The sequence below is a fragment of the Mustela lutreola genome, chromosome 6, assembly GCF_030435805.1.
Source record: "Mustela lutreola isolate mMusLut2 chromosome 6, mMusLut2.pri, whole genome shotgun sequence".
NCBI classification, from domain to species: Eukaryota; Metazoa; Chordata; class Mammalia; order Carnivora; family Mustelidae; genus Mustela; species Mustela lutreola.
In genome coordinates this window covers 91250044-91320817 of record NC_081295.1, presented here as the reverse complement: position 1 = coordinate 91320817, position 70774 = coordinate 91250044, and the positions used below count along the sequence as shown (strand labels likewise).

Below are 70774 nucleotides of genomic sequence, written 5' to 3'. Positions count from 1 at the left end.
GGCCTCATGCGAGAGTTGGTACCACGGTTTGGTCTTGAAGACCAGAGCTAAATAAAAGGTAGCCCTGGGGGAGGGCACTCCACAACACCCAGGCGGGTAGGCACTCTGGCCGGGGAACTCTAGAAAGGCCAGAGAGATTATGGTGTAAGGGAGATAAAATTAGAAAGTGGGCGTAAGCTGGAGAAACTTCTAGAGCATAGAATGTGGCCTTTATACTATAGGCAAAGGGGGCCCCACGTGGTTGTTGTGGGAGAGATGAGGCTGATGTATTTGACTGAGACAGCAGGCTTAGTTTCTCTAGATGAATAATATCAGCGATTAGAATGATAATGAGAAACCTCTCTTTTTGTAAATGATGAAGGTCACGAGAAGTGTTTTCATGGGCACGTCTTGGCTGGTCATGACGGTCAGGCAGACAGGTGAGTAAAGCAGAGGTTATCACCGGCCCCTGACAGACAGGAGGAAGAGGCTCATCCAAAGTCAGCCAGCAGGAGGGATCGAAGTCCCCTTTGGGGGCTTCTGCCCTGACTTCAGGAGTTGGCAGGCCTGTGAGTGTGTGTTGGCTGTGGGGGACAATGAGAGTATCTGTGCAAGGAGCCTCCCTCCCCCACCATCCTTGCTCCCCTATCAGGCCAGTGTTGGGTTTGTTCCACATCTTACCCCCTGGGGCCAGGGGTGGGGGGTAGCTGGCAAGCCCCCCCTCTCAGCACACAGTAGGTGGGCACCTAAACCTCTGCACATAGGTACTGAGAACATTGGGGACTTGAGTGGAGGATTGACTGAGCCACTGCCTGGGGGTGTGGTGGGGGCAGGCAGGGCTTGGGGGGTGTGGACTCATAGCTCTGCCCTTACCTTACACTCTTGGCTGACCTAGAGGTCCCAGCTAAGCTGCAGCCAAGCAGGATGGGTAGAAGCCTCCAGGTGCTGTCTTGCTGGGCTCCTGCCACAGGACTGTGAGTCTGGCTTCTGATGTCTGATCTTAGCTCTTTCCTCTCTTAGGATCCTACCTGCTTGGCTGATACCTCCCCTCCTTCCACACTGTGGGGGGGTTTCCTCCTCTGATGTTCATTTTCCAGGTCCAGGAGTTCCCCAGCAGAGCCTGGGGGTGGGGAAGGAAATGGCAGAGCCCTGGCTTCCTGAACCCTTCCCCCACACTACTCCCTCCAACCCCCAGACCAGACCAGGCTTACTGACCTCTCTTAGGGGATCCAGACCAGGGTGCACCTCTTGACACAGCCTAGGTAGCATCTGTGGGTACTGTCTGCCAGGGCCCCCCTCTGTAGGGGATTCCAAGAGCCTAAGGGGGACCAAAAATGGATGCACTGGAAAAGGTACTTCATAACATAAAGGAACTTCATAACAGAAGTTTAAGAGCAGCCCCGGCAGAGAGCTTTGCTGGTACTTGGAGCAGGTGAGGTCATGGAGCAAGAGTGGAGGCAGTTGGGGCAGGGGTGGGGGGAGCTTCCTGATGTGGGGTTCCTGACTGGAGCTGAGCCTTGAAGGGTGTGGGGCTTGGAGAGGGGAGGGGATTATCCGGGTGATTCTTCCCAGAGGGTGGGGAGCCGGCCGCACACAGCGATGGGTTAAGGGGGAAGAGCAGAGGGGTGTGGGCGCACTTGCCCTGGCCAGCCCTGGAACACATGTGCATCATGGCCCTAAAGGCTGGGCAGTTATGGGCTGTTTATTCTCTCACTCATTTATTATTCATTTGCATTTACCTAGTACCTTCTCAGTGCCAGGAGCTGTGCCTGAGGCTGAGGGCTTAATGCTGAGCAGGACAGATGTGCCTCTTCCCTACTGGAGCTCCTGGCTTAGATGGGAAGGCCGATGAGCAAACAGGCCACCCCAACACACTGATCAGTGCCAGGAGAGAAGAAATGGGTGCCCCGTGAAAGCAGAGAGGAGGGCTTCTGCTCCAGACCCTGGCAGGGGGTATGGGGAGGACCAGAGACCTGCAGGCTGTTGAGTGAGCTGGGGTGGGGAGCTGGAAGAGAGGAGGCATCCCAGAACGGGGAGGGGTACCTCCTGGACACAGGCCCCGTGAAGGCAGGATGGTGACCTTCTCATTGTTACCCCGTGGAGCCCACTGGGGAGTGTTGCCTGAATCCCATAAGGGAGGCCATGTGGGGTCCCAGGTGATAGCTTGTCTTCTCGTTCTCAGGGTCCCTTCCTCTGGTGGAGGTGTGGCCACAGTGATGGTGGCCCCACTCTCTGGCACAGGCAGGGAGAGACAAGGAGCCCCATGGGGGGGATGTGTGTATGAGTGTGTGTGAGGGCATGTGTGTGAGTGGTGAGAGGGCAGGGGTGAAGCGTCTATTTTCCCTACCCACACAATTTTGTCTTCGGGGAGGAAGATGCAGCCACCATGTCTGGGGGCCTCCTCCTTCTCTAGGCCTGGGGAAGGACCCTGAAGCTTCCCCACCTTTCCGGCAGGCCGGAAACCTGTTAAATGAGGCAGGAAAGGGCCGGTTGTCAGAGAGGGAGCTACTCTGCATGAATTCATTAATACTGGCCTTACTCTCCCCTCAGGTAGTTAATCTGGCCTTTAAGAGTAAAGCCCTGTGGTTCCCATGGATCAGAGTGAAGATCCCATTGCTTGGGAGAGGGGATGTTGGGAGGGAGAATAGCTTACCGCAGATTAAGCTCACCTTGGGAAGAGGGCCCATGGAACTCTAGGGAGGAGGATGAAAATCAGTGCCATGGTCAAGGGGACACGTGGGGCTGAGCTGGACATCTAAGGCTTCCTGCCCTGAGAAGGATGGGGTTTGTGGAATCTGGGCCACTGGGCCTATCCTCTGTACCCGAGCACCTCTGCAGGCCACCTGTGTGGGCTGGGGGATGGGATGCCAGTGATTCAGGAACATTCCTTCTCCTCTACTTCCCCACAGCACAGCCCTCCCTTCCAAGGGGAGAGGGGAATGGGAGGGTACAGGAGGACCATGTGGCCAAGCCCTCAGTTCAGCCAGGCCTGGGAACCCTGCCCGAGGCACCCGAGACAATGCTGGGAATGGAGGCTGGTCTGGCCATAGGCAGGCCCCGAGGAGGGGGCAGGAGCTGTGTCCAGTCCATTCACAGCCCTGGCCCTGCCCGGCATGGCGGCTCTCAGCACCACCCCCGGCTCTTGGGCTGCCTGCCCGGTCCCAGGCTTCTGCCCACCCACCCCTTGGCAGCTACGAGCCATGCCATTCTTCCAGAAGGCCCCTCTCCTACCCAGCCTGGTCCTAACTGGGGAGGGACGAGCGTGTATGTGGGTGTGTGTGTATGAGCGTGTGAGTGTGCATGATGGCAGATGAGTAAGTGTATGTTGTGTGTCTCTGAGTGTGTGGATGCGTGTATGAGTGTGTGTGAGGGCATGTGTGTGAGTGGTGAGAGGGCAGGGGTGAAGCGTCTACTTTCCCTACCCACACAATTTTGTCTTCGGGGAGGAAGATGCGGCCGCCATGTCTGGGGGCCTCCTCCTTCTCTAGGCCTGGGGAAGGACCCTGCAGCTTCCCCACCTGGCCAGTCAGAGGTCCAGGGGAGGAGGAGCCCACTGCTGGGGCTCTGGGGCGGTGGGGTGGGGGTGGGGAAGCTGAGAGGATAGGCTTCCCAGTTCCCAGCCCCAAGCCTGGCCTGGATTTCCTTGGAGGGGACAATGAAAGGGAGCTCTGGCCCACAGAGAACCGGGATTCGGTTATTAAACCAAGTTGCGAGTTCAGTCTGCTTTCCGGCCAAATTTTCTTCCCGCCTCCCTTTCTCCTCAAGATAATAGGAATATCCGGGAGAGGTTCCTTTCCTCCCCGGCCCTGCCATTGGCCAGGCCCCTGTCACGGCAGCCACACCCCCTGGGCCCCAGCCAGCTCCACCCCCCCACCCCACCAGAGGGAGCAGTTACAACAGCGGCTCTCTCCAGCGCCAGTCCTCTCTGGGAGAGGCCTCTGACCTGTTCCCTGAAAGGCCCTTCTCATCCCGAAAGAAAGAGGTCATCCCCGACCCCGCCTCAGTGACTTTGGACCGTCCCTGACCCTGCTAGGTCCCCGAAACCCTGGTAGCAGCAGGGATTGGTTGGGCCAACAGTGGGCTTGGACTTGAATCCCAGTTGGATCACTTTCCAGCTGTGTGACGTTGGGCAAGTCACTTACCCTTTCTGAGTCTCAGTTTCCCAGTCTGTAACTGGGTATCATAATAGCACTGTCTCTATAGGTTTTTTTCTGGGGATTCAGTCAGTTCATTTAATTAGTTAATATTCATAACAGGCTTGTACTTTGTCTTGCACTGTGTAAGTGCTGGTTAGCTAAATACATCACTTTCCTGAATGATGGCTAGCTAAGGAATAGGTGGATGGACGGCTCATTGACCCCCTTATCTCCCAGTTTCCCACCTTAGCACTTACTCCTACCCTGGCGATAAGCTGTTACCCAGCATGGACCCCAGGAGTGTCTCTGATTTCTACCCCCTTCCTTGGGGTTGAATCCCACCCCATCACTGAGCTCTGACAGCAGAGTGTGGAGCCCCGGGGGGGACACAGAAGAGAGTCTCTCTCACCCTGACCTGTCTTGCCCTGCTCTTTGGGCACAGCAGCTATGCCCCTGCGGCGGCTTGGAGGAGGAAGAGCAGCTATGTGGCAGGTCTCTCCACAGCGCCTTCTGGGTCTTTGCTGTTCTGGAGAGGAGAAGTGGCAGCTTGGCTGGCTGGGTTGGAGAGGTAGGTTTTGGTTTGAAGATGGAAACGATTCACTCATGGAAACTCACCGGCCTTGCTGAGGCAACCGTCCTCAGCCATTACCAGCCACTCGTGCTGGGCTAGGGCAGTAGCTGGGGTGGGGGTGGGCTGCACTCCACCCTGCAGGAGTGGCGGAGGGCTTCTCAGTTTTCTGCCCCCTCTCCCCCACCCCAAGCGGCTCTCTCCTCCCCACTCTCTGATCTCGCTGGAGGGACAGACTTCAGCCTTGCCTGGTCTCCCCTGCATCTCTTGTCTCAAGGACCACAGGGAGTCTTGGCCAGACATGAGCCCCAGGCGGGGGTCCCACACTGCCCTCCGCCTCCGCCCAGCCTCCTGGCAGCCTCTCTCCCACTCCGCTCTTGTTGCGGTCACTGTGAGTCTGGAGACTGAGGTAGCTTTTTCCCTGAGCCTGGGGCTTGCCTGCTGCCTGGCTTCTTTGGTGCTCAGGGTCCTCTGGTTCAATTCAGACTTTTCACTTTTGTCACGAGGAACTGCTCTGTGCTTTTCTGTGCCTGGTACTGGGGGGCAAGGATGAGAAAGGCCCCAGTAGCTCTAGTCACTATGGCGGGAGTTCCTCAACCAGAGAACATCCCTCAAAGAGAAGCCAAGGGCCTCCAGATGCTTTCCTTCCCTCTTGCTTCCTCCTTCCCTTCCTCCTCTGAATATTTACAGAGCCCCTCCATTGTAGCAAGCATGGACTAGGCCCTGCTCTGAAGGTCGGAGAAACCACACAGAGCTTTCTTTTCTGAGGTCCACAGCTCTGCTCGCTGGGGGTTCCCTGAAGGCAATTCCTGAGGTGTCTCCCCCTCCCAGGATCTTCCTCATTCATCAATAGTTGGCTCAGAGGGTGCCTGCTACGAGCGGGCTCTTGCCCTCCAAACTGCATCCCTGTGGATGAGAAGAAGCTGCTTTTGGGAAGGGGTTCCTGGGCAGAGGGGGCAACTGCTGCAAAGCCAGGAGCCCGTGTGCGACTGGAGGCGAGCCCTGGGCTGAGGCAGGAAGGGCCTTTGCCTTTGCTCTGACTCACCAGGGAAAGCAGGGTCTGCCCCGGAGCCATGGAGAGAGGAGCCTCTGAGAATGGTTGATTTCACTGCTGTGGCAGGAGAGACAGCCCAGGAGAGTGTCAAGTATCTTGCCCAAAGGAAGACAGGAATTCAAAATGTGTGGAATCCCTGACTCATCGATGGGGTGGAGAGAGGTGGGAAAAGGCTGGGCAGCGAGGCCTTCCAGGAGGACCACAAGCTCCTTCCTCCCCGGCTCCCCCCGCCCTCAGCCTCCCACTTGGCTCCTGGGCCTCCCTGAGTTCTTCCTGTGGTCTCATCGTGGTCTCTCCTGCGGTGTTCTTGCGTGTCCTTGGTGGAGATGGACCACCCTGTGGCCTGGCAGAGGCCTTCCCTATCCCATCCCTGTCCTAGGGCCCCGTGGCTGGACTAAGTCGCTGGGAGGCAGCTTCCTCCTCAGCCCCAGCTAAGCCTCCACTGTCAGCTCTAGGATGGCCTGTGTCTCAGATATACACTGAAGGGCAGGGAGGGGGCAGGTTTCTGCAGATGGAAAGCAGTGCGTTTAAGGGACGACACGGAGCTATGCTGGTCCAAGGCTTGGTGCTGCTGGGGTCAGACGTGCCCGGGCCTCATGTGAGGTCTGCTCAGACTGCGGGGTGGATGAATGTGGGCGGGGCCCTGCGGTCTACCTCTGGAAGGAGGGGGTTAGGGACTTCCCTGGTGATGGGCCCAGTATGGGTGACTGAGGGCGCTGGAACAGAGAAAATGGGACCCCTCCTGCATGGTGGGGGTCCTCCTGCGCCCCACTGCTGGAGCTCCACAGTGTCCTGCTTGGGTTCTGAGGGTCTCTCTCTCTCTCTCTCTCTCACCATCTCTATCTCTTTTTGTTCTTCTCTCTCCCCACCCTTCTTTTCTGTCTCTGTCGCTTTCTTCTTTCTCTCATCCTTCTGTCTTTCAGGCACTGGCTCCTCTGTCAGCTTCTCCTGTCTTTCTATGTCTGGTGTTTCTTTCCAGCCCCCATACCTTGGCCGCTTTGTGCTATCTGGCCCAAGGTGAACCCCCTTTCTCCATCAGGATTCCTGCCATTGGACACCGGGTGACCCCTGTCTGCATTTGTGTGTGTGTGTGTGTGTGTGTGAGAGAGAGAGAGAGAGAGAGATTGAGAGAGAGAGAGAGAGAGAGAGAGAGAGAAGGGGGCTTCTGGGTGGGTCGCTGGGCAGCTACTGCCACAGGTGGGGCAACCTGTAGAGGGTCTGGCGGATGGTAGAGGGGTTGGGGGCTGGGGCTGGGCTGCTGTCCCTCTGGGTAGAGTCAATCTTTCTAGGCAGAGGCAGCCCCAGCCCTGACCTGGAACCCTGCACATTCTAGGAAAATGACAAGAGCCAAGGACCCACAAAGTACATTTTCCCACTCCCCTGTCCTTGCCTCCCACAGCTGATAATCAAGGTAGGAATGAGGTTACTCTGAGGCATGCTGGGCCTGCTGACTCTCAGGAATGGCAACTGTACCTCTCCTTGCCAGCTGCCTGCTCTGCACACCTTTTCCTGTTCTGGGTTCTGGCCAGGCTGGTCAGCCCCATATCCCCTGCCCCAGCATGTTCTTTTCCACAAGTCTTTGCAGAGGCTAGGTCTCCTGCATGGGCAGCTCACCCTTCCTTCACTCCATTTCTTAGCCTTCAGCTCCTGGCTGCAACTCACCTCCTCTGGGAAGCCTTCTTTGATTGTTCCCTTGGCATTGGAGCCTGTCCCTCCTGGGCCCTGCCAGATTAGTGGACCCACCACAGACACACTGCGTGTCTGAGGTCCGGGTTTCCTGGCTGAATGCTGGTCCAGAGAAGAGCTTGGGGAAGGAAGGTGGGGGGAAGGTGCTGACCCCCACCCAGTACGTGCCAGACACTTCCTGGCACTGGTTACTTCACTCACATGGCATTTTATTCCAGTTTGACAGATGAGAAAACTGAGGCTCTGAGAGATTGGCTGATTTTCCTGAGGCACACAGCAACACCCCCAAAATAAGACACTCTCAAAGTGACATGGGAATGGCAGGGGCTTCCAGTGTAGAGGGAAGAAGCTTCCCCTCCACCTCTAGGAGTCCGAGCATCTCAGCTACTGGAAAGTTTAGGTGCAATGGAGTTTGCGATGGAGGCAGAAGGAAGGATGAAATGACCCCTTGAGTGCTTACCTGGGTTTAGGCCACTCTCTGTGAGACCTCCCGGCACCACCTGCTGAGAGCTCACCTCTCTTGCCCTCCCATGAGGGCAGACACTTAGCAGCTCGCACACCCTCCCAGTTCACCCTGGATTCCCTTCTGGCTCCCTTCCTTGGGGCTGGCCCCGAGGCGCCTGAGGAGGCCTGGCTCCCAGCAGCCTGCTTGTTCTCTCTCACCCTGCTCCCCTAGTCCCCTGTTCCCCTCCCAGACCACCTTGGCTAGGATTCACTTGGGATCTCCATCCAGGGCCCTTCTCTGGCTTTCGGAAGGGCCTGGATTCCAATTCTCCATCCCTGTAACACTGCACGAAGCCTGGCCTTCCTCTTCCTACTGTGTATCTGCCTTTCTTTCTCTCTTCTTTCACTCTCTCTTAAGAACCTTCGGGCATGGGCACCTGGGTGGCTCAGTGGGTTAAAGCCTCTGCCTTCGGCTCAGGTCATGATCCCAGGGTCCTGGGATCTAGCCCCGCATCAGGCTCTCTGCTCGGCAGGGAGCCTGTTTCCCTTCCTCTCTCTCTGCCTGCCTTTCTGCCTACTTGTGATCTCTGTCTGTCAAATAAAGAAATAAAATCTTAAAAAACAAACAAACACACATTTAAAAAAAGGGGGGGGGGAGAACTTTCAGGCACATGCTATGGCCAAAGCACTGTTCTCCTGTTGGACCCAGGGCCTGATTCCATGGTAAGTGGGTCCATCAACAAACAGACAGAAACATGAAGTAATGGAACAGGTGTCTAGGCAAAACACACTGTGGGAACTTGGGGGAAAACAATGAATGCGTGTTGCCACCATCTTGGAAACCGTCCTGCAGAGGACCATGGGACTGAGCCTCCAAGGGCATGTGTGTGCTGACCCTGGAGAGTGGGTGCCCTCGAGACCGCTCTGTAGTGTGGAAGAGCTGGAGGAGCTTTCCGACTTGGACTGGGAGCTTCTGGGGAAGACCTCTGTGCTCTGAAGCTGTGCTTCTCAGACAGCCTGGGCAAAGGGCCAGTTTTATGGTGTTGTTCTTTTTTAAATTCCAATTTGTCCTAGACCAATAATATTATAAAACATAATATAAAGAAATGATCAGAAAAATAAAACAAGACATATGAAGTACAAGTCCTAATATTTTATTGTTGGAGTCAACAGATATAAAATTGCTGTCCTGTTGGGCAGTCTAAAGCTTGCACTTGGCCTCCCTACCAACCCTGTCCCAGGCTGGTCATAAGCGGCTGTGGACGGGCCTCATGGGTATGGATCACTCCTTGAGTGTCACTGCCCTAGAGTGGAGTTTTCAAGCTGCAGGTCATGACCCGTTGGTTGGGGTGGAAATTAATTCAGTAGGTTGGGACCAGTGTTCTAAAAACAGAACAGAATGGAGAATAGAGGCTTTGCCTGCGTGCAGTGGGGGAAGCATGGTTCCGGGAACATTTATCCTGGGTGCACACACACATACGTGTGCTGGTCCTTTGGTTGGGAGGTGGCACGTATGACCGTGGGCTGTGGCAGGAGCCTGTCTCCCCACAGTGCTGAATGGACAGAATCTGCTCTCTGATGCTACTACTGACACGGGACCTCCTTGTTTCCTCCCTCCGGACTCGGTTTATCTCCTCCCTGCCCATCTCTGAGTGTCTCCTGTTTCTAGGCAGTGATACTGCTCCAGGAACATTGGCCCTTCTATGTGCCTCTTCCTTTTTTCCTGGAGTGTCTTCCTCCCCGTCTTACCTTCCCCAGATGTTCCCTTCCTCCTAGGCCCCAGTAATCAGTCTCTAAATGCTGCGCTGGGCCTGGGGGCAGCCCCCAGACACAGACTGGTGGAGCTCTGCCCTAAGGAAGGGAGAGCTGCACTGGGGGTTGGGGGTTAGAATGCATGATATCAAGAAATACAGGATAGGAGCAGACCTGGGGTCAGCCTCGGACAGCTTGGCTTTGGCTGGGCCGGGGGAGGACCTCGTTTCCCTCCGTGACCCTCGATGGGGGAACTACATGACCCCACCAGAGACCCTGCTTAGCTGTCACGGTCGCCTCCTTTTGGGGGCTCTGTGGATAGGCTTTTCCCACTCTAGGGATGTGCCGTAATTTAGTCAACCAATTCTCTGTCAATGAACCCCTGGGTTGTTTCCACTTCTTTTAGACTTAGAAACAGTGCTGGGAGGAGCCTCTTCATACTTCTCTTTCACCACATCCGAGCTGCTGGTTCCCAGAGGCCCCTCACTCCACCTCCCATGTTTCGTGTCTTTATCCACACATGGTCCACATTCCTATTGCTTCTCAGCCCCTGGCTGGCTGGGTCCCATGTCATGGGGCTAAACATGAGCCAGAGGTTTGGAAAATGTGATCTCCTTCCTCCTTGGGCCACACACCCATCCTTCTCACAATGACTCTTGGTTTCTGTAACCAGGCTTCCCAAATACCCAGCTGCGTCATAAGGACCCTTCGACTTGCAAGTAACAGAGCACTCAACTGGAGACAGTTTAGACAATACAGGATGTTTTTATTTCATAAGAAAAATAAATTCCCAAGGGAGGGTGGATCCCGGGCAGTTAGCACCCAGATTCTTTCTTTCTCCTTTGCCCTTCACCGATGTTGGCTTGCTTCCCTCATGATTGCAAGATGGCTGTTGAAGTTCCACACATCACATCTAAACATGATATGTCTGGAGGTTGAAGAGAAACTATCTCTTCCTATAGGTCTACTTTTTTATTTTTTAAGATTATTTTATTTATTTGAGAGAGAGAGGGGGGATGAGCACAGGGAGGAACAGAGGGAGAGGGAGAAGCAGATTCCCCGGAGGCTCAATCCCAGGACCCCGAGATCATGACCTGAGCTGAAGGCAGACAGCTTAACGAACTGAGCCACGTAGGTGCCCCTGCAGGTCTGCTTTTAAGATAAAAAACTTGGGGTGCCTGGGTGGCTCAGTGGGTTGAAGCCTTTGCCTTCAGCTCGGGTCATGATCCCGGTGTCCTGGGATCGAGCCCCTCATCGGGCTCTCTGCTTATGGGGAGCCTGCTTCCCTCTCTCTCTCTCTCTGCCTGCCTCTCTGCCTACTTGTGATCTCTATCTGTCAAATAAATAAATAAATAAATAAATAAATAAATAAAATTAAAAAAAAAAAAAAAAGATCAAAAAACTTTTCCCTGAAGTGACCCTAGCAAACTTACCCTCACCTCTCATAGGCCAAGGTTTAGAGCATTTGCTGATTCCTTTGTTAACTCTTGGTGGGAGAATGGGGCTTGGCTTGGGGGGCCAGGCACAGGACTGTGTGAAGGGGTGGGTTGGGTTTGGAGCAAAGGAGCCTGGGGAAAGAAGTTGAGAGGACGACCCACAGCATCCATCATGAGAGTGAGTAGAGAAATTTCCTCTGCAGGGAGGACTCCATTTCTGTGTTTCACAACCAGCTGGGCTTGTGGCTCCTGTCAAGGAGACTAGACTCAATTCTGATTCAATTAGAAAACATTTGTTGAGGCAATGAGATACAGTGAGATACAGTTTCACCCTTACTGGAATCTGTTGTAATGCAGGAGAGGAGAAAGGAGGGCCTAACCCTCCTGAGAAAAGATGGCTGAATCTGAGGAAGCTGGAGACAGGAAGTACTCTAGCCCACCTCTCTGAGAGACGGAATGAAGGAGGAGGCTCTCTTCCCGCTGGACTGGATGCAGGAGACTGACGGAGATGCCCTTGAACTGGGCTTCCCAGATCCTGGGGTCAACTCTGTTTCAGGAATGGAGAGGCCAAGGTGCAGGAGGTCCAGAGACAAGAAGGACACTTATATGGGGCCAAGGTCCTCTTTCTCCTGGCCTTCAGGTGGGTCTTGTCCTTGCCTTTGTGTCAGAGAGGGACAGGAAGGAAAGGGGGTGCTGTGAGTCAGGAGCCTACCTGGAGAAAAGGCAAAACACAGGAAGTGACTCAAGGTCTCTAGGGCAGGCAGATGGCCTGCGGTGCCCCAGGACAAACCCTGGGGGAGTTGCCTGAGGGCGAGGGTCCCCTCCCCAGAGGCTGCCGGTGCACACCGTCCTGGCTATTTCTGCCAACCGTGTTTCCCACAAACCCTTCCCTTTCTCACCACAGCAGGCCGCCTGCCCACTCACCCACAGACCCAGCGGCCAGCTGTCGCAATTCCTGGCCCTGGTCCACCCACTACATCCGGGAGGGCTCCTCACCTCTGACCCCAGAAGGTAGGTCAGGCTCTTTCCCTGCCTCTCTCCTGTTCATCGCCCTCTGCCCTCATCCGCATAGGGGCGAGATGCCAGAGCCACTGGACAGTGAGTTCTGAGCAAAGCAGCGGCTTCTGCGCGTGCATGTAAAACAGGGTGGTACTTGGTTGGGGTCAAGGATGTGGCCTCAGGTCAAGTGAGGGGTGCAAACATAGAGGAACACATGCCTTGTGAGCCTCTGGGCCCTCTGCTGTGTGCAAGGTGGAAGGGCCTTCGTCCCACTCACTGGAGTTCAGGCTTGATGTTAGAGTCCCAGCTGGTAATAAAATGATATTTTCCTCCCTTTACTACTGTTCCTAGATGTTAAACTTCCTTAAGGACCTATGAAGGGGGAGTGGCTGGGCCAAGGCATGATTAAAGCATGCTATTTTAAATTTTATTTTACAAATGTAAGTTATCACATATGTAGGTTTAACAACTAGTTTTTTCGCTTATCATCTTAGACATCTTTCCGTAATAGTATATATAGAAAGGTTCCTTCTTTTTTTTTTTTTTAAGTACAAAAATATGGGGCATGAACTCAAGACCCTGAGATCAAGAGTCACATGCTCCACCAGCTGAGCCAGCCAGGCATCACTGAAAGATTTCTTATTCTTAAAAAAAAATAATAATAATTATATATATTTTCTCTCTCTCTATATATATAGAGAGAGAGAGATACATATAAATCTATATATAGAGAGAGATAGATATATAGATATGTGTGTGTGTATAGTTTACTTATTTATTTGAGAGAGAAAAAGCCAGAGACAGAGCAAGAGCAGAGGGGGAGAGGGGAGGGAGAAGGAGTGGAGAAGGAGTGGGAGGAGAAGCAGGCTTCCAGCCAAGCAGAGAGCCCAGTGTGGGACTTGATTCCAGGACCCTGAGATCATGACCTGAGCTGAAGGCAGACACTTAACCAACTGAGCCACCCAGGAGCCCCAGTATATATGTTTTTTAAATATTTTATTTATCTATTTGAGCGAAAGAGAGCATTAGCAGGGGGAGGGGCAGGGAGAATAGGCAGAGGGAGAAGCAGGCTCCCTACTGATCAGGGCACCCGGTGTGGGGCTCCATCCCAGGACCCTGGGATCAAGACCTGAGCTGAAGGTAGATGCTTAACTGAATGAACTGCCCAGGGGCCCCTTCCTTATTCTTTTAGCTGCATAGTATTTCCCTCCATGGTCGTACTATAATTTATTTAACCAAAGCCCCCTGTAAATGTTTCCCTCAACTTAAAAAAAAAATTATAAACAGTGCTGCAATGAACAGCTTTGTCCATTTACCTTTGGGCTCTTGCATAAATACTTTTGCAGGATAAAATCCTGGAAGTTAAACTGCCAGCTCAAAGAGTATGAACATTTAAAATTGAATAGATTTGCCTAATTGCTCTCCAGAAAGTACTAATTTCCCTTCCATTTGCACTGTATGAGACAGCCTCTGTAACCATAACTTTCACAACACTGTGTTAAGAATCTTCTTAAAACTGCCAATCTGATAAGTAAAAAATTATTATCTTGCTTTCATTTGCACTAGAAATTGTGAGATGGAATGTTTTATATATTTTTATTAGCCAGTTGCGTTTTTTTGTGTGTGAATGGCCCGTTTATGTTCTTTGTCCATATTTCCCACTGGATTTTTTTTCCTTATTGTTTTGTAAAATACATCTTTTTTTTTTTTTTCCAGAATTAGGGAATTGAGCATTTTGTCACATATCTTGCAAGACTTGTTCTCTTAGTTTGTCCTTTGATTTCATTTATTAAGTTTTTCCTTTTAAAACTTTTTTCTTTTCTTTCTGTGTAGATACATCTGTTAATCTTCTCTGTTATGACTTCTGTTCCATGATTGTTCCATGATTAGAAAAGCCTTTGCCACCCTAGGGTCATAAAAACATTTACATGTATTTTCTTCTGGCACTTTAATGGTTTTGTTTTTCAAATGTTTTTTTCTTTAAATCTTTGATCTAGTTGCAATTTATTTCGGTGTTAGGAGTGAGGTAGGGAATACAGACATATTTATTTTTGTCCTGAATGTGTGGCTAGTGTCTCAATTTATTGAATTGAATTCTCATGTTTATTTGGGTCAATTTCACATTTCTGCATTCTTTACTACTGATCTGTCTGTCCCAGTCCCCTACTAATTTAATTATTGTAGCAGTATAATATATTTTTTAAAAAGATCTACTTGTTTATTTTAGAGACAGGGAAAGAGCATGGGGAAAGGGTAGAGGGAAAGGGAGAGAGAAACTCAAGCAGACTCTGCACTGAATGTGGAGCCCAATGTGGGGCTCCATCCCATGACCCTGAGATCACAACCTGAGCCAAAAACCAAGAGTCAGACACTCAACCAGCTCTGCCACCCAGACGCCCCTGTAGCTGTATAATATTTTTAGAAGTGTTTTATAGGGCTACTGCATCCTTGTTATTTTAGTTTTTCCCCCTCCAGGAAATTTCTGGCTATTCTTACACATTTATTTTTCCAAATGACTTTCTAACCAATTTGTCAAGTTATCTCAAAAAAAAAAAAAAATTCCACTGAATGTATAGATTTCCTATGGCGACACTGATGTGCTTACAATAGAATTAACTTTTTATCCAAAAGCAGGGTCTCTCTTTCTCCATTTGTTCAAGTCTATGTTTATTTGGATTTTATAGCTCTTTCCATGGACACCTGGACAATTTTTTTCTATGTTTCATGTTATGATTTTGTTGCCTTCATGGACAGGACCTTATTTCTTATGTTCAGGAGATTTTACTTATTTTTTATTTTTATTTTAATTACTTTATTTATTTATTTTTTAAGTTTTAATTTTATCCCGGTTGGTTAACATGCAGTGTTACATTCTTTCCTGATACAATATAGTGATTCAACTCTTCCATACATCAGCCAGTGCTCATCACCTGTTACCCCCGTTCCTCCCCCATTTCCCCTCTGCTAACCATCAGTATGTTCTCTATAGTTAAGAATCTGTTTCTTGGTTTGGCGCTCTTTCTCTTTTCCCCTTTGCTCGTCTGTTTTGTTGTATTACACACACGAGTGAAATCGTATGGTATTTGTCTTTTTCTGACTTATTTCACTTAGCTCTAATATGCTCTGGCTCCATCTGTGTTGTTGCAAATGGCAAGACCTTATTCTATTTTTTATGGCTGAGTAATATTTCATTGTATACACACACCACATCTTTTTATCTGTTCATCAGTCAGTGGACCCTTGGGCTGCTTCCCCATCTTGGCTATTGTAAATATTGCTGCAATTAACATAGGGGTGCGTGTATCCCTTTGAATTAGTGTTTTTGTACTCTTTGGGTAAATACCCAGTAGTGCAACTGCTGGGTCATAGGGTAGCTCTATTTTTAACTTTTTGAGGAACCCCCATACTCTTGTCCAGAGTGGCTGCACCAGTTTGCATTCCCACCAAAACTGCATGAGAGTTCCCCTTTCTCCGCATCCTTACCAACATCTGTTGTTTCTTATAGATCTTGTTTTTAAGCTACTCACCTTGCTAAATTTTCTGATTATTACTAAAAATTCTTTAGCTGATTATCTTAGAGTATCCATGTATAGAATATTATCCAATGATAATATTCATGCTTTCTCCTTATATTTATATCTGTTATTTTAATCTTTTATCTAATTGCATTGTCAAGTAATTCCAGAACAATGTCAAATATTAGTGATGATAGTTTATGGTGACACCTGACCTCTGTCTATAATATGAAACTGCTCCTAGAGTCTCTCCTTTCAACATGTTGGAGAAAAATCGATCTCTCTATTTTACATATTAAGATAGTGGATTATGGGGGTGCCTGGGTGGCTCAGTCATTAAGCGTCTGCCTTTGGCTCAGGTCATGATCCCAGAGTTCTGGGATCTCTGCATTGGGCTCTCTGCTCAGCCGGAAACCTGCTTCTCCCTCTCCCACTACCCCTGCTTGTATTCCCTATCTCGCTGTGCCTCTCTCTGTCAAATAATAAATTTAAAAGATCTTAAAAAAAAAAAAAAAAGAGGGGCACCTGGGTGGCTCAGTGGGTTAAAGCCTCTGCCTTTAGCTCAGGTCATGATCTCAGGGTCCTGGGATTGAGCCCCATATCAGGCTCTCTGCTCGGCGGGGAGCCTGCTTATTTCTCTCTCTCTCTTTCTCTCTCTGCCTGCCTCTCTGTCTACTTGTGATCTCTGTCTGTCAAATAAAGAAATAAAATTTTTACTAAAAAAAAAAAGATAGTGGATTATGTTGAGTTTCCCAGTACTTGGTCATCTTGCTTTTCTAGAAGGAACTGCTCTTAGCCTTAAGGTATTCTGCTTTTATTGACACAATTTTTTCCTTTTTTTCCTCTAAGTTTTATTTATTTAAGTAATCTCCACACCCAGTGTGGGGCTTGAACTCACAACCCCAAGATCAAGAGTTGCACACCCTTCCAACTGAGCCAGCCAGGCACCCAATACAATTTTAATCCAGACACCCTTCCTTAGCTCAGAACGTCCTCCTTTGGAGATCATTCCTCTTGTGGAAGTAGAGGCACAAAAACAGGGTGAACTTGAGATGAGAGTGTGGCCACAGAGTAGAGCTGAAGCTCAGGGTGTGGGCGCTCAGCCTCCTGTCGCCAAGGGAATGGGGGTCTACAAGAAGCATTCCAAACTCCAGACTGAGAGAGGAAACAGAGCTGAGCGGGGGGTGAGGAGGGTCAGGGAAGGGTGGGAGGCTAGCGAGGACTAAGGAGCAGGGGGCAGGGGGCTTTGGAAGAAAATCAGATACCTTTCTGCTTATTCCCAAAGATTTCTTGCCCTGTCACCCTCAGGGCTATCTCAAGCCCCAGTCTTTTGGGGGGAGACATGGTTCTGAATGCGGGGCTTCTCTCGGGTTCATGGAATCAATATGGGTATGTGTGGGCATTCCCGTTCTAGTGGAGGTGAGGCAGGCTAGATAAGTCCTCTGAAGCTGTTAGGAGATCAAGGAAGAGGTCCAGCCTGGTTTGGCCGCTTCTCCACATTTGGACTTGACTTCAGCGGCTTCGAGCAATAATTGCTTATTCCCTCCACCCATCTCCTTCAGAGTCCCAACAACTGTTCTTTTGTCCCAAACATATGACCTTGTTCCACCCTCCCTCTATTTCTTGAGGCAGTTGTGGGGTCATGGCTATGACCCTTCATCAGGATCTTGGCCGACTACATCCTCACCCTCGGGGGAACATTGCTGTGCCCAGGATAGGGGCCAAGTAGAGAGAGAAGGGGACTTTCCAGGGTGGGCTATAACAGGTACAGGGCACGAAGGTGGCTGAGGGCACCTGTGTAGATGATGGGCTGAAGCCAGGGACCCAGAAAGAGACAGGAGGGCCCTTCAGATATCTTCTCTGAGCTGACTTCCCTCTTCCAGCTATAACAGTCAGTTCTAGGGGCACAAAAAGAACAAGTCCTTGATCCAGAATGCCTGCATCCTCCAGACCCACAAACTTCCCCTGTCCCTTCACTAACCCAGTGATTTATGGGGAAAGGAAGCTGTGCTTATATTACCTTGGCGGGTATAGACACATCCCCACTCTTTTCTCATGAGAGAAGATCAAGAGAATACAGATAGGTGTGTGGGGTAAACTGAGTTTCAGGCAAAGTGAGAAAGAGCATGGCCAGCCATTGATAGGGGACAAGCGAGAGTGAAGGGTGGGCACCCCGCCCAGAGGCAGGGGTTTGAATGCAATGCCCTCTGGAGGTTGATGATAACCCTGAGGAGTAAAGGGTGCTGCCTTTGGTGAATCCCACCACAGGCAACCAGGGCTAACTCCATTTCTCTGCTGTCAGAGGTTGGTCAGTAGGAGAGGACGCCTACCATCAGATTGGAACTCAGGATAGAAATCCAGCTTCTGGCAAGATGGTGGGAGGAAGTCAGATCCTAGCCTTGGGGGAGTCAGGACCGCTGTGGGCACTTGAGTCAGGGGCTTGGACAGAAAGAGGTGAGATGGGCCCTGGAGTTTGGACGTGGGCTTCTGGAACAAGGGAGAGTGCAGGCAGAATGAGGAATGTTTGGGGTGTTCAAGTTGGCCACCACCAGCCACAATACAAAAGGGCTTTTCTTAGAATCATCTTGCAAAATCATGATAGATTCTTGACCGTTGTGGCTTCCTGTGGAAAAGTAGGTACCACTGGAAGGTCCCGGTAAGTGCCCTGGCATGAGTTTTACTCATTTCCAGTCTTCTCGATTTCTGCGTGCCATGCCCAGGCCCTGGGGTGGGGTGGGGGGTGGGGAGCTGGAGTAAACCCTTCCACAGGCTACCTTTTGGAATAACAATGCAATTACCTCAGAAAAGCCTTCTTCGAGGGGCAGACACCACCTGGTGTTGGTGGCTTGGAGAGACCAGAAGAAGTTGTTGGCAACTCAATTATCATTTCCTTTCCCTGGGTCTGCGCTTTCCTCTGCCCAGCTGGGGACTGGACGCCAGGAAACTAGAATGCGGGCCAGTCAGTGAGAGGCACGTGGATGAGATCTGGCAGGTGGAAGAGAGGCATAAATCACAGCGTTGTTCTTCTGGCGGCAGTGGGCAGGTGCGGGGGCTTGGGCCGACAGATTTTGGAACACCCTTCAGGCATTGTCTCCACTTTCGGTGTTGGAAGTTCAGGTGTCCTGTGGTTTTTCAGCAACCTCCTGATGTCCTAAAAGCTAGCAATGAAGTTGGTAGCCAGCACTTCCACAGCTTTGTAAACAGTTTCACTGGACTAAGTCTCTTTCTGCTTGAAATAGAGTGGTTTCTGTGTTTTCTAGCTGACTGATACAGTGATCTTGCTGACCATAACAATTTATAACCTGCTTATTTTCCCCTAATAATAGATTCTGAAGATAAGTCTGTCTACAGGTCAGTCAATAGTTTAAAAATATTTTTTTAAAGAAAATCTGGGTTTCCATGGGTGCACGCTAGGTCATCATACAGGTATGTCATAATTTATTTAACCAGCTGTCTGTTGTTCAATATTTAGTTTGTTTCCTGTTTTTTACTTTTGTAAATCCTCACTGTCAAGTACATCCTTGGCTATAAATCTTTGTACACAGCCAAGAGTATTTACTTAGAAGTAAATATTCTTGAAGCGCAATTTTTAGTTAAAGGGCATTAACTTTTTGGAAGCTTTTATGCATCTTTTCAGATAAGCATCCGTGTTTTATTCCCTTGGCCTTCAAGCAATAATTGCTTATTCCCTCCACCCGTCTTCTTCAGGGTCCCAATGACTGTTCTTTTGTCCCAAACATATGACCTTGTTCCACCCTCCCTCTATTTCTTGAGGCAGTTGTGGGGTCATGGCTACCTCACTCTGCTGGTTCTCCCTCCACTTCTCTAGCTGTGCCTTCTGTCTCCTTGGTTGGTTCTTTCTTACCTCTCTGACTTCTAACCAGCGATAGCCCCCAGACTCAATCCTCATTTGTCTTCTCTTTTTAATCTGTGCTCATTCTTTTGGTAAATACTATTTGTATGCTTAACTCCTTCATTTACACTTTAGGCCCAAGCCTTCCCTGCACTCCAGATTTGTGGAGTCAGATTGCCTGCTCATCCCTTCCATCTGGGTGTCCAGTGGGAATAACATCCACCTGCTTTCCCCACAGTCTGCCCCATTCCGGTCAGGACAAATCCTTCTTCTAAGTTCTCCAGACCAAAGAACCTGGTAGTCACCCTTGACATCTCTCTTCCTCTTGAAACTTTGTGCAGTCCTTGAGAAATCCTAAGAGCTCTAACTTCACAATATATCCATAATCCCATCCCTCCTCACCAGCTCCACCTTCACCACACACTCCAAGCCGCCATCTTGTCTCAGCTGGGTCATTGCCTCCCAACCAGTCTCTTGCTCTCCAACCAACTTAGTCTATTCTTAACACCAGCCACAGCAATCCTGTTAAAAGATAAACCTGTTCAAAACCCTTTGGTGGGCCCCTTCTCCCTCAGTAAAAGCCAATATCCTTATAGTGGCTGGTAAAACCTTAACCGACCCCTGCCATTGCCTCTCTGATCTCCTCTTCTCCTCCTTCCAGAAGAGGAATCTGCTGCCTACTGAATCTGGCCCCTTGAGACTTCTGGTTGTTTCTCAAACATTCTAGTCAAATACCCATCTTGAGCCATCGTTCCCCCTACCCCCTGTGCCTGGAATACCTTCCCCAGATGTTCACATGGCAAGCTCCTTCACCCCCTCAGGTCTTTTTTCTTTTTTAAAGATTTTATTTATTTATTTGACAGAGAGCACAAGTAGACAGAGAGGCAGACAAAGGGAGAGAGAAAGGAGCAAGTAAGCTCCCCGTGGAGCAGAGAGCCCGATGTGGGGCTCGATGCCAGGACCCTGGGATCATGACCTGAGCTGAAGGCAGAGGCTTTAACCCACTGAGCCACCCAGGTGCCCCCACCCCCTAAGACCCTCAGGTCTTAGGTCAAATCCTCAGTGAAGGCTTCTCTGACCACTCCCTGCCCCGCCCCCTTGTAAAATGATGGTGCCTCCCATTTCCACTTTACTTTTCTCCATGGCTCCCATCACTATCTATCAAATATATAAAAAGATAAAACTCATTTATTTTGTTTATTATCTCCTCCTATTAAAATTCTCCACCTCTTTGAGGGTGGGAAATTTTGTCTGTGCGGCTCACTGTTGTAACCTCTAAGGTAGTACTGAAAACAATAGGCACTGGAAATATTTTTTGGATGAATAAATACATTTGGTATTTTTCTTTTGTTTTTCTTTTTGCTAAAGTTTACACAGTAAGGGGAAGAGTGAAGCTTGAATCTAGGACTCTGATTCACAATATTTTTTGCATTAAACCAAATGTATACAAAAACCTAATTAAGGGTGTGGGACTTACCCGCAAAGCCCGAAGGCTAGAAAGAGCTAGGGAGCTCTCAGTGTCTTTCTGTTGCTTCAATTCCCTCCGTGATGTTTTGGCCAAGTAATCATTTAACCTCCGCTGGAAAATCTCCAGGGCTGGGGGCCTTAGTGCTTCCAGATTATGGTTTTCAGACACCCATACCATGTATCATGCTGGGAAGCTGGGTGGCAGACAGTGTTAGGTGCCCACCAAACACCTATCCTCCCACCCTCCTTATATAATTCCGGTTCTCTTCAGGGCAGCCTTGTGTCCAGCAAAAGCTAGACTCTCCAGCCTTCTTCCACCACTAGGGTAGGCCTGTGGCATGGTTATGGTGAATGAGATGTAGGTGGAGATTAGGTGGCTTTCCTGACTAAAAGGGAGGGAGTATTTAGCAATTTGCTACTCTTCCCTTTTCTTTTCCTGCCTGGGATGTGGATGTGATGCCTGGAGGTCCAGCAGCCATCCTGTGAGCATGAGGGAAAAAAAAGCCAGACGCTCAAACTATGGGAAGGCAAGGGAGACTGGGTTATGGAGGGCAGCATGGACATATAACATCAGTGTTGGCTGCTGTTGCTGCTGTGCTTCTCAGTGTGAGAAGAAAATAAGCCCTCCTTGGTTAACCTTGTGAAGTCAGGTTTCTGATATTTGCAGCCTAATGCAATCCTAACCACTAGAGTGACCCGAGTGTTCTGCAAACAGGTAGTCTCTGGGTGGTAATAAATGAGTAAACAGGTAGGCTCCTGAAGGCAGCCCCTAAGGAGCAGCCATCCCTAACCATAAGAGTTAAGATGATGGGAGACTTCCCACAGGGCACTCTGCTCTAAGGCTTTACCTAGATCCATTCACTTAGTCCTCAGAGTCAGTTGGGAGCGAAGTATCACTACTACCACCTGCATTGCACAGACGGCCAGCTTAGACACAGACAAGTTCACTAGCCCCTCCCAGGTCATGTACCTGGCCAGGGACAGTGTGGAAATATCACCCCAGGCAGCTGGGGTGCAGGATGTGGGGCTGAGGCCCTCTACCCTGTTGTGTGAGAGTTCTGTATCAAAGTGCCTCTTATGGGCAAAACTGCCATTAGAGAAGTTTGAAAGGAAGAAAAAGAAACAAGAATATTGAAGATGACAAGATTTTCCCACACTACCTTTTCCAGATCAGTCTTGGAATGGGTGCTATTCTCATACTCACCCCCTTGGACTCTGGTCTTTTCCTCTCCTCCTCACCCTCCTGAAAACCTTCTGCTTGTCCCCAGAGAACCCAAGCTTCTTTTAATGGAATCGTATTACAGTCCAGGACCCACTTGTCTGGGCCAGGCGTCACGTGGGTGAGGCAGGGGTGATGGAGACAGATGGCAACCAGAGGAAGATTCGATTACCTGCTTCTTCCCAAAGCTGATCCGCCCTGTAACCATGTTATGGCCCATTATTGATAGCCTTCCTCTTGGCTGCTGCTTGAAATTTGGTTTTCTGGGACTTGTTATATCCGCTGAAGTTCAGAGACAGATGAGCTGACGGCCCAGCTCCGAAGTCTAGGGAGGAGAGGGGAGGGAGTCAGGGGGAGATGAGACCTGTGAGCACAGGTTGGGGAGCCGGAGGTCAGCCGGGGCCAATTAAGCACAGGGCAAGGGTGTCTGGTGACACAAGGGAGGAAGATGGGGTCAGAAGATGAGGTGTAAGGGCCTCAAATGCCAGGCTGGGAGGGCTGGTTTACCTGTGGTTCGTCATAGGGAGCTATGGTAGGCTCTTGAGCAAGGGAAGTGACAGGTGAATATGGTTTTGGAGAGGAGGGGGAAGAATTAGGCGAGATTGGGATGGTTGGGGCCCTTTGTCTGTCCCTCTGAGGAGGGCAGGGGATGAAACCAGGGGCCTGGACTTACTGGGTTCGGACAGAGGCCAAAGGGAAACAGGCAGATGCGACTGACACTGTGCCAGCCCCACATCTGTGTTAAATCTCCCTCAGTCCTTGAAGCAGGCCTATAAGGCATCTGGAGAGTCAGTGTGGAAGTAGCAGCCCTGTGAGGAGGAGCCATTGCCGGCTCACACACAGGAGCAGAGGTCCAACCCAGCCTAACTCAGGCCAATGTCATGTTCTCTCTGCTCAACCACACTCCCTCCCAGGGCTCGAGAGTCAGGGGCAAGAAACACCCGTTCTTTCCCACTCCTGCTGCCCCTCCGCGCTTCTCCCACGGTGGCACCATGCAGTTAGCCACTGCTTACTGAGCACCCGTGTTACACACATCCTCTCTAATCCTGGTCAAGTTTGATGATCCTCATTTGACAAGTGGGGAAGTAGAACTTACCATTTGACGAGTGGGGAAGTAGAGCTTACAGAGGTCAATGGCCTGCAGGGACCGCACAGCGGGTGGCGGTGAGCTGAGCAGGAGTATCAACAGGAGCCTGCCTTCTTTCCTTCACCACACTGCGCCTGGTTCCCAGACTCTGGCTTCTGTATTCCCGGACTCTACTTGCTCTAATCCTGGGATTAGTGAGGAGTGGGAATTGGCAGAACAGCTCAGAACAAGACATTCAGCACTGGAAACTTTCTCTGAGGATCCCCAGGCCGGCTTCCTCCCCACCTTGTCTCCCTTTCCACCCCCAGACTCCAGTTCTGCAGGCCTGAGGCCCCGGGGTGGGGGGGTGGGGGGGGGCTGGGTGGTGGTGGCTGGGGAAGAGGGACTGTGGGCAGGGCTGGGGAGGGTCTGGGACCTGTGGTAAAACCCGGGCTTCCCATCCCGGTTTTACCAAGGATGGATGTGGTGAGTTGGGGGAGTGATGGGGGCCCTGATAAGTGGGGAACATGTCCCTGCAGGAAGCCAAGAGTCTCGGAGGAGGACCAAAAATAACTGGGCCTCAGCCCAGCCCTAATCCCTCTGCACACACTCCCTTCCCTAAGGACTTTTCCTCAGAAAAATCTGTTTAATTGTCCCAGCTCAGAGACAATGAATGGAGGATTTGGGGTAGGGTGAGAATGGGTGATGGAGGAGGCCCACAGGCCTTGCCCTAGGAAAAGATGAATAAGAGGAAAACCAGTTTTTGACATGCCCTCTCCTCCAGGAAGAAGACAGGAACGCAGGCTATCTGATTACAGGACTGGCATAGCCCGGAGCGGCCATATGATCAAAAGACTTTGGCTGACTGTCTTGTCTAGTTTATTTTATTGCTTGCATGTTCTCAGAATAGGAGACCCCAAAGACCGAAAGTGCATGTGTCCAGCCCAGGAAATCTTGTATGGGTGAGCCTAATTATTGTGGTGGGATAGTGACGGTTGTGGTCACGGTGGGGGAGGCCGTGGTGGGTGTGATGACGGTGGCAGTGTGGTGGTGACGGGGGTGGTCATGGTCATGGATGCCCTGAAATCATGATGGGGTGGGGGGAGGTGGGCTGAGGGGTGGGCTTATTAACCTGGCACACTGGGCCCACCCCAGGCCTGTCTCTCTCTAGCAGGCATGTGGCAAGTCAAGGTTCTCTGCGTCTCACTTTCCTCATCTGGAAAATGGGAATAATGAGAACTATTGGTGGAGTTCAGGGCTTGCCCCCCCTTCTCCGGGGATTCTTTGGTGTCCATCCGCCCTGGCTCTTTCCTTTCTGCCCACAGATTTCCTCCACTAGTTCGCACTGGCTCCTCCCTTAATCACCATCACAGTTCTTCCTTCAGAGTGACACACATTCTAAAAAAGAAGTTTATACACACTGCCTCTGCTTCCTGGCCTCCCACTTGCTCCCTAACCCCTTCCCAGTAGCCTCTGGGTTCCCGACACTCTGCGAAAACTGCTCTCACAGTCAGCAGAGCCTCCCCCACATCTCAGCCTCAATCTTACAGGGAAAATGAGCCCTATAACCCCCAGGCTTCAAGAGAGCCTCCTGCCAGGGCCTTCAGGACCCACAGGGTATACCTCCCCACCTCCTGGAATTCATTCTGCCTCCCTCTGCCCTACATGCTGGGCTGGCAGATGCCCCTCTCTGTACACTCCCTGGGCTCAGTTAGCCCCCCTTGTTCCAAGTCCAGTCGAGCACAAGCAGCTCCCAAGTCCATTTCTCTGGTGTCTCAGGTCATCCAGCTAGAATCCCACCTCTGGCCACGGACGGGCCTTTTCTAATGGGATCTTGAGCTTGTTAGAGGAAGGCCATTCAGTGCTGAACTCATTCTGCTCTTACCACTCTATCTGCTCTCTCCCCAGTCTATCAACCCAGATCAAGCTTTTGACTCTTTATCCCTTTGTATAAATTTACACCCATTCACCAGTCCAGCCGTCTCCCTCATTGTGGCTCTTTAAACTTGAACACTGAACCTCATTTTATTTCCAAAACCTGACACCAGCTCATCATTTAACTTTGTTCTTGATTAACCCTCTTTGGTCTTAAAACCAATCAACTGTATAAATATTGGATTTTTTTTTTTAATTCAGAAAAATAAACTCTGTTATGATAGTCCATAACATGTTAGTCTGTTTGAAGAAGCTGTTGGTTTAAACCAAAACAAACACCTTCTTAACACTGTTGCAATGTCGTAGAAACACATCATTGTGACTGCTTTCAGAAATAGCAGACCAGGTACTACAGATTCACCTTCCTGCTGAGGGCGACTAGAAATGCTGTATATTAAAAAACAAAATGAGGCCCTATAGCTCAGGGGTTAGAGCACTGGTCTTGTAAAAAACAAAATGAAAACAAAACAACAACAAACTGAAGATTCTGAGGCTGATAATATAAATAAGGTAGTGGGGAATTGTTGGGCTAAGATTTGGAGGGGACTGAGGTAGAAAGAATGATCGGGACTCTTAAGGGTGTCCCAGGGAAAGAGATAAGGCTTATCAAGAAGAGTATTTGCTGAACTCTCTTGCTTTGGGCTGGGACCCCAAAGGACTGCACTTGAGGACTTAGGATGAAGTAGACAGGTTCTCCCAGGGGCTGAAGTTCTGCTTTGACTCATCTCAGTTCCTGAAATTGGATTAAGGTGATCCAGTGTTGCCAGTGCCTTCAGGCTACTGTAAATCCTCTCCGGAAGAAGATACCATCCTGGTGTTAGATCATTTCTACAAATGATTTTGTACCTACAGTGTCCAGGGTATACTGGTTAAACAAAACAAAACAAAAAACCCCATAAAAACAGAACTAAAATAGAAAAATCAGATATATAATGAGACAGGACATATGAGCAAGTATATTAAAAAAGTATATAGCCTCCTCTCTAGATGTTGAAGTTATGTATGCAGGTTTAAATTTATTTAAAAATACAGTACTTAGCATGACTAAGGAAATAAAAGACAGGGTTCAGAATTTTGGCTGAGAATTGAAACTGTTTTTTTCTAAATGGAAACTCTAGATTGAAAATTCAAACACCTGACACTGAGAATTCCAAAAATAGGTTTAGCAGCATGTTAGACAAAACTGAATGAAGAGGGGCGCCTGGGTGGCTCAGTGGTTAAGCCGCTGCCTTTGGCTCAGGTCATGATCTCAGGGTCCTAGGATCGAGTCCCGCATCGGGCTCTCTGCTCAGCGGGGAGCCTGCTTCCTCCTCTCTCTCTGCCTGCCTCTCTGCCTACTTGTGATTTCTCTCTGTCAAAATAAATAAATAAAATCTTTAAAAAAAAAAAAAAAACTGAATGAAGAATTAGTTAATTAGAAGCTGGATGAGAAAAGAAAATATCCAGAATGAACCACAGAAAGGTAAAAGGATGGAAAATATAGAGGACAGTCTAAAAGACCACAGGAAATAGAAAGTTTAAAGGAATAGAGCAGAAGCAATATACAAGGGGATGGTGGGTGAGATCTTTCAAAAAACTGATGAAAGACATCAATCCATATATTCAATAAGCCCTAGGCTCCTCCCTTAATTATCTAAATCAGAATAAGTCAAAAGAAATCTACACCTATTAGAGTAAGACTAAAAAGCACATGTTTTCTATTAGAGCAGAAATAAAAGCTGAAAATCCAAGATAAGGAGAAGAACTTGAAAACAGACAAAAACACAGATTAGCTTCAAGGGGGCAATAATTAGATATAGTGTCAATTTCTCAGTGGAAACAAGGGAAGCCAGAAGACAATAGAATTCTTCAGAGGGCTGAAAGAAAACAACAGCCAACTTATTATTCAACACCCCTCTGGATTATTCAAGAGGGAAAATGAAATATATACATTTTTAGACTAATAAAAACTGAGGGAATTAATCACCAGCAGACCCACATTAATAGGATATTTTTGAAGCAGAAGGAAATAATCCCAAATGAAAAGTTAGAGAGACAGAAAGGAATGGAGACCATTGAAAATGGTAAACATGTGGATACATGTAAAATAATATTGGCTGTGTAGAAAAATAATAATATAATAGTGCTTAAGGGGAGTTAAGGTCCTAAGGTCCTTCCCTATATTTTGGGGGAAAAGAGTAAAAAAATCATTTAATATTAGGATTTGTTAAGAAGGCATGCTGTACTCTTTGAGTAACTTCTAAAAAGTATAAAAGGGTGAATAACTTCTAAATTAATAGAGGAGGATAGCTGAATAAAATAATTCTAGCAGGAGGCAAAGAAAGGAGAGAAGAAGCAATATAGATTAGGTAGGACATATAGAAAGCACTTAGTAAGGTGGCAGATTTAAGCCCAAATATAAAAATTATATTATTATATGTCAAATGACTAAAATTTCCCATTTAAAATGCAAAATTTTTCAGATTTTCAGACTTATTTTGGATAAGACCCAAAATTCAACTATACACTGTTTATGTAGCTGTAACTAAACTATAGAAAGAATGGTAAAGGATGAGAAAAGGTATAACATATAAGACTAACAAAACAAAACTTTATTAGAGCCATATTAAATAATAGGTTTGAAAGCATTACTAGATATAAAGAGAGATACTTCACAATGATACAATTCACTAGGAAGATACAATTTTATATTTGCATGCACCTAATAACTTGGCATCAAAACATACAAAGAAAAAATTGACAGAACCATATTATTGTACTCCAGATTCCTTCTCTGCCTTCCTGGGGTCACAGAAGCTGGGTATTTCAGCTGTTAGGGCCCGCTCTCAGAAATATCTGGTTCACTTGTGGAATTGTTTGTGGATATGGAGCCATCTTGGCTAAATTACTTGTCTTATATGCAAAGAATGTGTGTGGCAGATACTATCAGAGCTTTGCCTCATCTTCCAGGTACTCATTGTTTTTGTTTTTCCACATAGCTACCTGGTAGCTTCCAACTGTAACCAGCAGAAACTTTTATTTTTTTATTTTTATTTTATTTTAAATTTATTTATTTATTTGTCAGAGAGAGAGGTAGAGGGAGAAAGAGCATGAACAGGGGAAGCAGAAGGCAGAGGGAGGAGCAGGTTCTTCACTGAGCAAGGAGACGGATGTGGGACTCCATCCCAGGACCCTGGAATCATGACCCGAGCCAAAGGCAGACGATCAACTGACTGAGCCACCCAGGCATCCTGCACCTGAAACTTTTATACCCGAGCCTGCGCCTGCATGTAGGACTTTCCAAAAGGTCAGAGGCAAGTGCTCCCGGGAGCAACCCTCAAACAATGGCTGGTGTGAGCCAGATGAGAAATAGCTCCTACTCCTTTGCTCTTCAAGGAAACTCAGAGATGTGCATTTTTCCAATGTCTTCCCAGAGACCTCCAGCAAGATTGACCTTCGATTGCCCACAGGGATAACTGACTTGATATAATTCCCCCCATCTTTTTTTTTTCTATCTTCACTTTCCTGCTTGAATTCCCTACTTCTCTCCTGTTATTTCTTAAGATCACCTTCCAAATGAAGTATATCCAAATAGTTTTCTTAGGGTCTACTTCTAGGGAAACTCACACTGAAATAATATTCCTTGTTTTAATAAAAACATTATCAACCCCTGCAATGTTGCTTGGCTCTAAGGTGGTCTCCATTCCTTCATCCCGTCTTCTTGACCTGTCCTTATCCATGACATCATGTGTATCTTTCACTTGGACTGTTGTGACAGTGGTTTTCTGCCACCATATTTTCCCTCCCATTGCTTCTCCACAGGCAGCCTCAGTAACCTTCCTGTTAGGCACAGAGCTCATCTTTGCATACTTTCTACTCCAGTATCTTCAGTGGCTTTCCATTGCCAACAACAGAAAATTCCAGTACTCAGCTTGGCATGGGAAGTCCACTGTGATCTAGCTCCAGTTCACTTTTCCGGTCACTCCCCATTCTCCTCTGCTTTCTTTCCAAAGCCTGTGCTCATTTCTCAGCCACCTTCACTTGTGGGCAATAGTCCTCATGCTCTACCATTGCCTATTATGTGAGTCACAAGTCCATAAGCCATCCTTCAAGGCTCAGTTCAAATGACAGCACTGTGAAGCCTTCCTGATGTCTCACATTAGTCTTTGCGATTTTCCCATAGTGCCTCAAACTTGGTGACTGCTGGTGGATTTTAAGAACAGACGATATGAAATCCTCAAGAACAAAATTCCTAGGTCCTCCTCATTGGGTTACCTGTAAGACAAATGTGTTGTGTAATTTGGGGTCAGTCCCTTACCCTGTTTGGCTCATAGTTACTACAACTGCACAGTAAGTACTTCCATCTAGAATCTGTGTTTCTCCAAGGAAGAATGGGGTCCAATTCTTTATTTTATTTCCAATAGAGTGAACAAACAGAGTTATATGAGTTTCAGGTGTACAATGTAGTGATTCAACACTTCCGTACAACACACAGTGCTCATCAAAAGTGCTCTCCTTCATCCCCATTATCTATTTCCCCCACCCCACCTCCCCTTTGGTAACCATCAGTTTGTTCTCTATAGTTAAGAGTCTGTTTCTTGGCTTATCTCTCTCTCTCTCTTTTTTCTTTGCTCACTTGTTTTGTTCCTTAAATTCCACAGATGAGTGCGATTGTATGGTATTTGTCTTTTCCCGACTGACTTATTTCTTTTGGTATTACATTTGCTAGCTCCACCCATGTCATGGCAGATGGCAAAATTTCATTTAGGTCACATTTAGGTCTTTTTTATGGCTGAATAGTATTTCATCATCTCTCTCTCTCTCATGTGTTCTTTTTATATATGTATCTTTTTTTCTTGTATGAGATTTATTTTTCTTATTTAAATTCAATTAATTAACATATAATGTATTATTTGCTTCAGGGGTACAGGTCTGTGATTCATCAGTCTTATATGATACCAGAGCTCATTACAACACATACCCTCCCCAATGTCCATCACCCATTCACTCTATCCTCCCACCCCTCCCCCCATCCCTCCAGCAACCCTGAGTTTGTTTCCTATGATTAAGAGTCTCTCAGTTTGTCTCCCTCTCTGGTTTTGTCTTGTTTTATTTATTTATTTATTTAGGTCTCTTCCCCTATAATCCTCTGTTTTGTTTCTTATTTATTTATTTATTTATTTATTTGACAGACAGAGGTCACAAGTAGGCAGAGAGGCAGGCAGAGAGAGAAGGGGGGAAGCAGGCTCCCCACTGAGCAGAGAGCCCGATGCGGGACTCGATCCCAGGACCCTGAGATCGTGACCTGAGCCGAAGGCAGCGGCTTAACCCACTGAGCCACCCAGGCGCCCCGCCTCTGATTTGTTTCTTAAATTCCACATATCAGTGAGATGATATGATAATTGTCTTTCTCTGATTGACTTATTTCGCTTAGCATAATACCCTCCATTCACGTTGTTGCAAATGGCAAATTTTGGTTTTTTATGGCTACATAGTATTCATATATATATATATATATATATATATATATATATATATATATAATCTTCTTTATCCAGTCATCTGTTGATGGACATTTGGGCTCTTTCCAAAGTTTGGCTATTGTGAACACTGCTGCTATAAACATTGGGGTGTGGGTGCCCCTTCAGATCACTACATTTATATTTTTGGGGTAAATACCCAGTAGTGCAATTGCTGGGTCATAGGGTAGCTCTATTTTCAACTTTTTGAGGAACCTCCATACTGTTTTCCAGAGTGGCTGCACCAGTTTGCATTCCCACCAACAGTGTAAGTGGGTTCCCCTTTCTCTGCATCCTCACCAACACCTGTTGTTTCCTGACTTGTTAATTTTAACCATTCTGACTGGTGTGAGGTGGCATCTCACTGTGGTTTTGATTTGTATTTCCCTGATGCCAAGTGATGTGGAGCACTTTTTCATGTGTCTCTTGGCCATCTGGATGTCTTCTTTGCAAAAATGTCTGTTCATGTTCTCTGCTCATTTCTTGATTGGATTATTTGTTCTTTGGGTGTTGAGTTTGATAAGTTCTTTATAGATTTTGGATACTAGCCCTTTATCTGACATGTCATTTGCAAATATCTTCTCCCATTCTGTTGGTTGTCTTTTGGTTTTATCCTCAGTTTCCTTTGCTGTGCAAAAGCTTTTGATCTTGATGAAGTCCCAGTAGCTCATTTTGCCTTTGTTTCCCTTGCCTTTGGAGTATCTAGGAAGAAGTTGCTGTGGCTGAGGTTGAAGAGGTTGCTGCCTGTGTTCTCCAGGATTTTGATGGGTTCCTGTCTCACATTGAGGTCTTTCATCCATTTTGAGTCTATTTTTGTGTATGGTGTAAGGAAGTGGTCCAATTTCATTCTTCTGCATGTGGATGTCCAATTTTTCAAACATCATTTGTTGAAGAAACTGTCTCTTTTCCATTGGACATTCTTTCCTGCTTTGTTGAATATTAGTTGACCATGGAGTTGAGGGTCCATTTCTGGGTTCTCTATTTTGTTCCATTGATCTATGTGTCTGTTTTTGTGCTAGTACCATACAGTCTTGATGATTACAACTTTGTAATAGAATTTGAAGGCTCGAATTGTGATGCCACCAGCTTTGATTTTCTCTTTCAACATCCTCTGGCTATTCAGGGTCTTTTCTGGTTCCATACAAATTTTGGGATTATTTGTTCCAGTTCTGTGAAAAAAGTTGATGGTATTTTGATAGCGATTGCACCGAATGTATAGATTGCTCTAGGTAGCATAGACATTTTCACAATATTTGGTTTTCCAACCCATGAGCATGGAACATTTTTCCATTTCTTTGTATCTTCCTCAATTTATTTCATGAGTATTCTATATTTTCTGAGTACAGGTCCTTTACCTCTTTGGTTAGGTTTATTCCTAGTTATCTTATGGTTTGGGGTGCAATTATAAATGGGATAGACTCCTTAATTTCTCTTTCTTCTGTCTTGCTGTTGGTGTATAGAACTGCAACTGATTTCTGTGCATTTGTTTTTATATCCTGCCACTTTGCTGAATTCCTGTATGAGTTCTAACAATATTGGGTGGAGTTTTTTGGGTTTTCCACATAGAGTGTCATGTCATCTGCAAAGAGTGAGAGTTCAAGTTCTTCTTTACCAGTTCGGGTGCCTTTTGTTTCTTTCTGTTCTCTGATTGCTGAGGCTAGGACTTTTAGTACTATGTTGAACAGCAGTGGTAATAGTGGTCAGCCCTACCATGTTCCTGACCTTAGGGGATAAGTTCTCAGTTTTTCCCCATTGAGAATGATATTCATTGTGGGTTTTTCATAGATGCCTTTATGATATTGAAGTATGTCCCTCCATCCCTACACTGTGGAGAGTTTTAATCAGGAAAGGATACTATACTTTGTCAGTGTTTTTTCTGCATCTCTTGAGAGGACCATATGGTTCTTGTTGTTTCTTTTATTTATGTATCACATTGATTGATTCGCGGATGTTGAACCAACCTTGCAGTTCAGGAATAAATTCCACTTGTCATGGTGAATAATCCTTTTAATGTACTGTTGGATCCTATTGGCTAGTATTTTGGTGAGAATTTTCACATCCATGTTCCTCAGTGATATTGGTTTGTAATTCTTTGTGGTGAGGTTTTTGTCTGGTTTTGGGATCAAGGTAATTCTGGCCTTATAAAAAGAGTTTGGAAGTTTTCCTTCCATTTTGATTATTTTGAAACAGCTTCAGAAGAATAGGTATTAATCCTTCTTTAAATGTTTGGTAGAGTTCCTCTGGGAAGCCAGCTGGCCCTGGGCTCTTGTTTCTTCAGAGATTTTTGATTACTGCTTCAATTTCCTTGTTGGTTATGGGTTTGTTTGGGTTTTCTATTGCTTCCTGTTTCAGTTTTGGTAGTTTATACATCTCTTGGAATGCATCCATTCCTTCCAGATTGCCTAATTTGTTGGCATACAGTTGCTCATAATTCATTCTTATAATTGCTTGTATTTTTTCAGTGTTGGTTGTGATCTCCCCTTTTTCATTCTTGATGTTTGAGTCCTCTTGATTTGAGTCCTTTCTCTTTTCTTTTTGAGAAGTCTGGCCAGGGGTTTATCAATCTTATTAATTATTTCAAAGAACCAGCTCCTAGTTTCATTGATCTGTTCTACTGTTCCTTTGGTTTCTATTTCATTGATTTCTGATCTCTTCTCCTGTTGGGTTTAGGCTTTATCTGCTGTTCTTTCTCCAACACCTTTAGGTATAGGGCTAGGTTGTGTATTTGAGACCATTCTTCTTTCTTGAGAAAGGTTTATAGTGCTAAATACTTCTCTTTTAGGACTGTCTTTGCTGCATCCCAAAGATTTTGAAGAGTTGTGTTTTCATTTTCATTTGTTTCCATGAATTTTTAAAATTCTTCTTTAATTTTCTGGTTGACCCATTCATTCTTCAGTAGGGCACTTTTAGCTCCATGTATTTGAGTTCTTTCCAGTTTTCCTCTTGTGACTGAGTTCCAGTTTCAAAGCATTGTGGTCTGAAAATATGCAGGGAATGATCCCAATCTTCTGGTTCCTGTAGAGACCTGATTTGTGACCCAGGATGTGATCTGTTTTGGAGAATGGTCCATGTGCCCTCGAGAAGAATATGTATTCTCTTGCTTTGGGATGCAATGTTCTGAATATATCCGTGAAGTCCATCTGGTCTAGTGTGTCATTCAAAGCCCTTATTTCCTTATTGGTCTTCTGCTTAGATGATCTGCCCATTGCAGTGCAGAGGGTGTTTAAGTTCCCCACTATTATTGTAGCATTATTGAAGTGTTTCTTTGATTTTGTTATTAATTGGCTTACATAATTGGCTGCTCCTACATTAGGGGCATAAACGTTAGTGATTGTTAGATCTTCTTGTTGTATAGACCCTGTAATTATGATATAGTGTCCTTCCTCATCTCTTATTACAGTCTTTCATTTAAAATCTAATTTGTCTGACATAGGATTGACACCCCAGCTTTCTTTTGATGTTCATTAACATGATAAATGGTTTTCTATCCCCTCACTTTACATCTGGAGGTGTCTTTGGGTCTAAAATGAGCCTGTTGCAGACAGCATATTGATGGTTATTGCTTTTTTATCCAATCTGATACCCTGTGTCTTTTGAGTGGGACATTTAGCCCATTTACATTCATATCTCACGCATTCTTTATCCATTCATCTATCAATGGACAGAGGAGTGTAATTCTTCATTGTGTAAACTGCCTTGTGCATTTTGGGATTATTTAGCATCCCTGGCCCATGGCATCCACTGCCAGACCACCTTTCATCATTGTTACAATAAAAAAGACTAACACGTTTTCAAATGCTCTAGGAGTATCTTCACTAGACTGGGTGGTGCCTCAGGATCTGCCAGTTTGGATATTCTTAGAATCCTCTGGTTGGTCTGTAGGGACCACTAGTGGCCCTACAGCTTTCTGTACCATCCAGAGGCCTGAACGGTAGGTGATGGGGAAAAAGCTGGAACCAAACCATCACCTGGTATCTGAGGACAGAACTAGTGTTCAGTGTCCCAGTCTTCAAAGGGGCACAAACTCCCAGCTGGTTCTGGCTGACTTCCCAACCTGTGGAGTTTCAGTCTGCCCTGATGGAGAGGAGACCAGAGAGTAGGTGATGTTCCTGGTGAGGAAAGGGCCACCCACATCCATGAGTAGGGACCAGCTGGGGCCAGCAGAGCAAGGGCTAAGACTTGGAGAGCACCATGAGTGATCAGAGGAGTTGCAAGAGCAAGCTGAAAAGTCAGTTTTCTTATGCAGGCTGTCTCAGGAGGCTGGTGAGGTGGATGGGGGACTGCTGTGACTCGGAGAGCAGGACAGGGCTCAAGACTGATCATCAGGCTTGTGGGCAGTGGTTATGGGCAATAGGATGGCTGTGACCTCCAGCACTGTTGCTGGAGGAGGTTGCAAACACACCTGGTTGTCCAGTCTTGCCAGTGGCGGAGGGAGGGGGCCAAGAAAGATTGCTGTGTTCAGGAGAGATGAGCACTGATGAGGGATGACACAACTGAAGAGCAGCCATTCCTCAGAGTTGTTTGTGGCTGGGGCTCTGGGGCAACCAGAATGTTGCCCAATGTTGAAAGCTCAGGGTGAGTTTTTGGGAGGTTCTGGGAATTGCTCCACTCACTAATTCACCGAGTCATCCATCCCACAAGCATCTCCGGGGCTGGAATGAGACCACCCGGATCTTGTACATGTCCTGGGACCATAGTTCCCCTGGTGTGAGTTGCCAGAGCCTTGGTGACTAGCAAAGGAGGAACGTGGCAGGAGAAGAATTTGTTAATATTTATTTAGCGCAGTCCAGGAGATGCTGCTCTGAGTTGAGACGACTGGCCTCAAGCAGGTGAGGGGCAGGAAGGAGGAGGGCAGGTGAGGATAATGCTGGATAGAGTACCCTCCCACCCCTGAGCTCATGACCGCGACCACCCTGCACATTAGAGGCTCCGCTTTCCCCTGTTTTGCAGATGAGCAGAGGCTCATCCTTGCCTTCAAAAGGGCATTTCTCCACATTCTTCCAGCTTGAGCTGCCCTGAGACTCTCCACTGGCCCTTGCTGTGATGTCTGCGATCTTGGGATCTCAGGTGGCGGCTGCCAGAGCGGGAGGCCAGCAGCTTCTGGGCCCCGTCTGCTCCTTCTGGCAGCAACACCTGGCCTCAGCAGGAAACCATACATGGTTTTGCCACAAGCCTGGTTATACAGCTGGCCTCCTTGAATCTGCTTGCTCTCAGGCAAACCAATAAAACCTAATCTTTGAACTTTCCACACCAAGGACCGAGGTTTGGTAACTCCACTGTGCACCTAAGCATGCTAGCTAACATACTTTAACATGAGTTCATGTCAGGTGTCTGGCACTGGTCTCAGCAATTCGGCTAGGTTAACGCATTGGCTCCTCTACCAGTCTGGGAGGTAGGTACCATTGTTAGTTTCATTTTACAGATGAGGAGGCAGACTTATGCTCCTCTACCAGTCTGGGAGGTAGGTACCATTGTTAGCTTCATTTTACAGATGAGGAGGCAGACTTATGCCTGTAGTCGCACGGCTGATAAAGGGCAAATCAGAGTTCAAATCTGGGCATGCTGGCTCCGAGGTTCCAGAAGTGTGGTCAGGGGCTGGCTGAAGTGGACTGCTCCCTCTGAGTTAAGGATACCTGGATTTGGGTCTCCAAAGCCTGCCGTGGAATTTCAGCAAATTAGCTATGTGCCCTGAAACACATCCCTTACTCTCCTGAATATCCGTTTTCCTCCTGGTTGAATGGAAGGATTGACATGCATGATCCCAACTCGGTTCCAGCTCTGACATTTCAAGAGGCTTCATCAGGCTAAAATAAGCAGCAAGAGGCACGTTGCGGTTACGAAAGGGAGCCTGGGACGTGCGTGCGCGGAAGCTGGGAGGCTCTCCCTGGTGAGGAAGCATAGAGGGCTAATTGCGAGCACATGAGCTCAGCTGGGGGCCACTTTCTCCCCTCTGTGTCCACAGCTGGCTGTGAGTCACTGACGGGTCACTGGCCACAGCAGGGCTGCTGGAGACAGGGCAGGCCCAGAGCACGGACAGAACATAAGTCCAACCTGGTCCCAGCCTCAGGGGCCCCAGGGCGTGTTCTTCCCAGTCCCTGTCTAGATGCTACCACAGTCTGGTTAGAAAATGCTCCATCTCTGTCTCCCTGAGCAGAACACCACTTTCTATCTCAGCTCTGTCAGTCCTGGCCCCTGTGTTGCTCACCATCCTTCTCTGAGCCAGGGGTGGGATAGAGGCAGGTAACACTACAATTCCTCCGCGGCAAGGTCACAGGGCAGCTGCTGGGGAAGAGCGGTGAGGGAGGGGAGGGATCATGAGCATGCGCTGGACCTACATCTCAGGCTTCCAAACATGCTGGGGGGAGCTCAGACCCAGGGCACCAGCCCCGCCCACCCCACCCTTTGCAGGCCAGAGGTGACACCAGGTGCCAAGTTCTTCCTTCTCAATCCCATCCCCAGCCCCGAGGAGGAAGCTGCCACAGGAGCATTGACCTCAGGACAGATTGATGCCAAGGGGTCATCCCCAGGGAAAGTAGCTCAAAGGGGGTGATCTTTTTGGGAAGAGTGAGAGGCGAATCAGGATGGAGCTGCTCCCAAGACACCTCCGTCCTCGCCCTGCTGTAAATGTTATCCAGCACGACACGTTCGGCGTTGCTGGATGGATTAGAAGTGTGCTTTTCTGTAAGTGTGTGTGTGGCAGGCGTCTCGGGGTCCATGGCTCTTTGTCCTCCTGGGGTCTGACTCCGATGCAATTCTGAGACACAGGTCAGCTGTCAGCAACCTCCTACTCATGTATGAATACTCGGTAGTAATCATCCTCATTCATTCATTCATTCATTCATTCATTCACATAACAGCTCCACATAAGTGCTCTTCCTGGTTCTACTTAAACTCATCCAGAGAAACTCACCGTCTTCTGAGGCAGCCTGGTCCACACTGTGACCATCTGACTTCTAAAATCTTACTATTGATGATCTGAAATCTGACTCCCTAGGCTGACCTTCTGCTGGTGCTGGTGCTCCTGCTCCCTCTGGCCCTGGAGAACCTACATACGGCAGCCCTTGGACCGTTCAAGGCACCTCTTTCCTCCCTCTTTGGATGTTTATGGAGCTCCTACAATGGGCCAGATACAAGGAAAACAATAGTAAGCAATAGTACATAGGGCCCTTAACCTCACGCTGCTTACAGTTTCTTAGGGAGACAGCACAAAGAGAACATTCACATAGGTAAAGCTACTTCTGGTAAGTGCTACCCCAAGACCAGGGCTGGGTGGCAGACAGAGCATATAACCGTGGGACATAATTGCCAGAGAGGTCAGAAAAGGCTTCTCTGAGGAAGTAGAGCTGTAGCTTAAATAGGCACAAGAAAGTTGCCAGTAGGCAAAGGTTATGGCTAGAGCAGGGACCTCCCAGATGCCAGAGTCTTTTGTTTTGGGGGCTAAACATCCTTGTGGTAGTTCCTCCTATGATGGAGTTTCTAGATCCCTCCCCACCCTGTCACTCTGTCAGCGTCCCCTTCAGGGGGAGATCTCCAGGTCTGGACCCATGGCTCCTGAACAGTCTGGCCAGCTCAGAGCCTGGGGGCTGCCCCCTCTCTTCTAGCTGGCTGCTCTCCTTCCATTAGCACAGCTCAGATCTGCATATTCATTGCTCCCTAAGGGACAAGTCCCCTCCCAGGAATGATCCCCCAAATCCATCTTACTTGTGGGCCCCCCCAGCCTGTGTCTGAGCTGTTTGACATCTGACTTTGTGTTGGAGACCTTGTGTTGGGGTACAAACTCTCATCTCTGACGTGGCCTGTTTGTTCCAGTCCAGCAGGGTCTGTTCTGAGTCTAGATTCTGCTGCTGGCTGTGGTGTACAGGGATGTATTCCCCGTGAATGTGACCGGCAGGGAATTTGAACGTCCTGTCAGCCCATCCTGGACAAGGTACTGGCAGGTGAGATCTCAGAGTGTATGGGGGAGGGGGTGACAGGGAAGGCAAGGGGCTTGAGAGCTTGGGAAGGGAGGGTTTGGAGCATCATCCACCCTGGCTCCAGAAAGAGGTGCTTAGGGCCTGAGGCCTACACTAGGATGGAGCCACACTGTCCTGTGATCTCTGACCCCCTGTCCTGTGCCTTTCTGCAGCCCTCGTCAATACAGCCCAAGGAGTGGGCGAGCTGCATGTGCGCACGCGTGTGGCATGTCCATATCCGTCTGGGTCTGTGGGTGTGGAGTGTGTGAACATGTGTGCCTTGTCCAACCAGGCCTTGCTGTTGGCTCGCAGCCATCTTTTGCCATTAGTAATTGTGTCCCTTGGGAGACACAGCCCCTTGGGGGGTAGCCAGGTCATCACAGGCCAGGTCCCACCAGGCCTGCCTTGTCTAATAGCCCTACCAGGCAGTCCCGTTTACCCTCCTGCCTTTGTCTACCTACAGGTTCCTCACTCACCACCCTAGACCCTCAGGGAGCTGACCTGGCAAGTGGGCAAGACCCCCCCCCACACCATCCAGTCCTTTACTCCTGTCCACAGGTCACCCTGCCCCTGGTGCTAGCCCCCCTGGCCCCTCTCCTCACTTCCTCCTCTTTTCAGACTCAGCTGAGACATGGTCTCCTTTAGGAAGCCCTCCCCGATCCACCTCTGTGTTCTCACAGACTAGAGGCCCTGACAGGGCAGGGCCCCTGTGGTATTTATTATGGTGTCAGAGGCTAAAACTCAATATATCCTATTAGACAAATGAAACAGTAACTTCTCTGGGCTTCATATTTCTTATCTGTAAAATGAAAATAATACTGTTTGGACACACAGGGTTCTGAAGCGGGCGGTGGGAAATGGCGCACATGATTATCCTACTGACGGGCCGGACACACAGCAGAGGCCCCAAAAGAGGCCCCTCACTTCCCTGCCCTTCAATGTTTGTGGATTCCTGTTCTTTTCTATTTAAAAATATTGTACATTTTTGTATTTCTTTTCATTCTGAAGCCTGACTGGCTTCTCAGAGTTCAAGTCGCCCTTCAAATGTCACCTCCCCCTGAAGATGGTCTTAGACGACGCCATCTGAAACTGCCCCAGCCACCCCAACACTCTCCCCTCCTGTAGTCTTACCACAACCTGAACTTTTGTTTTTTCTTTCTTTTAAGATTTTATTTATTTATTTAACACACAGAGAGAGCACAAGATGGGGAGTAGCAGGCAGAAGAGGGAGAAATAGGCTCCCCACAGAGCAGGGGGAGCCCAATGTGGGACTCGATCCCAGGACCCTGGAATCATGACCTGAGCCAAAGGCAGTCGCTTAACCAACTGAGCCACTTAGGTGCCCTGAACGTTCATCTTTTCTGATTTGTTGCTCAGCGGTCATTGCTCCCTAGAATGTGAGTACCATGAGGGCAGAGACTGGCTGATTTTTCCGCTCCTGAAACCCCAGTGCCCGGAGCTGTGCCTGGGGCAGAACAGAGATCCAGGAGTTTCCAAGGCCAAGGCAGTGAAGTCTCCAGGGGACAAATGCCAGTGTGTGGGTGTTTGGGATAGAGGATGGTAAGGTTCCCTAAATTGGGAAAATTGGTCTCTCTGGGGCTGGGCAGGTGTGCCTGGGGGTGTCAGTGAGGGGACTGCACTCCTTTGCCTGGTGACCCTGGGTGGCTGGGCTGAACACAAGCCTTTCTCAGCACTGCTGAGCACGGTCTATCTGTTGGCGAAGAGGGGCTGGGTACTTTGGCAGTTCTTCCATTCTGGAGGGACCCGCCCTGCTGCCCTGTGTTGGGACCCCAGGCCCAGTCCTGCTTCTTTTTGGCGCCATCTTTCTTCCCTCTATGGCACCCACTCCCCTCCTCATCTGACCTTCCTCTTTTTTTTTTTTTTTTCCTTTTAAAGATTTTATTTATTTTTTTGACAGACAAAGATCACAAGTAGGCAGAGAGGCAGGCAGAGAGAGAGGAGAAAGCAGGCTCCCCGATGAGAAGAGAGCCTGATGTGGGGCTCGATTCCAGGACCCTGAGATCATGACCTGAGCCAAAGGCAGAGGCTTTAACCCACTGAGCCACCCAGGCGCCCCTGGCCCTCCTCTTACCAGTGCCTGATAGGCCCTCTCCCACCTGCCTTCCCCATTGGCACCAAATTCTCGCACCCGCAGCCTCAGTGGTGCTGGGGGGTTCCCTGGGTCTCCTGCAGTGGGGTACAAAATCCCAGTTGGGTTTTCTGGTGCCCAGCCCCCTACAGCTCAGCCACTTCGGGGCCCTTACCAGGCCCCCAACCCCGGCCATTCTCCTCGTCCTAGATATAGTGAGAGGGATTCCAGAAAATAGCTGCAGAAGCTCCTGCCGTAGTGCTGCCCATCCTACTGGGGAAGGGCCCTCTCTGTCTCTACTCATCCTGTCCTTCCTCCAGCTGAGGGGCCCAGCACCAGAGAAGCCCCATGACTTCTGGCTGGGGTGTGACAGGGGTGGGTAAGGAGGGTGGTGAGCATTTGATAGTTCCTGCTTTGGACCCAGGCTCCTGCCCAGCCTCACCGGACTTACCCAGTGTTGAGAGAACGCCCCCTATCTGTTAGACCTCCTTGCCCTGTTACCCCGGGGCCCTTGCTCCCTATACCTGGAAGGCCCACAATCACTGCTTCATGCTCAGAGCCCAGTTCAAGAGCTCTCAGCCATGGGAGGACCCCAGAATGCTTGCAAGGGAAGGATTTCAGGGTTCAGAGGTTTATGAGGTATGCTCTCTGGAGCGCTCTGGAGCTGATCTGTGTGTGTGTGTGTGTGTGTGTGTGTGTGTGTGTGTGTGTGAGATGGACTGGGGTTCTGGGCCCCCACTCCTATTTTGACCATAGAACCCCAAACATTTTCTGTGTTACTAGTGGAGATGCCACTTAAGTTACTATTTAAACAGAAGGATCCATTACTTAGGGTGGAAAAAGAAAGGTTTAAAAACCAGGGAAACTGGACAAAAGTCCTTTTACATATGGGGAAACTGAGGCCCAGAGGAGCGTAGGGCTTCTCAAGGTCACAGTGGGATCAGTGGCAGTGCTGGTACCATACAAGGCCATCTGGCTCATAGGCTGACGTTCTTGCCAAGACCAGGCTGAAATATCCCTCTCAGGAGGTGGCAGTTGGGGGTGGGGTGCCAGGAAGGCCCATCCAGAGAAGTGGGTTAAGGTCACAACCTCCCCACTCCACGGGCCCCCTATGAAAGGCCTGCAAGAAGAGTTGCATTGGAAAAGTGGCTCAACTCTTTCTTCTTCTTCTTCTTCTTCTTTTTTTTTTTTTAATTTTATTTATTTATTTGACAGAGAGATAGGGAAAGAGCCCAAGTACTAGAATGGCAGGCAGAGGGAGAGGGAGAAGCAGGCTCTCCGCCAAGCAGGGAGCCCAATATTGGGCTTAATCTTAGGATCCTGGAATTATGACTCAAGCCAAAGGCAGGTGCTTAACCAACTGAGCTGCCCAGGCACCCCTGGGAAGGTGGTTTGATTCTTAACTGGAGGCTTGAGGGCTTGAAGTGGGAAGGGGCAGGAGGAGGAAGTGTGGAGAGGGAGCAAGGGACAGGGATTCATCCTTTGGGTCACTTGCACCCACTTCCCCACTCAAAGCACCAAAGGCCCTCCTGCCAGGTTGAGACTGCTTCTACATTCTCCCATGGTCACTCTGACAGGTGTCCATAAGAGGAGGAAGCCTGCTCAGTGGTCCTCCCCCACCCCACAGCCCATGACCCACTGGAAGCAGCCTCTGTTTCCAAATACCTGAGTTCCAAGCAGAGGGAGCTTGTGCCAGGCATGGACTGGGCTGGGTAGCTTTCAGGTGATAACTTCTGGGGTGGGAAAGCTGTGAAGAAGAGAATGGGGATTTCAGTCTCAGGGGTCCTGTGGACACCCTACTGACAACAGCAGAAAGGGCACAGTAGGGGGCCCTGTGGCACTCACAGTGTCTCCCCTCAGGGTCCAGATGGGCACCTGGGAAAATGTTGTTGGATGAATGAGTGCGTCCATCTCCCCCCCCCAACCCCCAAAGTCACCAGCTCCTCCCTCACTCCACACCTCTGTCCTTTAGAAACTACAAGGACTGAGTTATTCTTAGTAGGTTTCATTCATCAAAGTGTGACCAACCGTGTCCTGGGAGGAATGCCTGGGTGTTGCCAGAGCCAGAGGGCTGGAGTGGGGTGCAAAGGCCCCATCTCAGAAGAGAACCCAATGCCTTCAAGGAGCTCCAGGCTGAGGGGGAGACACAGCCTTGCTCTCAGGGAGCCCCAGTTTGAGGGGAGACACAGCCCTGCCCTCAGGGAGCCCTAGTCTGAGGGGGGAAACCACCCTGCCCTAGGGGAGCTTCCTGTGATGGAGGGTGCTACCTCCACAACCCAGTTCCCTAGCCCTCAGTAAGATCCTAGACTAAAGGGAGAGATCTAATATCCTGCCCTCAAGGAAACTTTAGTTTCATGGCAGAAAAGCAGTTGTCATCCCTGCTGAGGAAGGCACACCCAAGGCGCAGATTGAAACTGAAGATGAAAAAAAAATGGGGTACAAGAGGGTTTTCCAGAGGCATGTGCAGCTCCCCAACCACCGCATGTGGGAAGTCTAAAGAAGGGCTCCCAGGGTCACTCACCTGGGCAGGCTTACCAAGAAACGTGCAGACTTCCAGGGGGTGGCATTAGTGCAGACAAAAATCCTGGCTCCTGAGGAAAGGTTAAAGGCAAGGCCAAGTGGACTGGTCTCAATCAGGGGTCTCAAACCCAAATGCCGTTGGGGACTAGTCTAACCACACTGACCTTTGACACTGGGGAGGGCAATCAGACAGCTCACACTGTCAGCTCTCATATTCAATAAAAACAAACAAACAAAAAAACCCCAAAAAACACATACTCATTGCCGGCCAAACAAAACCTCACTAAAGATTAAACCTGGCCCAAGGCCACGCGTCTGCAACCCCCTGGACATCAGGAAAGAATTCCTGATAGAGGAAAGGGCCCCTGGTTTGGATAAAGAAGCTGACAGCCAAGTTGCTCCTCCTGCTGCCCGGCCACAGGGCCTGGCTTCTGGGTCTCTGGGCCTCTCCCACCCTTCCTGGGAGGCAAGACTTTTTAGCCCCTCCTCACTAGCTCCCTTCTGACCCACAGGCCACAGCTGGTGGGCCTTCCGGCCTCCCAGGGGGGTTCCAGGTCTGCGATGGGAAATTTCCCTGTCAGAGGAAGAAGCCTGTGGGGTGGGTCGTAAGCCCTGAAATAAGCCGAGCTGGGAGTTCTGGCTGGGTGGCCTTCCCAGAGACAGCCTTCAATTTTCTGTGCCTCAAGTCCAAAATGGGGATACTCTTGCCGTGGTGCCCTTAACTGGGCAGTTACTTTCCACGGACCTCAGTGTCCTTGTCAACGAAACGGGTCCTACCTCCTCCCCACTCTTACGGACAGACAACTCACGGCTATTGGCTCACGGGGGGGGGGGGGGGGGGAGGCTCGGATCTCCCAAGTCCTGCTCCTTCCCTCTCTCCATCACAGGTGGGGTCTCAGGGCTCTCTTCTGGGGCAGTTTAGGAAGCCGACAGGAGGCGTCGGCGGGCAAAGCCAACGCGCGCGCTCCTGAGGACTGGGGACGGGGACGGGTTCTGGGACCGGGGAGGGGCGGCCTAATTAGGATGCGTTGGCCCAGCGCAGCAGAGCGCCGCGGAGAAGAGCGGCGGTGGGTAATTAGAGCGCATTAGCCGTGCCCCTGCAATCCTGTAATTTCTCCGCGCGCTCCGGGTGCGTGGTAGGAGGTGAAGCGATGCGAGCTCGGCTCTGAGTCAGACTCTCCGAAGCCTGGGTGGGGACGCAGGGGGCGGCAGAGGCCGTGGAGAAAAGACTTCTGCCGCGGGAGGCGCCATCGCCTTCCCCTGGCGCGGAGTCACCTGTCCCGGGGCTGCTTGCCAGGCGCCCCACTTCCGCGGGGACGGGAGGGCGTGGCCAGGGGGAGGCGTGACCTGCACCTCCCCTGGCTTCCAGGGGGCGCTCTTGGGTCCCGCGGATCTTCCCGGGGCATTGAGTGGTGTCCCTGCATGTGGCCCGCTCCCCGCGCGCAGGTGGACTGAAAGAGATGAAGATGCAAAGCGCGAGGCAGAGACTCCCCAAATTCCGTCAGAGTAGGGCAATAGATCTAGGAGGGCGAAAGAAAAAAAAAAAAAAAAAAAAGGAGACAGAAAGACGGCAGAAGGGAATGGAGACGCATGTTTTACCTGAGCCCTGAAATCAATTCTTGGGGGGCGGGGAGGAGCCAGTGGGGGGCGGAGGCTGGGAGGGGAGTTTATTTATTAGCCAGATTAGCCAGTATTAATGGGGAGCAGTGGTGGCCGGCGGCGGCAGGGACATAGCTGGCATAGCTGGCATAGCGGCGGGGCCTCCCGCGGCGCGGGGCTCTGCCGGCTTCAAAGGGGCTTAAAGAGGCCGGTGGTGGCACTGCCACGGCCCCGCGGGGGAGGGCGTGGGCGCAGGCGGTGGGGGAGAAGGCGGCCATTGTGCACCAAGGGATTAGGGATCTGGCCTGGAAGGAATTTTAAACTGCTGCGAGCCAGCGCCCCAGGACTCCCCTCCCGCTCCACCACCACTCTCCTGAGCTGGAGCACGCTGTAATGTTTACCTGCATTTTGGTGTCTGGGGGTCCTTCCCCTTCCTTCTTCCCTTAGATTGGATGCATCTAGAGTTGTCAGCTTTGACAAGTAAAAATACAGGATGTCCGGTTAAATTTGAATTCCAAATAAGCAATGGATACTTTTTTTAGTATAAGTACGCCCCATATGTTGTATGGGCTATACTTACACTAAAACATCATTCATCGTTTATCTGAAATTCAAATTTAACTGGACATCTTGTAATTTTTTCTAGCAGTACTGAAGTCACTGAATGTCTAATCCATGTCTGCAACAGATTGAGGGCTCCAGAAGGATTCTATGTGGCCGCGTGTCTCTACCCTCAGACGAAGTTTCTTGAAGCCCCGTACTCTTTCTCCCTTCAGAATGGAGCTTTGATGATAGAACACGTCTCCATCGGAGTGGGATCTTCCCGAGGACGAGCCGAATTTCAGACTGGAGCTAGTAGGTCAATGTCTGAGTCCCCTTCATCGCAGCACCACGGGGCTTTACCCTCAGGCAAGGCCTGTGTGCTTTGGTGGGGGGCGTGTCTGTCTCCTCCCTCAGGCAGGTGGATGGCCTCCCCCCATTAGTATAGTTCCCTGCCCACAGGGGGCGCTAAGGGCCCGGAGCACTGACCTACAGATGGATGGGTCCTGGTTTTTGTCGCTCAGGGCAGGTAGGTTCTCTCGGGTGGATGCACCTGGGGATTTGGGGGGTGGAGCCCCCAATCCTGTGTAGCTTCTGACTTGGTCCTTCCTCTGGCAGTCGAGGCAAAAGGCATGCGGGGGCCAGAGGCTGTGGCCAGCATTGTGGGAGAAGCTCTAAGTCTGGTTATGCAGTTTATGCCGGGAAGGGCCAGTGTGGCTCTCAGTACAGAAGCCCCCTCCCCTCCCCCGGCGGCCCCCCCCCCCCCCCGCCCCATAACCATGGCAGCCAAGCCCCCATCCTCCATTAGCCTCACTAAAGCCAACTGCCCAGCCTTTGCCTGTTCCATTCTCCCTGTCCAAAGCACCTGCTCTTCCGATCCTCAAGGACATGTGATGTCTCACCCCTTCTGGATGCCCTGGTCTTCAGCAGACTGGGTACCACCAGGTATACTGTTTATGCCCCAGTGTTGGCGGCAGGGGTCTTATGGTGAAAAGAGCCCTCCACCTATTCCCTCCTTCCTCACTAGCCTAGGGCCACAGGGGCCAAAGAGTGGCCAAGGGCAAGGGTGGGAAACTCGGAAAGGTTGGGGAGTGTTTGTGGGAGGAGAGTAAAGAAGCCTCTGCCACCATCTCCTCCCTGTCCATCCCCGGTAGCCCCTTCCCAAATCCCTTCATCCCCTGGAGCCTCTCAACTCTTTTCCCTTAAAGCTGAGGGAAGCTGGGGAGAAGTCCTTTCCCACGGTCCCAGCCTCAACAACCCTCCCCCCCTGCTCCTTTGGCCACAACCACCTCAGCCTCTGCAGAGTGCTGGCCTGGCCCACCCCGTCCCTGCAGGGCCCCCTCCTTGTGCTGGGGCGCCCGCTTCCGTGAGTGGCATCATCACCCCATTCCTCAGTCTGCCCAGTCATCAGGTTGGCAATTAGCTACTTCCTCTCAGCAGCATGAGGCCACCGAACGTCACAGCCCCTCCCCCGGCCAGCGGCGGGCGGGAGTGCTGGGGGTGCCCCCCACACTTTGTAGTATGTGCCAAGTCCTGGCATGACCCCCCCGCCCCTGCTCCAAACCACTGAGTGCTGAGGTAATGAGCCTCCCATGTAGGGAGCCGGGTGCTCCCTGTATTCCTGGGGGCGGGAGAAGCTGCAGGGCTGCCTCCTCCTCCGTGTCACCCCATCCCATTGGATGAGGACACTCCCGCTGCCTGGGTGGGGCCAGCTCAAGGGCTCCCATGGCCAGAGCAGGCGGGGCCTCACACTCAGGTGTCTCTGTCCCCAGATGTAGGCTGCTTTTACCAGGCTCTTACCTGGGGGCCAGGAGTCTGGAAACGGAGGATCGTGGCAGTTCTGTGGTAAGGGGAGAGAAGCGGGGAGTCACGCCACAGACACCCAAACATGAACACCCGCAGGGGCTGACACATCTGTGCCTAGGCACAGTCATAGATACAACCTGTGCAATGCACATCCCACCGCAGCTCTGCCCTCTGCCTTCTTGTGTGTCCAACGGGCAGCCCCGCTGGAGCTACACCTTCGAGCCCAGACAGCCCCACCCTCCAGACGTGCACACAGACCCGCCAGCATTCTCAGAGATGCAGTAAACTCACGGCCACGCCAAACCCAAAACCAGGACACTGCAGAGAAGTCCAGGAGGGTGGGAGGAGAAGGATAGACCACCCCCTAATTTGTCCGGCCACCCCACGGGCCAGGGGGTCTTCCTGGGGAAGAATGGGAACAAGATCACACTTGGAGGGGGTGTGCGTGGTGGGCAGGTGGGCTGCTGTGAGAGCAGCTGTGGTCTGAGCGAGGAGGAGCCGGTAGGCTGTGGATTTCCAGGGAGAATAAAAAAATGCCGACAGACGTAAACACGTGTGTAATTTTAGACAGGCTGTTTAACTCCTTAGGACCCCCGCAATAACATCTGTAAAATGGGGATGAGGAGAACCCCATTTAAACTTGGTTGGGAGGGTTAAATGAGATCGGTGGCTCCGAGCGGGCCCTAAGTTAACAAGACTATGGAGGAGACTCTGCCAATGTCCTGTCTGTGCTTGGGGGGTTTGCCTAAAAGAACTGTCCTAGGAAATTAACAGCCCTCATTCTGGGCCTTAACCTGAACATGCACTTGCCTCTTTCTCTCTCCCCCTTAGTCTGGGCATGGTGGCTGACTGGGTGCTAGTGGGGCCTGGGGCGGGGTCTGGGAGGGGCTGGCTACCTGCCCCACCCCTACCTGCCTGGCAGGGCGGGAGGTGAGGACTGGCTTCCAGCCCAGAGAGGGTATGAGTCAGTCAGAGCCTCCCAATCCAAGCAGATGCTGAGCAGGGGATGGGAGCTTGGGTGGAGGGGCTTTCTAGGAACATTACTGGAAAAGGACCTGGGAATAGGCGTTGCCACCCAGAACCGCTTCCTCAGCCTACCAGCCCTGGCCCAGCTAAGCAAATAGCCTCGTCCTTGCTTCGCCCAGCTCACCCTCGGGAGTTGTGAGGCAAGGCCCCACTTGCCCACCCCCGGTAGCCCCAAGTACGTCCTCAGCCACAGCAAGGAGCTGGGCCGCTGGGTGCCATGCTGCCTTACCACCCTCTTCAGCAGGGCCAGCAGGGTCCCTAAAGCCCTGCGCACAGGGGCACTCAGGCACACCTGCTCACGTCCACGTGCCCACAGCCACGGAAGCTCAGACAGGGACACCAATGTGGACATGCCCTGGCAAGCACGTGCACACACACACTGTGCTCCCTCTTGCTGTATACACCCATACAAACACTCATGTACACTCACATACAAACGTGCTGAGTCATAATCACTTGTTGGGAGAATGTGTCCCTCCGGAGAAAGGTTGAAGTCCTAACCCCCAGTATCTGGGAACTTGACCTTCATTGGAAAAAGAGTCTGGGTAGATGTATTAAGGTTGAGATGATATCTCAGGGAATTAGGGGAGAACCCCAAATCCAGTGACTACTGTTCTCTTAGGGAGAGAGAAAATTGGAGACACAGAGACATGGAGACATACAGGGAAGAAGGTCAGAGACAGAGGAGGCAGAAATGGTAGAGAGGCAGCTCAAAGCCAGAGAACCCTAAGGACTGCCCGCCACCACCAGAAGCCAGTGGAGAGACATGCAAGACCCTCCCTCGGAGCGTCCAGAATAAAGAAAGCCTGCCAACGCCTGGGTTTCAGACTCTGGCCTCCTCAACTATGAGAGATTAAATTCCTGTTGTTTTAAGCCACCAAGTCTGCCACAGTTTGTTATGGAAGCCCTAGGAAATGAATATAATCACACTCACACACACGCACATGCACACACAATCACACACATGACTGGCTCTGGGTTAGGTGATGAGGTTGGTGGAGTTCCCTTTGGGTATGCCTCTGTGTCTGTCCTTCCCCTGTGAGTGGCCAGTGGACCCAGAACAGCTCATGGTCTAAGATAGGAGCTCAGTAAGTTTTTACTTTTAAATTTTTAAACATTGAAGTACAGTTGAGTGACAATGTCGTATTTGTGTGTCCCGCATAGTGACTCAACGTGCCAGTACTCCCCAAGATAAGAAGATGATATGTAAGATGGTAGTCACCCTTTGTCACCATATGACTTTACTGCAATATCATTGACTACTGGCTATATTCGCTCTGCTGTACTTTTCATCCTCGTGACTTATTTAGTTTATAACTGGAAGTTTGTACCTCTTAATCCCTTTCACCTTTTCCACCCATCCTCCTCCCCATTTGGTCTCTGTATTTATGCATCCGTTTTGGTTTGTTTGCTCCTTTGTTTTGTTTTTTTTTTAGATTCCACATATAAGTGAAATCATATGGTATTTGTCTTTCTCTGCCTGACTTAGTTCACTTAGCAGAATACCCTCTGTGTCTATCTGGGGAACTCAGAGTAACATTTAATCTCTCCGGGCCTCCCTGGAGTTCTTAATGACGCATCCATCCCCAAATCGTGCTCTCCAGAATGGGTCACCATGTTTATGCCACCAAAAGACATGTCTTATGGCTGCCGTAATCATATTACATCAGAAGTGGAGGGGCGCCTGGATGGCTCAGTTGGTTAAGTGTCAGACTCTTGATTTTGGCTCAGGTCGTGATCTCAGTATCGTGAGATCGAGCCCTGCATCAGATTCCATGCTCAGCTCAGAGTCGGCTGAAGGTTCTCTCCCTGTCCCTCTGCCCAACCACCCCTGTTTGTGCACATGGATATGCTCTCTCTCTCTCTTTTTCTCTCTCTACAACCCAAAACAACCCAAAAGTCCATCAAAAGAACAGAAAAATGAGCTGTGAGGGACTCGATGGAAGGCTACTTGGCCATGAAAAAGGAAGAAAAAACCCTGCAGTAACACTCACAGGAATGTGCATAGCCCTCAGTTCTGAACAGACTGGGTCAGACACAGGGGGCATGCCCTTGGAGTCCATTTGTATGGGGTTCAAGGAGAGGCAAAGCCAATCTGTGGGGACGCCAGTTAGAATACCTCTGGGGCAAGGGATCGACTGGTTGGGGCTTGAGGAAGCCTCCTGGGGGGTGCTGGAAATATGGCGTGCTTGATGTGGGCCAGGTCTACACAGGCATGTACATATGCACAAATTCACTAAGCTTGATATGGGCCGGGTCTACACAGGCATGTACATATGCATAGATTCGCCAAGCTCTACCCTTAAGATTTGTGTGATTTGTTGCACAAATCTTACACCTTGATAAAAAGTAAATTTGAAAAACTGGTTTCCAGGCAGTCCATGACCAGAAGCCAGCCATAGGAGAGAGTCTTCTAGGGTGGATGCCTTGTCCCATGGTGCACCTGTGTCCTCAGGCCTGGGGCCACTTGTGTGGCTGACTTTCCAGATATTTGTTGATTATAAATGCCAAGCCTGGGGCTGCCAGGGGAGACTGTGGAGGCGTGTCAGGGCAGCCAGACCTTCCAGAGATGACCGTCTTCAGGTGGGAATAGTGCGTGTCCGGGGTGCTAATGTAATCCCCCATTAAAGACCAAAGGCGATGATTTTTTTCCATCAAAAGCCCCCACTACAGAGGAATAATGACCTTTTATTCAGCTTCTGCTACCTGCCAGGCAAGCACCGAGCACCTCTGAGGGATGTGGCAGACTTGCCCCTTCATGGACAAGAAGACTTGGGCTCTGAAATGTCAAGGTGAATGCCCAAGGTCACACAGGAAGCCCAGCAGAGGGGATTTTCCCTGACTGTTTCATCACACTGGGTCTCCCCCAGGGCAGGACTGTGTCTCCCCCTCCGTGTGGACAGTGGGGGATAGGGCTCAGACTTCAACGCAGGAAGGGCTTATCTTGAACCCTATTTTCACAGCAGCTTTGCATCCTGACTCTCGAGCCCCTTAATCTGGCTTGGGGCTCTGCCTACAGGTGTGCCATCATTTGGGACTATGAATCTGGGGGTGAAGGAGGGAGGTGGGGGACATGTGGATCAGAGGGACCAGTTCCTTTGGCATCCATGCTGGGATCAGTGCTGGAGACTCTTTCTCTTCCCTCCCCTCCCTTCAAGTCAGGACCACCCAGCTGAGCAGGGCGGTAGGTGGGGGGGGAGCAGCCCCCAGCCCTTCCCAGGACCAAAGCGCTTCTCACCCTGCCCACGCCTCGCCAGAGGGAGCTGGGTCATATGATGGGGGCGAGGTGGCAGGTGTAATAGGAGCTGACATCTTCCTCCTGCCCTGTGACTATATTAAGCTCTGTGCCCCATCTCCCCTTCCCCCACCCTCAGGACTTTCCCTCCTCCCACAAGGGATCTTGCTCTTCGAACTAAGGAGTCATTCCTCCTCTTCCCCATCCTGGGAAAGGGACAGGAGCCTAATGAGGTCAGAGCCAGCGGGCGGGGGAGTGGAGGCAGTAAATTTAGGTCTTGGGTGCTGATGAGTTGCAGAGGGAGGCCGCCTGCTCCTGAGGCCTTAGCACACCCCTCATGCTCAGTTGTCCCCACGCGGCTGCCCACGCGCCACCCGGGGCTCACGAGGGCACTCACAGAACAGGCTCACCTGTTCCCCTCACCCGTGGCTAAAACAGAGTGATCCCTGGGGCTGCAGGGGGGTGGGGGGTGGGGAGCGTAGTCTGGGAGGTGTAGGGCATTTGCACTCCTTGCCTAGATCTAAGAGCTTGGTGTCTGTCCCCCCCCCCCGCCCCCACCCCTCCACAGTGGGACTCACCGCCCCTGGGATGAGGGCCCAGAAGTCCCCGGAAGCCCTGCCTTCTCCCCAGGGTGAGACCAGGAGTCAGGACAGAGATTATTAATAAACTTGCTCCTGACTGGAAAGGCCTGGGCAGAAACCCCAACCTCAAGCCAATCAGAGCAGAGCTTTCCAGGAATGTTACCCCAAAGCGAGCCTTCCTCTGATTCCAAGATTATTTCCCACCCCTGACTTCATCCGCCTGGTGTGTGGGGCTCCCGCCAGGCTCCACTGGCTCTGCCCCCACCGGCCCACTGTCACTTGGCAGCTGACATCTGCCTTGGCCGCTGCCCAGCAAAGGTCACGGCGTGTCCGTGGTGGGGCTGGGATTAGGACTGCTTCCCCTGTCACCTAGTTCTGCGACTCCCTGCTCCCCCAAACGGAGGAGGGCTGAGCCTACTGTGTTGGGAGTGCAGAATGGCCTCTGGGCCACCCACCCATGGCATCTGGACGCTGGCCTGGTGCCCTGCTCTGAAGGCAGCAAGCCCAGGCCAGCTTCCTGGCCTTGTGACCTTGGGCGAGCAGAATGGGACTTGTCCATGGCTCATTGTCATCCTTTATAAAATGAGGCTAAAAATGCCTCCCCAAAGGCAGCTGTGAGGATTAGGAATGTGTGATGTCCGGTGTGCCCTGGAAAGGGCTGTCCTGGAGGGTAGAGGAAAGGTATCTATGTCCTTGCCTCTATCACTCACTCCACCCCCAACTTCCTCATCGCCGGCCCCTCCACCATCACCCCGCCACCGCCTGCCCCCAACTTCTGCTCAGCTCCACCACACTGTTGTCGGGACTTCTACCACCACATTAGCGCTGTTCGGTCATTCTGAGGACACTTATTCAACCCTACCATGTTCCAGGTCATGGAAGTGGCCTTTGGAAAGGAGTCCTGCCCAGGGTCTGGCACCCTGGGAATGGTCCGTATCTCTCCCGTCTTTTAGGCCCTGATACACAACTCACCACTTCCAGAAGCCCTTCCTCCAGCTACCCTGCCCCATTCCGATTCCTTCTGCACCTGAGGGCTCAGCTTCGCCTGCCCCCTCGCTGGGTGCTGTGTGTGTGTACATGCGTGTGTGCACACTCACACCTATACGGTTTACACTGGTCTGTAACATCAGCCTCCATCCAGACATCCTGTGTTTAGCATGGTGGCTGTGGATCCCAGACCTGGCTCTGGCTCTGGCATTTTCTCGCTGTTACCTTGGATAACTTGCTTCTCCTCTTTGTGTCTCAGTCTTGGGGACTGTAAATTGGGTGCATAATCGAGTTACTAATCGGCTCAGAGAGTTGTGTGTGTCGCCGGGGATATTGTATCTCTAGCACTTCTAGCACTAGGACTAGCAGAAGCAGGCCCACAGCAAGTGCCCAAGGAGCATGGAGGGTTATTATTATTTTTATTATTAGTGCTAGTCTTACTGACTCTCTGTGTGAGACTCGGGGCTTTGCACTGTGCCCGAGGGTACAGTTAATGGACACACTCCGGTGTTCCAATATAAGCATCTTAGGAGGAAAGAAGGGTTGAACCCTTTGGAGAACCGCGTGGACTTCTGCCCATTCTCAGAAGGTGCCTGGACTCTCAGGGTGAAGGCTGGGCAGTGGGCTGGGAAGGAGCATGCAGGCCTTTTGGAAGCAGGCAGCACTGAGTTTGAATCCTGACTTTTCACCACCTGGGCAGCTGTGGGTGGGTCCGCACTTCAGCACCCCAAGCCTCCGTCTTTTCACCTGTAAAGTGACTCACTGTGTGGGGCTGCTGCAAGGCTCTTATTTCCGTTTATCTTGAACACAGATACCACAGGTAGCCATGGGTGGGACCTGGGGCTGGTGTTCCCTTTGGGCCTCAACCTTCCCGTGTGGACAATGGATTGCCCCAGCCAGCCCAGCCTGCTTCCCAGAGTAGGTGGAGAAGGTGGTGAGTGATAGGACGTGCTCCCCCCAGGGAAAATTCAAGGGAGAGCATGAACAATGATTGCCTCGAGCAAGGCTCGGCTCCACCGGACTTGAGAAAGTGCCTTGAGGTCTGAGCTAGGGTCCTGGAGCAGGGCAGGGGCCAAAGGGTAGAAGGGCCGAGGGGCCCCAAAGTGCAGGCACAGGGCGGCCATCTGGGTCCAGACTCCCACTGGTACCAGCATATGGTCCCGGGAGACAGGTAGGGCGGCTGGGATAAGGCAGGAGGGGGTGGCCTCGGAGGCCTACAGGTTTGCCTGGGGTCCCCAGCACATGGACACCCAGACAGCTGCAGCCACCCGAAGACTGCCTCCGCCCTCCTCCTCCGGTGGCGCCCTGGCCGTGAACCTTCAGGGAATAAACAGGGGCAGCAGCCAGCCGACTGGTGTGTACTCCTGGTCCCCGCAATGTAAACTCCGGGGATGTGTTTATGTTGTCTGGGTCTGTCCCCAGCCCCTGCCCAGCTCTGAGGGGTCACGCCATGCCAAATGTCACATGTGCAGGGTAGCTGGATTCTTCCCCGTGGTGGTGGTGGTGGTGGGGCAGGAAAGGCAGGGGGGCCATGGTGGGGGACAAGGACCAAAGACAGCTGGAAGTGGGGGGCCAGAGAGAGAGTTGCAAAGGGGGAAGGGAAAGCAAGTGCCACCCCGAATGCTCAGACTGTGCCCTGTTCCTGGAACTGCAGTTCAGGGCCTTAGCCTATCCCTGGGCTCGCCAGGGGCCTGTGGCCTTCTAGGGCCAGCCTTGGCCTCAGACTCTGGGGTCATGGAGCCTAGATCTCTGCCCAACCCACAGCTGGCCTGAGAACTGGCCCACTGGGTCTTTCTTTGGTTTACCTTTCCACTACCCTCAGCCAGGCACCGGGCCAAACCTCTTGTTACCTCGTTCAAGCCCCCCACCCGCCCAGGCCGGGAGTTTCTGCTTTCCTTAGGACCCTGTGGAAGGTCAGTGGGGTAAGGGGGTGGGGCCTGGAAGTGCCCAGGCTGGAGCTAGAACCTGGATCTGTGACCAGAGCATCTCTGCTCTTAGGAGGCAAGTCAAGCAGTCTATTGCCCTTGAGGGCCAAGTGACCCCAGAGTCACCATGAGAACCCAGGGCTCTTAAGTCCTGGGTCAGCTTTCTTCCCTCTGTACTGGAAGCAAAGTGGTGAGTAGAACCAGCCCTGCCCTCCGGGAGCCCCCAGTCTGAGGACAGAACATAGCTCTGCTGTCAGGGAGCCCTCGTTGGAAGGGGAGCCCCAGACTGCAGGAAATGGCAAACTGGGCCCCCCACTGGAGAGGCAGAGGGCTTCCCACTGCTGGTGCCGGTACGAGAAGGCTTCTTCAAGGAGGGGGCTGGCAGCCCCTTGAGGAAGGAGTTGGGCAAGTAGCGGGCAGCTTTGGGTGGCCCCCCCTGGAGGCCAGAGCCGTGTTCCCACACTGCCCTGATTAGGAAACAAGGCTCTTCTTGGACGGAGCCAGTCTGGCTCTGCCTGGTCTGCCTGGGAGGGGCCAGAGGAGCACAGCCGTGTGACAAGCATTCATCTGGGACGTACGCACATCTCCGGAATGACACCCCGGGAAGGCTATTTTCATCTGGGAAGTTGCCTGCTCCTCTGTCCACCCCAAAATAACCCGGCTCCCGAAGGAATCCGCCACACTGGGCCGCCGCCAGGTGAACGGAGCCCCCCACCCAGCCCCAGCACCCTCACTATGGCCAGCCTTTTCCCGCAGATGGGCCTCCCCTCTCAGACATGCTTTCTCAGGCATGGGCTGTGTCTCCCTCCTTAGACTAGGGTCCTCCTCAGGGCGAAGGCGCTGTCTCTCATCTTAGGAGCTCCTGGAGTACAAATGTGGTATTTCTGCACGCAGACAGGGAGCTCCTCAGGACATTTGGGTCCTGGAGCCGGTGCCCCTGCAGGATTTAGGGGGGTGGTGGGTTCCAGGTGGACCTTTTGTTCTTATGGGCTCCTTTAGGGAGGATGCTCTTGTGGTAGAGAAACCAGAGCTCCCTCCCCCTGTGGTCGCAAGTGCATCTGGCTGATAGGCTCAGGAAGGGCCTAGGCTGTGCCGTGCCATGCCCTGCCGCTGGCCACATGGCCCCTGGCAGGAGCCTTCATATGTCCCACACCAGCCAGCCACCTGCTGCTTCCTACCTCCCAAAATAGGAAAGTGTTGGCCTTCTCCCGTTACTGCCTGCACACCCCACTGCCCTTGTCCTTGGGATGGGGCTCTCATGCCTTCCTGCCCTGCTCCTCACGGGAGGATGGTGAGGAGGGGTCAATCCCCAGCCCTGACTGTCTTTGGAGCTGGATAATGAGACATGACCGGAGTCGGGTTGCTCTGTTCCCCAGGCTGAATACCAAATGAGGAGGGCGCCCGCTAACCAGGATTGCTTGTGAGGAACCAGCGTCCCCAGGTCCTGCGAAGATGGGCCCTGCTACCTACCAGCCTTCTTTCTTCCCCAGCTTCCAACACTGGCATGGAGTACGGGGTGGGGAGGTGGCTGTTGACCTAGGTGATACCATTAATGACTGCTTATTGAAGGCTGAGATAACCGAGGCTCAGGTGTTGAGAAGACACTCCTTCCACACACAGCCTTCTCTCCATTCATTTTACAAACAACCATTTTTAAAGTTGTTGTTGTTGTTTTAACATTTATTTATTTATTTTAGAGGGCAGGAAAGGCAGAGGGCAAGGGAGAGGGAGACTCCCAAGCAGACTGCCTACTGAGTGCGAGCCCAACATGGGGCTTGATCCCAGGACCCTGAGATCATGACCTGAACTGAAACCGAGAGTCAGATGTTTAACCAACTGAGCCACCCAGGCACCCCCAAAACAACCATTTTTAAATGTGCACTTACTATGTCCAAGGCATGGAGCTAGGCATTTGCCATTAGCTACTATGTTTCATCCTCTCAACACCCTACTGAGAGGGTATGTAGTTGTACCATTTAACTGAGGGAATAAGGCCCAGAGAAGTTAAGTGACTTGCCTAAGGTCACACAGCAAGGAAGTGATAGAGTTGGTTTTCAAACTCATATGAATACATTTGGTGTTTCTTTCCTTTTTTTTTTTTTTTACATTTTATTATGAAAAACTAAACATTCAGACATCTAGAATAAAACAACAAACTCGCAAATTTCCATTACAAAGATAGAACAATGAACATTTTGCCAGATTTGCTTCCTTTTTTGTGCTTAAGCATTTCAAAGTAAATTCTGGACATTATGGCATATCACTCCTCATCACTTCAGATCTCATCTCTGGAAAAAGAAACCCACTTTTCTGTATAAAGCAACAGCCATTCCCAAACGGAACAAAACAATTCTCTGCTGTCATCTAACACAGGGATTACGTTCGACTACCCCAGACTGAATGTGGTCTTCCCTGGATTCTTCTGGATTCTTCTTACTGCCTCACCACACTGCTGCTGAGGAGTGAATGGACAGGGTTTGGGACAGGTCTTCGTCAGCCTTTGTCCCCAGTTTCCCTTGAGGAGAAAATCCTTTCCTTCTCTTTTACCCCTGGAGGGGACAGGCTGCTAGACAGGAGAGTACCAGTGACCTGTGGTGAATGGTGAAGCTGCAGGGGAGGCCCAGGGGAGACACTTGTTGCTTGAGGTGGGGACCATGGTGTGAAGTGGGTGGCCATCCCAAGGGCCCGAGTAGAGCCATGTCCTGATGGTAGGGGACCTCAGCAGGGGAATGTATGTCCTGGCGCTCTGCCAGAGTGTGGGCTGTCCCCACCCAGTAGGGCCTTGGACCTGGGAGCCCCTCCCCTATAGTCTCTCCTGTCCACCCTGGGCCCACAGACCAAACAGCCCACTGGTCTGCTTCAGCCAAAACAGGAGCTAGAGGAAGGTCAGCTTATCAGGCCTCTCCTACTCCCTCATCCCATGGGCCTGCCTTTTACCATAATCAGTGTCTGGGGTGAGAGAAGGGGTTGATGGGACAAGGTGAGGTCACTCTTAGGGTCCACTCCTACCTGGAGAGGAATGCTTTTTAGCAGGATTCTAGGATAGCCTGGGGAAGGAGCTTGCCGGCCAGTGGCCAGTTAGGATAGGGGTCTCTGTTTTCTTCCAGCTCTGTATCTGTCCTATCCTTGATCCTTGGGCTAGGTGGAAAGGACCTTGACAGAAGACAGGAGATGGCGACCTCTTTGTCTTTGCTCTCTGACTGGGGATTGAGGTGTTCAATGCCAAGTCAGACCAGCCCTGAAGGGTCAGTGGCTGGGTTTCCTTTTCGGACTGGGGACTGTCAGAGGGCAGGGGCTCTGTTTTCCCCACTGGAGCAAGCTATCCCAGAAGAGACAGTTTCAGGACGGCTGGGTGGTTCAGTGGGTTGGGGATCTGCCTTCAGCTGGGGTCATGATTTCAGGGTCCTAGGATGGAGCCCCACATCGGGCTCTCTCCTCAGTGGGGAGCCTGCTTCCTCCACTCTTTCTGCCTGCCTCTCTGCCTACCTGTGGTCTCTCTCTCTGTCAAATAAATAAACAAAATCTTAAAAAAACAAAAACAAAAACCAGAAGAGACAGTTTCATCTTCCATCAGGTCGGAAGCTCCCTAGGGCACCTGGGCGGCTCAGTCAGTTAAGTGTCTGACTCTTCTTTTTTTTTTTTTAAATTTTATTTATTTATTTGACAGAGAGAGACACAGTGAGAGAGGGAACACAAGCAGGGGAAGTGGGAGAGGGAGAAGCAGGCCTCATGTTGAGCAGGGAGCCTGACGCGGGGCTCTATCCACCCACCCTGGGATCATGACCTGAGCCAAAGGCAGATGCTTAACAACTGAGACACCCAAGTGGCCAAGCATCTGACCCTTGATTTCAGCTCAGGTCTTGATCTCAGGGTCATGAGCTCAAGCTCTGCATTGGGCTCCAGCCTACTTAAAAAGAAAAAAAAAAAAAAAAAAGAAAGGGAGCTCCCTGAGGCAGGGTTTTGTCTCTCCTCAGACTGGGGCTCCCTGAGGGTAGGGTTGTGTCTCCCCACAGAATGGGAGTCCCTGAGGGCATGGCTGTGTCTCCCCTCTTAGACTGGGGCTCCCTGAGCCTGGGTCAACTTGAACTTCCCTCACCATTGCTACCTTTATGTGCACCCAGCTGCCCACACATGCTAAGTGTGAGTGCTGTGAGAATGGAATCCCTGTGAGGACCCCAGATCCTCCTCACTCAGGAGCCCAGTGCTGGGCTGAGAATAGAAATGGGTTGGTTTCACTTTGCTAGAGAAGAGCAGAAGTGGGAAAACCTGGTTGGAGCTTCTGCCTGGCTGGTTATGGAATGACTGCCTGGTGTGGAGGCGGGGGATGGAAGCGAGGGCTTCCTCCAGGGCTTCTCCTTCCTTCTCTAGAACACCTCATGTATCCCTCTTGTGAGACATGCCCAGACTGTGATGGGCTTCAAGGTGAGGGACGTGGGGGCTCAGGAGCAGAGGTGGATCCCAAAGGCCCCTCTGTGAGCTCTTGAAGCTCCTTCCCTTGCTTCCCCAACCCCAGCCAGGACTGTGCTGTGCAGAAGCAGGACGAGAGATGGCTCAGCCTTGAGTAGGGCTGAGGGGAATGGGGAGGGCGAGCTCCAGGAAAACAAGGACCAAGGCTGCCAGATAAGTGAGGATGGGATGGGGTGGGCGGGATGAAGGAGGGGCCTTCAGGGATCCTCTTAGGGCCAAAACTCTGAGGCCTTCAACCTGATCCCAGGGATTGGTCTCATCAGAATCTCCTGTGTCGAGGCTACCCGACTGGGGAGACCACTCCTATTTTCTCACCTAGACCTCTGTGTGCACCCACCCCAACATCAGCACCCACAGCCCCCAGGCTTGTCTCCCAGACACTGCAGAAAGGTCCTTTTGGTCTCTGCCAAAGCACCTGCCGCTGGGCTTTGCATATGGCTGGCACTTAAGCCCGCTGACTCTGTGCTGAACCCTCTGAGGTCCTGAGCCAAGTACTCAAGAGAAGGGACCCTTTACCAGCACTTTCTTCCTCAGGATGGCCCCACCCTGCCCTGTATCTCTGTCCATCATGTTCAGTTCCCTTGGGTGGTTACTCTTCCCTTGGGTGCAGAAATACAGCAGGACAGGCTGATGCTTAGACCCCTGCATCCTTGGGGCTGAGAGAGAAAGGCTACCACAGTATGAAGGGGGAGACACAGCCCTGCCCTCAGGGAACCCTGTCTGAGGGGAGAAATAGCACTTCCCAGAAAGTCCCAGCCTGAGGAGGAGACACAGCCCTTGCATTAGGGAGCTCACAGCCATTAAGGGGAAATTTATCTTTCCAGCTCCTGTTCACTATCAAAATAACACTGAGAGTTTGGGGAGTTAATGTCCAAGGGCTCCCACATTGACTTTTCTCAAGTTCCTGAAATATTTCTGCCTCAGCCAGGGACCAGGTGAGTTGAACTAACTCCCTGCTCAGACCCTGCAGGCTTATTTTTCACCATGAGGACCTAAGAACAGGAATGCCTGGGCTCTCTTTAGCTCTTGATGACTTTTTCTGGAAGAGTTGAGCTCCATGCCTGGCCCACACAAGTGCTTGTCATTGGCAGCCATTTGACTTAGTCTTTTCCCATCACTTGCCTCAAGTGAACCTCATGCAGCCCCATGCCATAATGCATCCCAATTTTCCCAGCTGAGGAAACTGAGGCTCTGAAGCTTCAGAGGGTGCCTAGAGCCCCAGACCTAGGAAGTGACAGAGGCCCAGTTCTGCTTAGCTTCAAATTGTCTGCTCTATTCAGGACCCAAGCTTGGGTGAGCATTGCTCTTCTGTTCATGTGGAGACAGAGCTCCATCCAGTCCCCCAAACTTTAGTTTATATAGTCCCACTGGGGAGCGTGAGGATTGGCTGTGAGGTTTCTGGAGGTGTGCCTCTTGGGGCATTTGGGAAAATAACCTGTGGATACTTGGGGAGACATTAGAGAGGGCTATGGGGCATTGCAGGGGAGGGAGGAGGGGGAACTTTACCAGCCATCAGTGAGTGGGTAGATGATGAAGGAAATGATCTCAGCAAAGAGCAACAGGTTCTGTGACTTAGCAGGTTCTGCAAACACAGAGAGGCTCTGCAAACCCAGCAGGTTCTGTAAATGCTGACAGGCTCTGCATCACTGACAAGCTCTATGTGTTGACAGACCTCACAATGACAACGGGTGTAAGGGACATGACAGAGGGGAAAACCTTGTGGCCCAGAGATACTAAAGGAAGTTTTTACTTACCTTAGAAGTGAAGGCAGGTGCTTGGTTTCCAACAGTGGCTCTGCCTTTATGAAGAAGTGATAGGGAAACTGAGTCCTTCTGCCCTACTTGCACAACCCTCTTTAGTGCTTCTGCCCCTTAACAGTAACAGAGCCTACTCCTTAGTAGGCTCCAGGGCAGGAGGACGGTGATGGGGGGAGTCCTGGGGAACGCCATAGGGAGCGGGTATGTGGGGCAGGGAGGGTCCCCAAGTGGAGGCCTGGGCAGTTGGAGTCTGAGGTAGCCATGGAGCAGTCTGGAAGCTCCACCGGCCCTGGCCTATGGCCCCCTGAGCTCCAGAATGCCTCAGTCCCTCATCCTCCGCCGTGGAAGCAGGGGAGGGAGTGGTCAGAGCAGCAAACTTTTCCGAATGGAAAATGATGAAATCGTCTTGGAAAGCTGACTTTCCCATGCTCTGGTGGGTACAGCTGACAAGGGGAAACCTGAGCCCTGTGGGTAGGCAGGGGGTCCAGTGGCAGGGGCTTGGAGGCGCCTCTCCATGGCAGAGGCCCAGGAAGCCACTCCAGAGTCATTGAGGGCCCGTTGCTCATGGGCTGCCCTCACTGGGGTGGGGGAGTGGGCGGCTGAGTTACCACTGTAGCCCATGGCCCCCTCGGATCTACACCCAACCTAGCAACTGGAGTGGTGCTGTGACAACACAGTCAATTCCTGTCTCTCCTCAGCTCAAGGCTCTCGTCTCGTGTCAAGTCAAGGCCAAAGTCCTTATTATGACCTGTGTGACCCCATGTGATGCCACCCTGCTACCACTCTGCCCCTCACTCACTCTGCTTCCTTATGTGCTGGGCACACTTCTGCCTCAGGCCCTTTACACTGCCTCCTCCCTCTGCCTGGATGCTTTCCCCCCAGGATACCCACATGGCTTACCCTCTCACTTCCTTGACATCTTCAAATATCACTTCTACAGGAGGCTTTTCCTGACTATCCTATTTAGAACTACAGCCTATCCTCCCCACTCCAGCCCTGGCACCCCACTCCCCCTTCTATATTATCATGCTTTATTTTTCTCCAATAATGTCCAAATTATTTCTTCTAATGTATTTGTACTGGGTTAAAAAGACCCTCCCAATTATGATATATCCATGTCCAAACCCCTGGTACCTGCATATATGACCGTAGTAGGTTGAATGTGTCCCTCTTCCAAAATTAAGTCCACCCAGAACTTCAAAGTGTGACCTTATTTGGAAATAGGGTCTTTGCTGAGGTGTTTGAAGCTCTGGAGATGAGATCATCCTGGATTTAGGGCAAACCCTAAATCTAACACCTAGTGTGCTTATAAGAAGCAGAGACACAGATGTGGTGTACGCACGCGCGCGTGCACACACACACACACACAGGCCTATTACTCAGCCATCAAAAAGGATGAAATCTTACCATTTACAATGACATGAATGGAACTGGAGGGTATACATGGAATTGGGGAAACAAAACAGAGGATCATGGGGAAGAAGAGAAAAAGAACTAAGACGAAATCAGAGAGGGAGGCAAACCATAAGAGACTCGTACCTAGAGGGAACAAACTAAGGGTTGCTGGAGGGGAGAAGATGGGGGGATGGGGTAGCTGGGGGATGGGCATTAAGGAGGGCATGTGATGGAATGAGCACTGGGTGTTATACGCAGCAGATGAATCACCAAACTCTACCTCTGCAACTAGTGATACGCTTTATGTTAACTAACTGAATCTAAATAAAATAAGTTTAAAAAATAAAAGGAAGCAGAGTTGCAGATCGACACGGGAAGGCACGGGGAGAAAGCCACGTGAAGATGGAGCTGACAAGAGGAGGGATGCGGCTGCAAGCCAAGGAACTCCAAGAATTGCCAGAAGCCACCGGAAACTGGAAGAAGCATGATTCACCCCTCCGGGAGCCTTTAGAAGGAGCCGAGCCCTGCCAACACCTTGATTGCAGACATTTAGCCTCCGAAGCTGGAGGGGATACATTTCTGTTGTCCTAAGCCACCAAGTTTGTGGTGACTTGTTATGGCAGCCCCGGGAAATGAGAGCAATGCTCTGACATTTACTCATTTATTTGTTTATCATCTATAAACACACTCCCCCTCCTCAAATCTGAACTCCAAGAAGACAGGGGTTTTTGTTTATTTTGCTCACGGACGTATCCCCAGCAACCAGCGCGGAGCCTGGCACATAGCAGGTGCTCAGTAAATATTTGTCAAATGGCCGAGTAAATAAGTTCGTTGAGAGCAAGGAGTGCAGGAGTGGCAGGAGTGGCCTTCGGGGGATCGACCGGGCTGCCCAGGGCCTGGGCCCATCGAGTCCAGCTCAAGGTGGCAGACACCCAGCCCTTGCACAAAGGGCTACCTGGAAGAAGAAGAGAAGGAGACCTGGAGTCCCCTGGGATGAGCCTCCCCTGACAGGTGGCCTTACTTCTGCTCACAGAATGATGAGCAGAGCCTGCCCTGTTCAGCCAGCCTGGGCCGGGTCCCAGCTGGAACTTCTGCAGGATGGGCTCTGCAGGGGGTCGGTGCTCACTCCTCCATGCCAACTTTGGATGCCTCAACAGTTGGCACAGAGAGGACCCCAAGCCCTCCCCATATCCCCCTGCCGCCCCAACCCTAGCCCTTTCTGCTGTAAGCCAGACCTCCAGGGCCACTGTGAGCAGAGAACTGGGAAAGAACTGGAGGCTGATGGGAGAGAGGCCCAGGGGCAGGGGTGCGGCCTCACCCATCACTAAGTCCTCAAGTCTCCATCAGGACCCGGCCTCTGTCCCTGACTCTCCTCATGCAGTGAAGCCGGCCCCTCTCTTGTGGATTAAGGACAGCCAGAAATTCTTTGCCACTCTCTCCCATCAAGAGGTAGAGTCTACTTTCTGTCCCCTTGAATTTGGCTTGGCCTTGTGACTTGCTTCATTGGGAACAATGACACTGTGCCAGTTTTCAGGCTTAGCCCTTAAAGAGCCTGGCAGCTCCCCCACCCCCACCCTCCCCTCCCCCACTCTAGGCTCCGCCATGCGAGAGGGAAGTCCAGGCAATTCTTCGGGAGGAGAATGGAGGCCCAGCTGGCCAGGGGTGAGGCCACTTGGCCCTCCAGCTGAATGCTGGTGGCTGAACCCCAGCTGAGACTTCCAGAACAGTCAGGATGACCCCCAGTATTATGAGAAATTCACAAACCACTGTTGCTTCAGGCCACTATGTTTGGGAATGGTTCCTTTGCAGCCATAAAACGCTTAGAGCGCTGTATCTCAGAGGCCCTTCTGATTCCAACATGGAAGCATTTTTTAGAACTTAACTTGAAGCCGGTTCCCTAGTGAGTGTGGAAAAACTCACGTCTCAGACTTTGTAGACACAAGCTGGAAGGACTTCACTGATTCGAGAGTTGTGAACGTCCAGGGAGACCACGCTCAGCCTCTTCTCAGCTTCCCTCCCTATCACCTGCCATCAGAGAACTCCCTTCACACTCACCGACCTCTGCTCAGCTTCAGCTCCACCCCAGCCCCTATAGCTGGGGAGAGAGGCCCCCAAAATGTCTAGAATGACTGGCAGTCCCAACCCCCGGCCCGTGTGCCCTTTGCCAAGGTTAGCTGGCTAGAGAGGTCACTGGTAAAATGTCCTGTTCCAGCTGTTGCCCAGAGACAGCAGGGGACCCCAGTGATACTGAGGGCAGCCGAGCCCAGCCAGGAGGAGCACAATGGGAGCTGGGCATGCTGTGTCCTGCTCCAGAATGGCCCATGCTTTGCCTGGCAGCTGGGGACAAAGACCCTAGGAGTCTTGGTTACTAGAGAAGATAGTGCTGACTTGACCCCCATCACAGAAGACAGTAGCTGTCTCCGAGCCTGCTGGTTCTGTGTCCAGTGGTCTGGGTTGTTTGAAGGGAGGGGGATGCCGGGCAGTGAGGGCCTCAGTTGGACCCCTTGCTGTTCTAATGAACTGTCCTGGGAGGTGCACAGTGAGAGAGGGCACCCCACTTCTGATCCATATCCTCGGGGCCATGGGAGTGTTTGACAAGTGTGATGGACAAAACCCCAGAGGTCCCTTCAGACCCGCAGGATCTCAGATGCAGGCTTTCCCAAGAAATGCAGGACCTGACCTGTCTCCTGAGTTCTGGTGGTCGTGCAGGCCCATGTAGGCTGCCTGAGGTACCCTTCGGCCCCTGGAGACGAAGTCCCTGTGGTCCCTCCTGGGCGGGGGCGGGGGGAGTTCTAGGCCTCCGGATACTGCTGAGAATATCAGGAAACAGCTCCTGCCTCCTGGGTTATCCAGCATCCCTTCCCCCTCCCGGGAACCCAACCAGGGTGCTCATGTGCTCTGCCCCAGCCCTCTCAACCCTCTCAGTGGCCCCAGCCTGCCTCAAGGCCCAAATCCCCAAACCCCAGCTCAGTGGGGGGACTTTCCATGTGCCCTTGAGAGAAGTCACTGCCCCCGCTCCCAAGACGGGTCTGGCTCTGCCCTCTGTGCCATCCTAGGATTCTCTGCAGAGGTGGTGCTCATGGGTATCTCCCTCCCTTCTTCCTTCCTTCTCCCCCTGCTTCATCTCCTGCCCTCCAGCCTCCCTTCTCCACTCTCCTTATATAAGCTAACGAACCTCTCCAAGCCTTAGTAGTCCTTATCCGTCAAATGGGAATCGTAATACCCACGGTGGAAGTTAGCCATGAGGGACGACACAGGGCAGAAGAAGAGGGAATGGAAGCCAGCAGCCGGGGGACCCTGAGAGAGGCCTGGATCCGCTCCGGCCTCATTTCTGCAAGTGGTAGGCCACCTGTGTGCCCCTGAGGAGCCGGCGGGCCTGATTTCTGCACATGTAGTTTTCTGAGAGGTATGTGTCAGGCCTTGAGAGACTGGTCGTGGCTGCACACAGCATGCAGGTGGAGCCAATGACCATGGGTAAACACCCTTTCTCCGCAGCCCCGTGAACACGATGGTCCTCCTTTCTGAGGTGGACAATAGTTACCTTGTGTGAGTGAGAAGGAAATGCGGGTACTTGTGATTGCTGATTTGGGCTGGGCCCCAAATGGGCTTAGAGAGGGCCAAGCCACAGGGGGTCCCGGGCAGCCAGTGCCAATGTCTGGGGCTGGTGCGTGGGCAGAAAGGCCCTGGGGTGCAGGGTAGGGGGAGAGGCCCAGGGAAAGAGCTGAGATGCAGAGCAGAGAGAGAAAGAGCTGAGATGTCAACCAGGTTCTTGAGAAATGAAGTGACTGGCTGGGCAGGAAATGAGTGCGTGCCAAGAGGCCGGGTGGGGCTCAAAGCTGCCAGGTGCTCTGCGGAGGGCTCCAGGGGCTGTTCCAGGCAGAATGGGCTCTGCCTCCTTCTGTACCTAACACCCCCCAGCCCCCCAACCCCCTTCTACACCCCCACCCTGGCGAGGGAAGCCCTGACAGAGGGAAGTCAGGCCAGTCCTTGAGCTGGACAAAGCAGAGCGGAGCCCTCCAACCCTGCTGTGTACTTACGGCAGACCCCTTCCTGGATGGACCTCCAAGGCTGGACGGAAAGATCTTTTACGCCCTGAAAAGCTCTGTTGGAAGCTGCGATGCCACCGATGGCCCAAAGAAGGGAACAAGGTGAAGAGGGTATTGGACATTTGGATCCAAGTTCCTCTGATCCGGCTGCCTCCTCCAGCCTCGGCCGTGGCAGTTCTGTGCAGGCTCCGTGTGTTCCATACGGGTGCGGTCCGGTGGCGCCCTGCCTTGGCCCAGAACCTCCGAGACTTCTCTGAGGTCCTGCACTTGTGGACCGCAGCCTGTGGATGCTGGAGAGTCTCTGAGATCCTCCCATGGGCAAACCTCAAGAAGGAAGGACAGAAGCCAGCAGATATGTCCTCCCTTGGCCCTCCTGGGCAGACGGTTTTGAGTCGCATTTCATGAGGCTCTTATGTAGATCCTTGTGGGATCACCAATCACCCACAGGGGTGGTGAATGCATGAGAACATCCTGGGATTCACCAATTCCCTTCCCTGTCCCACTCTACCCTGCCCTCATCTCTTACTCCTGCTCCCTGGGGTCACCTCCCATATCAACTGTCTGCACCCCAAAGCCCACTCCAACTCCACTTCTAAGGGCAACAATGCTAGCACAGAGGCATCCTATCTGAAAGAGTCTAATTTTGGGGGGCTGGGGTGGGCAGCCAGTGGGAACACGGCCCATGGAAAGAGGCCACCTTTAGTAGTCCTCGAGTTTAGTATTTTATTTTCAAGTTTACTATTTTATTTTAAAAAAAATTTTATTTATTTACTTGACAGACAGAGATCACAAGTAGGCAGAGAGGCAGGCAGAGACAGAGAAAGAGGAGGAAGCAGGCTCCCCGCCGAGCAGAGAGCCCGATGCAGGCCTTGATCCCAGGATCCTGAGATCATGACCTGAGCCGAAGGCAGAGGCTTTAAGCCACTGAGCCACCCAGGTGCCCCAAGTTTACTATTTTAAAGCATAGCTCCAGGCTGCCTCCCTCCCTGCACAGGAGCCTGTAGCAACGTTGACCTGGTGTTTGCCTCGCTGCCCCATAGACTCGCCAGGCACGAGCATTTCCCCAGGTCCTGACAGACTGTGGGAGAATTTCATGGCCGGTGCTTCCAATAATTAAGTGTATGTTGCACAGTAGCAGGTGCAAACATATTGTCTCTCCAGTGGGCCCTGTTTGGGAAATTTGTTGGTGGTGAGTTGGCCTGGCTTGGCCTCTGATTCATAATTCCCTGGGGGGGAAGGGCTGGACTCCTCCATCCAGTTCCTCTCACATACAGCAGGGCCTTCAGTCAGCAGCGACTCCCGACTGTTCTGCTCAGGACACATGCAGGTACAAAGAGCCTGTGAAGACCCTGCCCAAGGATGCCCCTCCAGATGGGGCTCTGAGACCTCCCTGCTTCTCCCTTCTGATCCTCTGGGACAGCCGGGCTGGTGTCGTGGGAATTGTGCGGGGCTGACCTGCAGTTAGGACCCAGGGACACAGGAGTGGTGGATGGGAAGCTGGATTGACCTGGGGCCTTGACCTTGACCATACTCCAGGGAGAGACCATAACTCCTTCTGACCCTGGGGGTTTGAGGAAGCCCTGGTTTCCTCCCTGCTATAGACTCTGGCCCGCACTGAGTCATCAGAACTCCCTCCTCTCCAGAGGCCTTCATCCCCCGTGTGTCTAGCTTCTGTCTGGGGCATGAGGGGAAGTTTCGCCTTCGGCCTCGTAATCGCCACCCCGACTTCCTCTTACTTTTCTATTGAACTTGCTCTAAGTGCTCCCCAAACCCCATACCCTCCAACCTGCTGCACTTCTTAAGGTGTGGTGAGTGAATGGGAACATAGGAAAGAGGAGGGGTAGTGAGGAGCCCCTGCCTGAGAGCAGACGTGTGCGCAGGGGGCTGATCTGGGCTAAAACCTCCTGTAGAACCTGATTCCCGGGGGCGGGGGGTGAGGGGAGGACCTTGGAGTTGAGTGGGCTGAACCCTGTCTGTAGCTATGAGGCTGGAAGGACCTGGATCTGTCTCCCCGTGCCCTCCCGAGTCCCAGGTGTGCTCCTGGAGATAACAGAGAGGAGTCTGGACCGAGCTGATGGCTGATCCCCAGGGTTTGAAGATGGTGTCCTTGGAGACCCCAGGTTTTCCTTTTCTTAAGCTAAGGAAAGTGTGGGGTCTGGGCCCAGAGTGGGTAGGATGCCGATCTGAATCTAGTCTTACCACTCATTGACTGTGTGGCCTCTCAGCCTGTTTCCTCAGCTGTGGAATGTGACCCCCGAGCCAGGGTGGTGTGAAGAGTAACCAAGGTGATGAGCATAAAAGGCCTTCATGCAGGTCACACCTACTGGCCCTGGGCAGGTTTCCCAGCCCCCTCTGCTGGCTGTGCGCCAAGGGACCAGTGTCTGTTTTGGGGTACGCTGTTTCCTGGATACAGATGGGCTGTAACCTGACTTGTCCCCTCCCACTCAGGTCCCATCCACCCTCAGTCTGGCAACCAGGTGTCTGTCGCCTTAGAGAGGTGTATGGGCAGAGAGAGTTGGGGCTGCCGCTGGTCTCCTTTAAGGGGGCCGACAGGAATGAGGCCAGAAGAGGGCTCACTCGGGGAGATGTCAGGGTGGGCACTCAGACCTCCATTGGGACAGGCCCGGGGCTGCTCGGGGAAGGCCTCTTGCTCCCCTTGGTTTCTGTCATTACCTGTCACAGCCCTGGCCCTCAGGAAAACATCTGTATGTCACCGCTGGAGGCAAATGATGGTTCGGCCGCATCATGGCCGTGGAGTGGTCTCCCCGAGTTTGGCCTCAATTTGTCTTCTTCCATCCGTCTGCTAATGAAAAGAATCTTTTGAGTGCTTCCTTTTCTGAGGAGGGCGGGGAAGCTCAGTTGTGTATCCTTTGGGACCTGGCACCTGTTTGAATTTGAGCTGTTTCAGAGTCAGGATTGTCCATTCTACTTGCCAGGCCAAAGCCTCTGGCTGTCCAGCAGCTCTAAGACAGTGGGACGGGTTGAATTTGACTGCCCCATCCCTCGCCCCAGCCATCTCTCCTGCACTGTCCATCCTCTCTCCATCCCAGGGGTTCACAGGCACGGTGCCTCCTCCCTCCGCCAGTGTCCACGATGCCTGGGACCTTATCACCGCCCCCACCCCCAGTCTCAGTCTAGCCTCTGCTGCCCCCAATCCCTCCCGGAGGGGACAGCAGGGCCAGGGACCAGGGAGTGGGGAATGAGTGACAGATGTTATTTTCCTAAATACCCAGGACAAAATCTCCCATCCTACATGTTTTTCTCAAACTTGCCACACCCCTATTAAGAGGTGGAGTCCAGTCCCCCGGCTTTGAACCTGGCTCAGGTGCGACTTGCTTGTACCCAATAGAAGAGACATGGTATGACTGTCAGGGCCAGGCTAGAAAAGACAACAAGATTCTGCCTCCTGGAATACTCCTGCTGGAGCCCAGAGGCTTCCATGCTGTGGGGAAGCCCAAATGAGTTCATGTAGAGACAAAGAAGACACAGGATGGGGCCTGAGACAGACAGGCCTGCTGAGCCTTGCCCCAGCCCCTGAGCCGCTCGCCCAGGAGACACTGTGAAAGGGTTTGCTTGAGACGCTCCATTTTGGGTGGTCTGTTCCATAGCAGTAGGTAATCAGAGGGGGTGAGGGAAATTTCATTTGGGGTGAGGGTGGTGGGAAGATGCTGGCCTGGAGTGCCAGCCTCTCTGCCGCTTCCTGGCCCTGGTGTGACTCCTACCCTCTGGACCTCGGTTCCTCCACGCGGCAGTGTGGGGCTCAGACCAGCAGTGCCTCAAGTCACAGTTCCGCACGCTGCCCTACAGTAAAGTCTGGGTGATATGCTTCTCACTGCCCCCCACATCCTCCATGTAAAACATTGCTCCTGCTAAAGGCTCCATGCCCCAGAACCTCCCTGCTTCCTCTCTAGGGAGGCGTCCTGCACATAGGCAGCCCCCCTACCCCACCGCTGCTCCTCAGCCCCTCCTGGTGCCTGGGTCTCCTCTCATAGTTCCAGGGTTCTGGCTTTTTTCTCTGTATAGGTGTGAGATCATGAATCTCCAGGGCTGTCCCTCTCTGCCGTGTTGTCCCCACCGCTTTAGACCCAGTGTCAAGTGCACGGTTGATCATCCTCCTGTCCCTTCTGGTAAAACTAGTGACATGAAGGAATAAATACATGATATCGACTAGCAGATTGTCATTACTGAGCACTTACTACATAGCAGGCCCTGTGCCGACCTCTTTGCAAGCTCATTGAATCT

At 51.2% G+C, this 70774-nt stretch overlaps 1 protein-coding gene across 1 annotated transcript; it reads right to left on the bottom strand.

Moving 5' to 3' along the window:
* Window positions 1–27679: 27679 nt before the first annotated feature.
* On the bottom strand, window positions 27680–46687 carry LOC131834630 (putative uncharacterized protein encoded by LINC03040). The gene is given in 6 exon segments (XM_059179305.1): window positions 27680–29363; window positions 37518–37720; window positions 42314–42395; window positions 43170–44332; window positions 44335–44428; window positions 46620–46687. Coding segments are annotated over 3 exon segments (312 nt in total). The 3' UTR covers window positions 27680–29363; window positions 37518–37720; window positions 42314–42395; window positions 43170–44182.
* Window positions 46688–70774: the final 24087 nt, after the last annotated feature.